This window comes from Cervus canadensis, chromosome 18 (genome assembly GCF_019320065.1).
Source record: "Cervus canadensis isolate Bull #8, Minnesota chromosome 18, ASM1932006v1, whole genome shotgun sequence".
Classification (NCBI taxonomy): domain Eukaryota; kingdom Metazoa; phylum Chordata; class Mammalia; order Artiodactyla; family Cervidae; genus Cervus; species Cervus canadensis.
The window spans coordinates 13012121-13079490 of record NC_057403.1 but is presented as its reverse complement, the minus strand read 5'-3'; the positions used below and the strand labels follow the sequence as shown (position 1 = coordinate 13079490).

Sequence of the window (67370 nt, the reverse complement as noted above, 5' to 3'; positions counted from 1 at the left end):
TTTTTGCAACATTTTATTAAGAAAAGTTTCAAATAGACAAAAAAGTTGAAAGAATGTTACAGTGGAAAAAAAAACCCACAAATAATCTAATTATAAAATGAGCAAAGGACCTGAACAGACAAGTTTCCAAAGAACCCTATACAGTATTATATATCAATAATATCTCAATAAAGATGAAACATTAAAGAATGTTAAACTGAATAGATAGATACCCACGACCTAGATGCTACCATGAGTATTTTGCTTTATTACCTGTCTATCCCCCTGTCAATCCACCTTATTTATTCTTTTATCCATTTCTGATCCATTTCAGGCTTCCCTGGTGGCTCAGAGGGTAAAGAATCTGCCTGCAATGCAGGAGACCTGGGTTCGATCCCTGGATCGGGAAGATCCTCTGAAGAAGGAAATGGAAACCCACTTCAGTATTCTTGCCTGGAGAATCCCACAGACAGAGGAGCCTGGCAGCCATGGAGTCGCAGAGAGTCAGACACGACTGAGTGACTAACATGCACACTGATCCATTTCAAAGGAAACTGTAGACACCCCTAAACTTGCCCCCATACTGAAGAGTGCGTATCATTAAATGGTTCTTTTTTTTTTCCCGTTGGGGTAAAATTTGCAGTGAAATGCAAGATTTGCCCAAATCTCAAGTGCATTGCAAAAGAGAAGCAACCCTTGTGCAACTCAAAACCTTACCAAGGTATGGAGCGATGGTGTCATCCTCAGAACCCATCCGCCCTCCCATCAGGCAGCCCTGTCCCTGCCGTTCTGATGGCTGTTGCCCCCAAAGGCTAAGTCTGCCTGTTCTTGAGCATCATCTAAATGGACTCGTAACCATATGTACTCACAATCAGTCCATGAAACAGAAGGTTCTCCCAGAGTGTAAGTCACAGGGAGCACAGGCTACACTCTTTAGCCAGGACCTGCCCTTGTCTTTCATCGAGAGAGACTGATCAGGAGGCCTTCCTGGAGGAGGTGGCGGTGCTGCCTCCCCAGGCTTCCTGCCTGCCTCTTGGGACTGCTCCTTCTCAGCCTCTTTGCGGGCCCATTTCCCTCCGCTTGCCCCTTCCACAGCGATGCTGCTCAGTGTCTGGCTAGACCAGCGCTTACAAAAACCAGCCAGCTCCAACCCACGGACAGGTTTTATTTGGCCCACACAGTATTTTTTTGTATTTGAATTAGCTTTAACATTTAAAAGCTGAGGGATTTTGCTTTTAAAAATATCCGCATTTCTGTCATCTCTTGAAAATTTGGAACATCTGGCGATGCGGTGTCCCACTCACCACACAGCAAGAATTGGCTGGGACAAAGTAGCAACGACCTATGCTCTGAGCCCTCCCCCCATGGCGGGGGTGGGGGGCAGTCCTCATGCACCCAAGCCCTGAATTAGATGCCTGTAGAGTCTGAGATGGTACTGGGATGCTTTTTCAGCCTAGGAATGCTTGGGGACCACCCTGGAATAACCATAGTCTTCCGCAGGAGAAGCAGACCTGGAGAGCAATGGCAGAAGGTCAAGGAGAACAAGTCTCTATCAGAGGGCATCTCAGATTGTCCATTCATCAACATGATCACCATCCTCACCTTCATCACCACCATCTTCATCATCACCTTCCTCATTGTCCTCACCATCACCTTCATCCTCACATTCATCATCATGACCATTATCACCTTCACCATCACCATCTTCATCATCATCACCTTCATCATTGTCCTCACCATTACCTTCATCCTCACCTTCATCATCATGACCATTATCACCTTCACCATCACCATCTTCATCATCACCACCTTCACCATCACCTTCACCATCACCACCTTCACCATCACCTTCACCATCACCATCTTCACCATCACCATCTTCACCATCACCACCTTCACCATCACCTTCACCATCACCATCTTCATCATCACCACCTTCACCATCACCATCTTCACCATCACCACCTTCACCATCACCTTCACCATCACCATCTTCATCATCACCACCTTCACCATCACCTTCACCATCACCATCTTCATCATCACCACCTTCACATCACCATCTTCACCATCACCACCTTCACCATCACCTTCACCATCACCATCTTCATCATCACCACCTTCACCATCACCTTCACCATCACCATCTTCATCATCACCACCTTCACCATCACCTTCATCATCACCACCTTCACCATCACCTTCACCATCACCATCTTCACCATCACCACCTTCACCATCACCATCTTCATCATCACCACCTTCACCATCACCTTCACCATCACCACCTTCACATCACCATCTTCATCATCACCACCTTCACCATCACCTTCACCATCACCACCTTCACCATCACCATCTTCATCATCACCACCTTCACCATCACCTTCACCATCACCTTCACCATCACCACCTTCACCATCACCATCTTCACCATCACCTTCACCATCACCACCTTCACATCACCATCTTCACCATCACCACCTTCACCATCACCTTCACCATCACCACCTTCACCATCACCATCTTCACCATCACCTTCACCATCACCACCTTCACATCACCATCTTCACCATCACCACCTTCACCATCACCTTCACCACCACCACCTTCACCATCACCATCTTCACCATCACCTTCACCATCACCACCTTCACATCACCATCTTCACCATCACCACCTTCACCATCACCTTCACCATCACCATCTTCACCATCACCACCTTCACCATCACCATCTTCATCATCACCACCTTCACCATCACCTTCACCATCACCACCTTCACCATCACCATTCACCATCACCACCTTCACCATCACCATCTTCACCATCACCTTCACCATCACCACCTTCACATCACCATCTTCACCATCACCACCTTCACCATCACCTTCACCATCTTCACCATCACCACCTTCACCATCACCATCTTCATCATCACCATCACCATCTTCACCATCACCACCTTCACCATCACCTTCACCATCACCATCACCATCACCACCTTCACCATCACCATCTTCACCATCACCACCTTCACCATCACCTTCACCATCACCATCTTCATCATCACCACCTTCACCATCACCTTCACCATCACCACCTTCACATCACCATCTTCACCATCACCACCTTCACCATCACCATCTTCATCATCACCACCTTCACCATCACCACCTTCACATCACCATCTTCATCATCACCACCTTCACCATCACCATCTTCACCATCACCACCTTCACCATCACCACCTTCACCATCACCATCTTCACCATCACCATCTTCACCATCACCATCTTCATCATCACCACCTTCACCATCACCTTCACCATCACCATCTTCACCATCACCATCTTCACCATCACCATCTTCACCATCACCACCTTCACCATCACCTTCACCATCACCATCTTCACCATCACCATCTTCATCATCACCACCTTCACCATCACCTTCACCATCACCATCTTCATCATCACCACCTTCACCATCACCTTCACCATCACCATCTTCACCATCACCATCTTCATCATCACCACCTTCACCATCACCACCTTCATCCTCACCCTCACCATCACCTTCATCCTCAGCTTCATCACCACCACCTTCATCATCATCACCACCTTCATCCTCACCCTCACCATCACCAGCAGTCACTATTATTACCATCCTCCTCACCCTCACCATCCTCATTGCAGCATCGCCATGGGCAGCCCCATAATTATCACCATTGTCATTACCATCCTGACCCCCCCAACCACCACCATCACCACCACCGTTATTTTCCTCCCTGGTCATGAGATGGGTAACGCCCCCCCCCCAGGCCTTTCTCACCAATCTGAAGCAAAATATTGGGGCCATATGGGTGGAGCACCACCTCCCCTTTCTCCAACCCCCCCACCCCGGCCCATCCCATCTCCCCACTTCAAGAGAGGCTGTGTATGGGGACCCAGGTAGCAAAACCTAGCTAGCCCAGCTAAGGTGTGGGGGAACCCCTAGGACAGTTTCCTGGGAACTTAACTTCAGCAGTGACTGGCTGGGTGGTGGTGTTGAGGTGGCCGGGTCATCTCTGCTTCCGCCTGTATCAGTGTGACATCGGTGGTTTCCTGTTAAGACTCAGCAGACATAGTGGCTGGAAAAATACTCCATAAACTGTAAAATGAATGACAAAGGGCAGGGCGATCTTCACACACATGGAAGTAACGGTTAATCAGTTTAGAGACGTTCTTTAACACATGGGAGGCATCCTTATAAAGATGGGAGGGGTCCCCAAATGGGTGAGCAGCGTTGTTGTTTGAGTGGGAAGAATCCTTCTACACTTACACAGACATGTGGGTGCACACTCCAGAGTGGTCTGTACACAGTCACGTGGGTGCGCACTCTGGAGTGGTCTGTACACAGACCTGTCGGTTCGCACTCTGGAGTGGTCTGTACACATAGGGAGGTTTGTGTAGAGAAGCTGTGTCCTTATACAGACTTGAGTGGGGAAAGGCTTTTAAGCCAAATGGGTTGCAGGTGAGAATACGCTCATGGCAGTGAGGAATTTTACTGATGCAATTGACCATTCTTGGTAACTGATTTGTAAAATGCTGTGCAAATACTGGCGACCCAGATCCGAGGGTTCTTCCTGAAGATAAAGGGATCGTGGAGCTGTAGGGTGATACGACAGTACGCGCGGCCCTCTGCTGGATGTCGCTCTTCAGCCCAGCCCTGCCGGGCGCCTCCGGGAGCGAAGCGGTGCCAGAGCGCGGGCCGCAGGTGGCGGTGGCCCCCGAGGCGGGGGGCGCGGGGAGCCGGGCTCGCACTGCCGCAGTGCGCCCCGCGGCCGCCAGGGGCAGCACCGGCCCCGCCCGGCCGCGCCGCCCCCCTCCTCCCCCAATCTCCGCCCCCCACCCCCTCCCTCCCCCCGCGCGCTCCCCCGAGCCCGGAGCCCCGGCAGACCCCGCTCAGCCCGCGCCCCGCTCCGCAGCCCAGGCGCCCGCAGCCCCGGCGTCGGCCCCACGGAGCCTTCCCCGGGGGCCATGGGGGCGCCCCCGGGCTACCGACCCTCGGCTTGGGTCCATTTGCTCCATCAGCTGCCCCGCGCCGACTTCCAGCTCCGGCCGGTGCCCAGCGCCTTCGCGCCCCAAGAACGAGAATACCAGCAGGTGGGAGCGGTCAGGGGGTCTGTGGGAGGGTGGTCGCCAGAGCTTCTGGGTCCCGCGGGAGAAGGGGCTGGGGGCCGATTCCTGTGTTCTCTGGGGGTGGGGGCCGGGCCCGGACTTTGGGGTACCCGAGGGAGCAGGAGGGTGGTTACCCGTAGCTGGAGGTTCCCCTGGGATGAGCGCAGGGAGCCAGACCCCTAGCTCCTTAAATAAGGTGGGGGCTGGGGCCTGGGCCCCAGGGTCCCAGAGGAGGGAGGGGACAGGGGACCGTGGATTCCCGGGTCTCAGAGAGGATGCCTGGGAAGGTCGTCATCAGAGGGGTAGGTCCACCGCGTCCTAAAGGATGACCCTTCCCTCCTGGGATCGGGGCAGTCCAGTTAAACACGTCCCAGTTCAAGCGGGACCCAGGAGACAGGCGCTGGCATGGTGGAGGGGAAGAGGCTGGGGGTTGCCGCGCTTCTGGGACCGAATCGAAACCTGAAATGGGGCAGGGGGTGTGAGGGGTCTTAGGGCCAGAGCTGGGAAAACCACTTGGAGATTCTGGGAGAGGAGACCTCCAGCCAGTCCCGGGACGGGAGGGGCGGGCTGGGGACGAGGTTCGGTTTGGGGGCTGGAGGGAGACAGAAACGCGGCCAGAGGGTGGGGCCGGGTGGGAGCCTTCAGGAAACCGGGGTGCCTGGGGAAGGGGGCCCAGCCTGGGTCACGCTCCACTCAGAGCGAAAGAACGGGGTCCCCTGACCCAGTTTAATTCAAGTCCTTGACTTTGAGATTAATGAGCAAGGCTTGGCTGAGCTGGGGGCGGGGCGGGGGTGGGGAGGATGGTGGAGCCTCGGGGTGGGTCCCGGGCTCTGCCTGTGAGGTCTGGACCTCTCCGATAGGTCCTGGGAAGCTCCCGGGACAGGGGGCTGGGGCTTGGCCGGCTTCGGAGGAGGGGGGTCCCAGGAAAGCAGAGCGGGGATGAGTGCTGTGTTCTGAGCTATTTGGGTCATGGCTGGACTGAGCTGGCCGTAAGCAGCTCCTCCCCGCCCGCTCCCCGCCACCCTCTCCCCCCAACGCGGCGACCGCCAGCCCCGCGCCCACGGCCTCCTGCTTGCCCAGCCCGGCCCACGGACACCTGCTCATGGCCAAGCAGACCTTCCCGCGCCGGTGCCCACTGGGCCACCGCCAGAAGCACTCGGGGAAACCCACTGCGCCCCATAGTCGACAGCACTGGGACCCGCGGGCGGGAGGGGACATCGCCCCCTAGGGGGAGCACCCTGAGGAGACAGCCGGGACGATAATCAGGGGCTGGGCACCACTGTGCTGGGGGGACACACTCACGCCCAGCCAGACACGCATTCGCACACATGCATGCACACACAGACATACACACTCACATAGGCACACATATACACCCATATACAAGGCCTCCCAGGTGGCGCTAGTGGTAAAGGACCCGCCTGCAATGCAGGAGACATAAGAGACGTGGGCTCAGCCCCTGGGTGGGGAAGACCCCCTGGAGGAGGGCACAGCCACCTGCTCCACAGTTCTTGCCCGGAGAACCCCAGGGACAGAGGAGCCTGGCGGGCTACAGTCCCTGGGGTCACAGAGAGCGGGACACGACTGAACGACTTAGCAAGCCAGCAAGCACACCCATATACAGACAGACATTCTTGCAACACTCACCCATGCACACACATGTACCACTCACGTATGCACACATTCACACACTCGTGTGTTCACCCAGACACACTGACACCTGCATTCACATACTACCTCTCTCTCACATACACACACCCCATCACCACCAGAGACTACTCACAGATTCAAGGAATTGTGCTCAGAACCGCACAAGTGCACACAGATCACCCCCTCACACCTGCACACACAGGCGCTCCCATAAAAACACACATGCACACTCACCGACACACCCAGCACGCACACCCCAGCGTGAGGACGAGGCAGAGCCAGGACTCAGCGCCCGTGAGTCCAGAAGTCTGAGTCTGCTGCCGCTCTTGCCCCCACGTGCTGTGTGGCTGAAGGGAAAGCGCAGCCCCTCTCTGGGCTTCTGGGCAGAGCCCAGAACTGCGGTGGAAAAGCCTGCCTCCGACAGGAGAGCCCCGTCTGTGCAAGGCTCCTCTCCCCACCCCTGTCCTCCCGCCTTTGGATCTGTCTCCGTCTCCATCTCTCTCGTTCCCTGAGTTTCTCCTTCCCGCCCCCCGCACTCCGTGTGAGTCTCCCCCATCCTGTCTTTCTCTCCCCTCCCCCTGCTGGCCCTCACCCTCAGCCTCCCTTCCCCATCTCTGAGGCGTGTGCACACGCACACTGTCAGGGAAGCTGTCATGCCCTCCCCCTGAGGCCCTGGGTGACAGACTCACTGCGGTGGGTGTGCAGAGCTCAGCCTCGGGGGAGAGTGGGGAGGACCAGCGGGAGGAGGGAGGAGGAAGCCTACCACCCTCAGCCCCAGACACACCACCGGGAGTCCGCAGCGCCCCCACCAGCCCCCTGAGCCGCCACGGTTCCGGGGTCCAGGTCTCTCCATGTCCTCACATGGAGCTTCGTTCCAACTACCTGGTTTGGCTGGGGAGGAAACCGAGGCTCAGAGAGAGGACAGGCCCTCTGAAGGTCACACAGCCTTTGGAGGGCAGAGCAGAACTGGAACCCAAGACCCGGGTCTTCCAGCTGGAAGCTCCCTCCAACCCTAGGTTACACAGCCCCAGCACAGACCTGAAAACCACGGGGTGGGCTTGCCCCTCATCTCACCAGGATGCCCGCCACCTGCACTGAGGTCTCAGACCCAGCACGTCCAGCCACTCGGGGAGGGCGCGCAGAGCCCCTCTGACGCCCTGTCACCCACCTCCTTCCCCAGGCCCTGCTGCTGGTGGCGGCCTTGGCAGGCCTGGGCTTGGGCCTGAGCCTCATCTTCATTGCTGTCTACCTCATCCGCTTCTGTTGCTGCCGGCCTCCCGAGCCCCCCGGGGCCAAGAGCCCCCCGCCAGGGGGAGGGTGCATCACCTGGAACTGCATCGCTGCCCTTCTCGTCGGCTGGTAATGGGGCCCCAGGGTGGGCGGGCAGGGGGACAGGGCCCCCCAACCTCTCTATCGTCAGCCTACCTGGTGGTGTCCCAGCAGGGACACTTGCTCTCCCATTTGATGGATGGAGAAACTGAGGCCAGGAGAGGAGATGTGACTTCCCTGACAGGATGGGGTAGGGGCTGAAGGCTGGGCAGTGAGACCGCTGGGGTTGATGTCTCTGAGTGGACTAGCTGTGTGACCTGAGGGAGTGATGTAACTCCTCCAGGCCTCAGTTTCCACATCTCTAGAATGGGCACTATTGTCACACCCACCTCCCAGTTGTGGTGAGGGTGAGTGACATGTCTGGTGCCTGGTCCCCAGCTGGGCTCTGTAAATGTGAACTAGTGATGTCATTCGTTAACTCACTGATCCTCATTCAGCAGTTATTTCCTGAGTATCTACAACAGTCCCAGGGGAGCCTGACCAAGCCAGACAAGGGCCCTGCCCTCATGGAGCCAGTGATGGCCCCGTCAGGGACGGTAGGGGATGCCTGTGACCCCAGAGCAGACCCGAGCTGGCCTGACTCCTCCCCACGGTGACCTGGCTGGACTCAGAGTTGTCATGACCGGTTCTGAAGAGGGAGGCTCAGAGAGAAGCAACTTTTCAAGGTCGCCTGGGCCAGGTGGCAGACTAAAGTTTCAGACCCAAAAGCCTCTAGGAGCCCAGGGCCGCCTCCTGGGGTACCACCAGAGCGGAGAGGGACAGGGCACCTGAGGACACACTGGGTACCCAGGGCTAGCCTTGAGGGCAGCCCCTTCCCAGCAGGGCACCCCCCACCACTCAGGACAGACCAGGGCGCTCAAGACCTGACCCTCGAGTGGGGGCTGGGGGTCAGCAGGGCAGGCAGTGGCAGAGAGTTGGCACCCGCTTCTCCCCGCAACAAACTGGGTTCTGCCACCCTGCAGGGAGCCCTCGTGTGGGGCTTTGGGGGTGCGGGCGGGGGCTAGGGCTTCTCCTTGGGATCTCTAAAGTGGGGGTGGACTGGGGAGGTGGACAAAGGCCCCGCGGGGGAGCGGCACAGCCAGCCCCGCGGCCTGGGAACAAGAGCAGCTTTGTGGGACCGTGGACAATGGGTAGCGGCCGGTGTCCGATCCCAGGGCTGGGGGCGGGGCGGCGGGGCCCTCGCTGGGAGCCGTGAGGGTGTGCGTCCGGGCCTCCTCCACCCCAGCGCGGCCCTGGCTCCCCTCCGCAGAGGGACACAGCGCGTTGGGGGTGAGGGGAGATTGGAGACCGTATTCAGGCCCCACAATGGAGCTCTGTCTGCTGGCAACTGAGGTGGGGGGGGGAGCGCCCAGCTTCTGGCCCATCAGCCCACATTCCCTTGCTTCCCTCCCAGCTGTCCAGACACTTGGGTCCCCAGGGGAGGGGGAAGGCTGGGAGCTCCAGGCTCCGGGACCCGCAGGAAGTGGTGGCCCCATGGAACCCCCAGGAGGCGGGGCAGAGGATGGCTGGAGCCTGAAGGGACAGGTGCTGAGGGCCCTGGATGTTTGGGGGAAAGAAGAGAGGGGCTGCGGGTGGGGCTGGCAGACCCCAGAGCTGAGAACTTCCCACTCTGGGGCTGGGCACGACAGGGGTTCACTCCGGGGAGGTGCGAGTTAAATCTGGGGGCCCCCCTCCCCGCCACCTCTCCACCCACCATTAGCATCACAATGACGTCCCTGGGCCGGGGGAGTGAGACCTTCTCGGTTACCTTGGCAACCAGTGGGGGCCAGGCTGGAGACGTTCCTTTCCCACGAAGGGCTGGACCAATGGGATGGGGTGGGAGGCGTGATTGGGTGTGTGAGGAGGTTGGGGGGCGGCCCCCAGGGTCCCAGGACCGGTTGTGATTTCCCTTCCCTCCTCCTCTTAGCGCTGGCATTGGCATCGGTTTCTATGGCAACAGTGAGACCAGCGATGGGGTGTCCCAGCTCAGCTCTGCACTACTGCATGCCAACCACACGCTCACCGCCATTGACCACCTGGTGAGGAGACCAGGCACGGGCCAGACCCCAGACCCACACCCAGACTGCTTCCCCACACCTGGCCAAAGGAACCCCCACCCCACCCTCCACGAGACAGGATCTGAACTCAGAGCTGAGACCCCAGGTTCAGAATGTCAGGTTCCAACATGCAGATCTCAGACTGTCCACCCAACCCCCCAACCCTGACAGCCAGTCAGGGCTCCACGCATGGCACCCTCAGAACCTCAGCCCAGATCTGGGACTAGAGACTCAAACCCAGGCCCCCAGACCCATTGCATCCCCAGCCCTGGGCTTCAATTCACAGCCCAGACCTTTCAAACACCAAGACCCTGCCCCCAGGGCAGATCCAGGGCCAGAGACCTGGCCCCTGGCCAAGTGCGAGGCGGGAGACCTGAACGCTGAGACCCAGGACGCAGCCAGGAAGCCTCTCTCTGACCCCCACGATTCCAGACGCGAGGCCGAGACCCAGCCCGACCTCAGACATTAGACTTCATGTCCAGTTGCAGCCCTGGGTGGCAGAACCCAGACTTGCGGCCCCAGCCTCAGTCCTAGGATGCCAGGCTTCATCTCAGCCCTGGGGCTCACCCGCTCACCTCTCCAACTCCTGGAAGAAGCCACAGAAGCGCACATGCCAGGCAGGGTCCCCTCCTTCGCTTCCTGCATCCTCAGATGCCCTAGTGCCCAATCCCAGGGATCCGGCCCGGCTCACTCCTGCTTCACCCCCGCCACCCTGGCCCTGCCATCCCGCCCAGAGGACACCCTCCCCTGACTCCAGACGCCCCCCTCCCTCCGTCCCTGCGCCCAGGTGCTGGAGATGGTGGAGAGGCTGGATGAGGCCGTGAGGACTGAGCTGACCACACTGGAGGAGGTGCTGACACAGCGCATGGAGCTGGTGGCTGCCGCCCGGGGCGCCCGGCGGCAGGCGGAAACCATGGCCCAGCAGCTCCAGGGGCTGGCCTTCTGGCGGGGGGTGCCCCTGAGCCCCCTGCAGGTGGCCGAGGATGTGTCCTTTGTAGAGGAGTACAGGTGGGTGGGCTCTCTTCCTGTCCTGGGTGGAAAAATTAGGTAGGAGATGAGAACAGGAGGGTCTGGGGACAGAGACTGGCAGTTTTTGGATTGGGGGGCGGGGGGCGGGGACCGGTCATTCCAGGAAGGCCACAAGGAGAAGGTAACATTTGAAGGAAGGGAGGGAACCAGTTATTTGGACATCGGACAGCCACCAATCCCAGTGGCCAACACGGCGGAGTCCTCGTCGCTTCGTCCGCTAGGAATGATTTCTTTTGTGCATCCAACACCTGGGGCCCCGACCAGACTTAGGGGCAGAGAGACAGGGAAGACTTTTGACCTGGATTCTGTGCTCCAGTGGGGAGGCAGACCTGGGTTGAAGCAGCCCATTATGCGGATGCCAACTGTGGGCATCAGACAGGCCTGTGTCCCAGTGAGTTCAAGTTCTGGGTTATGACCAAGTCCAGAGGCCACAGCTCCATTTCAGGGAGGCTGGGGGTAGGAGTGTAGGCTTTGCCAGGGTGAGCCAGACTCACCGTCTACAAGAAATAGCTGCTGGATACACCCAAGAATCAACCTGCAATGCCGGAGACGCAGGAGATGTGGGTTGGATCCCTGCGTGGGGAAGATTTCCTGGAGGAGGGCATGGCAACCCTCTCCAGTGTTCTTGCGTGGAGAATCTCTTGAAGCCTGGGGGACTACAGTCCACTGGGTCGCAAAGAGTCGGACACGACTGAGCAACTACGCATGCGTGCACGCGTAGTCATGCATGCATGTGAGACTGTCCGGCGCTCGGGAGTCCTTCGGGGGTACGGCTGGTTCTCCCAGAGGGAGAATTTTGCTGGAGTTCACGGAGGGTTAGGACAGAAGTGCCGCCTGCCCCTTACAGAAAGTGAGTGGGGCTGGAGCACGTGAGCTGTCAGTGGCAATGTAGGGAACCTGGAGGTCAGCTGGAGCCACTGGGCCCAGCTTCCCCCTCCTGGAGACAGCCTGACCCTCCCACAGTCCGGGGAAGGAGTGCACAGTCAGTCCCCACGGGGGTCTGAGCAGAGGCTGCCATGGAGAAGGTGGGGGCTCCCTTGCTACCCTGCCCGCGTGGGGACCGCTGAGAACGCTGCTATTTATTGAGCGTCTCCCATGGGCCAGCACTGTGCTGTAGGCTCACCGGCTTTGTCCTCTGCAGTCCGCGTGTCGATCATTAACTAATACTGAATTCTTCAGTACCCTTTAGAGTCCCCTGATTCGCGTTCAAGCCAATGTTTAGGCGCGCCCACATGCTCGGCACGCTCCTCGGTGCTTTCTGGGTTCTCGGCTTTACGACAGCCTTAGGAAGTAGGCGCTGCTCTTCTCCCCAAGAGCTACCGGCGGGGAAACCGAGGTACAGAAGTCGCAGGCAGGCAGGAAGCAGAGTGGTGGCATTGCGGCCCGGCCCACCGGCCTGCAGACGCCGAGCCCTTGGGTTGTGCCCTGGGATGCTGGATGCAGGCCTGGGAACAAGTCCCGCTAAGACTCTCCAGCCTGGGGTGAAGGGGCTGGGGCTCCGAGAGGCCAAATCACGGGTGCCAGTCACGGGGCTGTGCGTGGCTTGGTGCCGGTGCGGTTACAGTGATCTGCCTCAGGCCCTGTGCTCTAAATGGCAATAGTGACCGGCCCCCCGTGCACCTGTTTCACAGATGAGCTTGGCTGAGGCCTAGAGACTGGGCGTCAGGGAGATCACAGAGATCCAGGCAGATGTGGGCCATCGTGAGGGTGCTGTCACCTTCTGCATGTCCCAGTCCAGGAGCCTGGACGCCCGAAAGGCTGGGTTGACTGCTTCTGCCTCCCCCCTGTTGCCCCCTCCTCAGGTGGCTGGCCTACGTCCTCCTGCTGCTCCTGGAGCTACTGGTCTGTCTCTTCACCCTCCTGGGCCTGGCGAGGCAGAGCAAGTGGCTGGTGATCGTGTAAGTCCAGGTGGCCTTCCTGGCGGTGGCGCACGTCACAGGGCGAGATCCCACGGCACTCTTGTGAGAGGGGCCGCCGTCTTTCCGAGGCTCACGCTGGTTTCATTCCCTTGTCCCAAAACCTCCAGAGAGTTCCTGGGTGGGCAGGCATGTAGGGGCCCAGAGAGGCCCAGGAGGGGCTGGGGCAGCAGACTGTCCTTGTGACAGGGAGTGCACCAAAGTCCCAGAAAAGCAATAATAGTAATAATGCTTCTGCTGAGGACGGGGGTGATCACTGCCCCCTTTGGTTGCCATGACAACACTGTGACCCAAGGTGCTGTCAGAGGTCTGTCTGGCAGGCAGATGAGGGCTGTGAGGCAGAAGCCTGTCTCGTGGTGCATGGAATTAAGGACCACACTCTTACTGAAAGGTTCGTTCTGTATGCCTGATGCTCTTCTGGAACCCTCGCGTTGACCTTACAAAGAGGTCCTTCCCATTTCCCCATTTAACAGAAAGGGAGACTGGTGATCAGAGAGGTTAGGTAACTTGCCCAGGATTGCACAGCCAGAAAGTGCTGGAGCTGAGATTCCACCCAGGCCAGCCTATCCCACTCAGAGGAGCCCTTGTATCCTCTCTGGCCCTGAGGGGGCCCACATTGGTGCCCACCACCATCCCCACGCTCCCCCCTGGGGTGAGCAGGCCTGCTATCCCATCCAGGCCCTCCTCTGAAGCTTGGGGATGGTAAGCATGGCAGGTGGTCTGGGACTTGGGGCTGGGCCTTCAGTGTGACCCCCTGCAGGCTCCCTTCTCGCTCACGGACCACCTTCCAATGCTGATCCATCCCCCCACAAAGAGAAAAACCAGGAGGTGTTTTCAGCCCTGAGCTGAGTCCACTCCTGGGCTGAGCTGGAGTCTGACCAATGGATGAAGCTGGGAGCGAGCTCCTGTGGAATTCAGAGCTGGGCACTGGGGCCCAGGGCCGGGAAGTCGCCCTCCCATGGTCCCACAGTCCGGAGCAACCCCCACCTCCCAGAAGGGCCAGATGTTCAGTTTGACGTCAACACCTACAGGCCCACCCTCTCCCTGCCCACTGCTCTGCCCCTAACTGTTATCCTCTTGGCTCCAGAGATTGGTGGGGAGGGGTGGGGCTGTGATGTGATCTGGGGTGGGAAGTGGTGAGGTGGGAGATTAGGAACCCCAGAACTCCAATCCCACCCCTCCTCCCCCACTAGGATGACGGTGATGAGTCTCCTGGTTCTGGTCCTGAGCTGGGGCTCCATGGGCCTGGAGGCAGCCACAGCCGTGGTGAGCACCAGGGGGTGGGGGTGGGGGTGGGGTGGGGACAGGCCCCTGGGCTCCAAGACTCCAGAGGCTGAAGGCCCGTGACTCCCAGACCTGGGGAGGAGGCGGACAGAGGCCTCAGACCCTGAGAGACAAGACTTGGGAGACAGGTTCACAGGTTCTGCGGTTTGAAGCCAGTGTTCTAGGTGCTGAGGGGCTGGAGTCCTGGACACCCAGGTCTGAGGGAGGAGGGGCTGGGGGCCTGGATCTTGGGGCTGAGGGAGGAGGGGCTGGGGTCTGGACCCCCGGGTCTGAGGGAGGAGGGGCCGGGGGCCTGGATCCTGGGTCTGAGGGAGGAGGGGCTGGGGGGTCTGGATCCTGGGTCTGAGGGAGGAGGGGCTGGGGTCTGGACCCCCGGGTCTGAGGGAGGAGGGGCTGGGGGCCTGGATCCTGGGTCTGAGGGAAGAGGGGCTGGGGGCCTGGATCCTGGGTCTGAGGGAGGAGGGGCGGGGGGTCTGGACCCCCGTGTCTGAGGGAGGAGGGGCCGGGGTCTGGACCCCTGGGTCTGAGGAGGAGGGGCTGGGGGCCTGGACCCGGTGGCGGTGGCATGTGGGGCGGGGGCGTGTCTGTCCGAGCCCCCTCTGTGCCGCTCTCAGGGCCTCAGTGACTTCTGCTCCAGTCCAGACAGCTACATCCTGAACCTGACCCAGGAGGAGACCGGCCTTAGCTCAGGTGATCACACCTCCGGGGGCGCGCCCTGCATCCTCAGGCCTCTACGCCTGGGGTGGGGTGGGGGTGCCAGCCCTGCCCAGTTCTGCCCAGCAGAAGCTCTCAGCACATGCCCTGGCGGGCTGGAAATGAGGGAAGGGATAAAGATGCTGAGAAAAAGGGTCAGGGAGAGGGGCGGGCTGGGCCACTTGAAGAAAGTGGGGGAGCACAGTTGGGTCAGGGCAGGTGCAGAAGCAGCACTGTGGGGTGTTCAGATCAGCGCATTCGGGCTGTGGCTGCAGCAGAAGGGAGTCCGCTGGAGCAGAGTGGGGGCGCGGAGGACTAGGGGCTCGGAGAGCGAGGCCAGCGGGACCACAGGAGGGCCCTCCCTGAGCGGGGAGGGTGGAAAGTGTGGCCCTGCCCCGCCGCCTGTCCGCGGGGGGGATCCCGGGGCTCACGGCCTCCCTTCTCTTCCTTCCCGCTTCAGACATCCTGAACTACTATTTCCTCTGCAACCAGGCCGTCTCCAACCCCTTTCAACAGGTTAGGGCTGCGGGCGAGGGAGCCGGGGGAGGAGGGCGCGGCTGAGGCCTGGATTTAGGAGCCCGGGTGTGGGAGGAGAGGGGGCGGGGGGGCGTCAACCGCTGGGCCCTCCTCCCTCCCTCCGTCTTCTCGCAGAGGCTGACTCTGTCCCAGCGAGCTCTGGCCAACATCCACTCCCAGCTGCAGGGCCTGGAGCGGGAAGCTGTGCCCCAGTTCCCTTCTGCGCAGGTCGGCGGGCCGGGTGCTACCCCTGCACCCCAACTCCCAGGCGGAGGAGGGGCCGGGGCCTGGAGCGGTGGGGAGTCTTAGGAAGGGGCGGGTCAGCGATCGGGGGCGGGGCCCACGAAGGGGCAGGCCGAGGCTGTGGGTGGGGCCCCGGGGCGTGGGGCGGACGGAGAGGGCGGGGCCTAGATGTATGGGCGGAGTCTTAGAAAGGGGCGGGCCGGCGTCTGTGGGCGGGGCCCAGGGCGTGGGGCGGGTATAAGGGGCGGGACCTGGCGCGGTGGGCGGAGCCCGGGGAGTTCCTGGTATAACCACCCCCTTCCCTCCGCAGAAGCCTGTGCTGTCCTTGGAGGAGACGCTGAATGTGACAGAAGGAAGCTTCCACCAGTTGGTGGCACTGCTACATTGTCGTGGCCTGCACAAGGTGACCCCTGTCCCCCTCCCCAAGTTATGCTCCCAGGGGAGCCTCTGCCTGGACCCGGAAACCTAGGCCTCTTCTTGTGGCTTCCTGCCCCTACCCTCCACAACCCTTCCTCCAGCAAGTCCTTCTGGACTCCAAGCACTGCTCACGCCGGCACCTCTGCTCCTGACGGCCGCAGAGCCTCTTCCCTCTCCCCATAGCAGCCGGGAGCTCAGCGAGTCTTTTAAACGCAATCTGATCTTCTTCCTCCGCTTAGAAGCCTCCAGCAGTTCCCCCAGCCTGCAGATTAAAGTACTGGTTTCTCTCCTGACCTCCGGGGGCCCGTGTGGTTAGCCCTGGCTGGTTTCCGGCCTCAGCCCTTTGCACCCCCATCCTCCCGGCCCCCTCCCCCTCGGGGAGCGGTCAGGGACTTCCCACCGCAGGGTTCCTTCCTGCCTGTACCATCTCTGCTTTAGCGGGGAGGGGAGGGGCGCCCAGTACTACTTTCCAAACGGCCGCTCTCATCAGCTCCTCGTGGTCTGAAGTGACCTTCTGGGGCTTGGTTACCGAAGTCCCCCCGGCGCTTGGAGCAACGCCTGGCTCCGAGCAGGCCGTCTGTCATTCAGGCCAGTTCCTGCTGAATGACTGAGAGCCTGGCATTCAGGAATCGCTGGTTTCTAGAGATGACGGCCGTGTCAGCCAGTGTTTACTGAGCAGGCCTTACCGTGCAGGGGGGCAGGTCTACGCCAGTTGTTTTGCTAAAGCCTTCTTCTCAGTGTTGTTCTAAGCCAGGGATTTTTGCCCTGGGGGACAGTTGGCAGTGTGTGGAGACATACTTGGGGGTCTCAGCCCCGAGAGAGGGTGCTGTGGGCGGAGGCCAGGGATGCATCCCCCCCCCAAAAAAAAACACACAGTGTGGGAAGTGTCCGGGACGAGAAGCCCGGCACTCAATCAGGGCCAAGCTGCGGAGGCGGCTGGGCGTGGGGTGGTGGGTTCTCAGTGATGGACGCATGACTGCGGTCATGCCTGCAGGTGTGATAAACGACAGTGACCACAGCACCTACCATGCGCTGAGCGCTTCCCGTGACAGGAGAGAAAACTGTGGCAGAGAGAGGCTGAGGGGTTTTCTCAGTGAGGCACAGCTGGGTGGATGGCCCGGGCCGTGGGCACTGCCCGCTGACCCCTCCCATCTCTCCCGTCCCAGGACTATGGCGCAGCCCTGCGCGGCCTGTGTGAAGACACCCTGGAAGGACTGCTCTTTCTGCTGCTCTTCTCCCTCCTGTCTGCCGGGGCCCTGGCCACCGTCCTCTGCAGCCTGCCCCGCGCCTGGGCCCTCTTCCCGCCCAGGTCAGGGGGGAGGGGGCTGAGGTTCTGGGGGAGGGGATGGGGAGCACCATGGAGCCACTGCTGGGGACCACGCCCTCACGGGTCCCCCTTCCTGCTTCTCTGCTACTCCCCTTGTTGCACCCCAGTGACGACTATGAGGACACAGACGATGATGACCCTTTCAACCCTCAGGTACCGGACCCCCGGGGTCTGAGGGAGCAGGGGCTGGGGGCCTGAAGTCCTGGTCTGAGGGCCCACATCACCAAGCCCAGTTCCCTAGTCATGCCCTCCTCTACCCACATCTCCCTGGCAGGAATCCAAGCGCTTCGTGCAGTGGCAGTCATCAATCTGAGCCCTTTCTCCAGTCCAGACTGGAGCCTGGTCTCCGTTTCTGGTGAGCGTCTAGGCTGACACTGGCCTCCAGCCCCTGACCGCACCTCCTTCCCTTATTCCTTCCCTCCCTCCCACCTGCATCTGGTCCGTTTTTGCCTCTCTCTGCAGTTCCTTCCCCGGCTGCCGGAGAAGACCCCACTAACCCAGCCTCACTGGGCTCCCACCACTAACAATGCCCTGGCCACGGACACCTTAAACAGGACTGCCTCCCTGCCCTGCCCCTCTCCGTGTACTTAGCCCTGGAAGTAAGCCCAGGGGGCAGGCCAGGGCCTGGAGGCTTGGTGGGGAGAGGGGAGAAAGCCAGCCCCATCACCCCTCATCCCTGAAGGGATGAGAGTGCCCTCTGGCCCCCCGCCACACCCCAGAGGACTTAGGGCCCCTGCTCTCCACTTGCAGCACCCAACTTGGGAATGGGCTGATTTGAAATAAAAGGGAAGACTTTATTTTACAAGCAGCTGGGTCCTTATTTCTCCCTGATCTGGCCTCACAGTTGGGGGTGGGGGTGGGCAGAGCCCACCACCTCTGCTCCCAGCTGGCTTCCTGGCCCCCAGGTGTTTCTGCTCCTGTCCCGATGCTGCACCACTTTCTTTACCAAAAAAATCCCCCCTCCCCTGGCCCCCAATCTAAAGCAGCACACATGTCCTGACACAGGAAGAGACGAAGATCCCTGGAACAGAAGACAGTCTAGAAATAGATCTCAGAGTGTGTGTGTGTATGACAGAAGACAGATTTCAAGTCAGGGCAAAAATGCTGGTTTCAAAGGAATGCTGATATGATTAGCTTTCCATCTGGAAGAAAACAGTCTGCATAAAATATGGGCAAAAAAATCCAAATGCAGACGAGTAAGGGGCTTCCCTGGTGGCTCAGATGGTGAAGAATCCGCCTGCAGTGCGGGAGACCTGAGTTCCATCCTTGGATCTGGAAGATCCCCTGGAGGAGGGCATGGCAACCCACTCCAGTATTCTTGCCTGGAGAATCCCATGGACAGAGGAGCCTGGCGGGCTACAGTCCATGGGGTTGCAGAGTTAGGCACGACTGAGTGACTAAGCATAGCACAGCACAAGGGGACAGAAGTATTTCAAGAAAAAGGAGGAGACTCTTGTATCTCTTGGTTGGAGGGGGAGGGCTTTCAGTGAGATATCCTGAAGACAGAAATGAAAAAGTAACTTATTTGACAAATTGTGGAATGAGAAAAATACCATAAAATCCAGGGGGAAAATTAAAACAGCAACAACAATGAAATAGATAATTCTTAATACATACATATAAGCTGCAAAGTTACATCCACAGATCAAGAAAAAGACCACCCAACATAAAAATAAGCAAAGGAGAAGACCATTCAACGAAATGAAACACCAGGGGACAGACTAAAAGGCATTCAAACCCTGATGATTAGGAAGTGCACTTTGAAACTGGGCGTCTCCGGTGGCTCAGTGGTAAAGAATCTGCCTGCAGTGCAGGAGACCTGGGTTTGATCCCTGCGTCAGGAAGATCCCCTGGAGAAGGGCATGGCTACCTGCTCCAGTATTCTTGCCTGGAGAATCCCATGGACAGAGGAGCCTGGACTATACAGTCCATGGGGTCGCAAAAGAGTTGGACACAACTGAGCAACTAAATAAGAAGTTGGCTGTCTGGTGTGAATGTCCATCTATGTCTCTGTGGGAACACTGATGGGGTTACTCCTGATGCTGAGCAGGGTACTGAGCGTCATGTCCTCTGTGGAAAATAAACCAAATGTTCTCTCTTGGCAAAAGCCCGAAGGGTTTTAGGTCAAGGCCTGTTGGCGCAGAGCACCAGATGCCCAATGTGGGGCCTGCCATGGGGGGACTGCTCAATGCTTGCTAATCATTTCCATCTTGTGCACTGCAAGGAATGGTCAAGAAAGCCCTTGACGTGTGGGCCTGAAGCTGGGAAAGAGAAATGGACCATGGTTTCCAAAGAGGGACACCAGGGCCCACCCGCAGGTCACTCTCCTGACTGCGAGCTGTTTGATGCCCTGTTGAGGGGTTGGCCTGGAGGCTCTTCTAGCCACTTTGCTCTCAAATGCTGCCCTCTAGTGCCTCTAAGTCTGTGTTCAGAAGCCGATGCCCCTGGATGTGTTGGACATTCACAGAGTACTCTGAGATTCACGCTGCTTGATTTCCTGGGAGTCATAATTAACTGGGAAGCCTGGTGGCTCAGATGGTGAAGAGACTCCCTGTAATGCAGGAGACCCAGGTTTGATCTCCCCTGGAGAAGGGAATGGCTACTCACTCTGGTATTTGTGCCTGGAGAATTCCATGGACAGAGGAGCCTGCAGGATGCAGTCCTAATCAAGGGAAAAAACCATTTTGGTCTAACTTTAACAGAAGTTGAATCTATTTTCATTTTCTGGGCAAAGTGGTGAAATTCAAACAAAGTCTGCAGTTAACAATATTGTGCCAACGTTGGTGTCTTAAACAAACATACTACAGCATTGCAGGGAAACTGTAGGGTAGTCAGGACTGTGAATTATCTTTGCAACATTTATTGTAAGCCTATAAATTGCTCTAAAACGAAAATTTTAATTTAAAAAGTGAAGGGACAAAAAAAAGATCAACTGTGCTAATACTAACAAAATGACACGCAATTATCAACAGAAAAGTTTTTAAGAATAGAAAATCGGAAAGAAATCGCTGCTTCGTAAATACCACCTACTGCAACTACAGTGACCCGACCGTGAACTGCAGTGGATAATTCTATCATTCAGAATCGTGGGTGGGAACAGGATTACTGAAAAGATTACTTGCAAGGAATCTAGACGGGCCTTTTTAAATTGTGCGTGTGTGTGTCAAGTCGTTTCAGTCGTGTCCGACTCTTTGAAACAGTCTACCATGGACTGCAGCTCTCTGGCGTCCTCTGTCCATGGGATTCTCCAGGCAAGACTACTGGAGTGGGTTACCATGCCTTCCTCGAGGGAATCTTCCCTGACCCAGGAATCAAACCTGTGTCTCTTGTGTATCCTGCATTGGCAGACAGGTTCTTTACCAGTAGCGCCACCGGGAAAGCCTTCTTTAAACGGGAGGGTCCCAATTCTTCAGCCGGACAAGGATGGCCTTTCAGGACCTGCTACCTGCAAACATCTACAGACCTTTCTTTTTTTTTTTTTTTTTTATTAGTTGGAGACTAATTACAATATTGTAGTGGTTTTTGTCATACATTGACATGAATCAGCCATGGATTTACATGTATTCCCCATCCCGATCCCCCCCTCCCTACAGACCTTTCTTGACGCCAGGACCCCTCACTTCTGTTCCAGAGCCACCGCCGCAATCCCCAAGCTACGCATGCTTCCCGCCCCTGTGTTTGCACACTTCATAGTCTCGGCCGGGTGCACCCTTCCAGTTTCATTTCCTAGGAAGTTCCTCTTTCCGGCCGGAGGCTGTTCTCAGGCCTTCTTTGGGTCCATCGTCCCACATCACTGCGCGGTGAGGACTCTCAGAACTACTCAGCACACCGATTAACACCTAGAAATAGTAATGGCTGCCACCAGCTGGGCCAAAACGAGGATGCCCGGGAGGGCGCGGGGCCCGAGCCCTCTACCGAGCGTGTCCCCTCAGGGCCACCGTCCACAGCCCTGCTTCCGCCTTGTCTTAAAACGCTCACCCCCTCCCCGTGCTTGCGTCACAGGAGGGCAGGTTCTAACCAAGTTCGCGGCGTCTATTGGCTCCCCGCGGTGACGGGAGGCGGGGCGAAGCATCGGCGTGACGTCAAGACGCCGCGGTCCGGACGTCGAAACTTAAAGACAGAAGCCAGCCAGGTCGAGGGCAGTCGCGGAGCCCTGTTGCCGTCGCCCGGAGCCGCCGCTGACGAGTCCCGGGGTCGTACGGCTGAGGTGGGTGTGCCGAGTGGGGGCGGCCGGGCGAGCGGGCGGAGACGGCGTTTCCTTCTGGCCTTCCGCCCCGCGGCCCCCGAGGCCTTGGCGGCCGTCGCACCAACGGACGCCGCGCGCGAGCGACGACAGGGTGTGGCGGGGGCGCGGGCCGCCAGTGCGCCTGCGCGTGGGGAGCGGGGCGGGCGGCCGCGCACCCTCGCGCCTGCGCCCTTGGGCGCCGCTCCCCGCCCCCGCGCTCGGAATTCCTGGGCCCCGAGCACCCCTTCAACTCCCATTGACCCGGCGATTCCACCGGAGGACCGCGTTGCCCCGGGCGACGGGCCCCCTTGCTCTCTCTTCGCCGCCTCGCCGCGCTCCCCGGGACGTGGTGCGCAGGCGCGGCGCGGCCAGGGCGGTGGCTCCGGGGCCGATGGCTGGGATCGGAATCTGGGCTGGCTGTTCCTCCGCCCGGCGTCCTTGTTTGCTTTCCCTGGGCTCGTGGGACGGCCAGGTGCCCCGCTCGCATCCGCGTCTCCTTCCTTCCCTTCAGACCTGCCCGGAAACCTCCCTCCCGAGTTGCACCAGACCTTACCCTAAGTCTTCCTGTGTGGGGTCCCCCTCAACCCTCCCCAACCTCTCGGGACCGCTGACCTCCGCGCCCCTCACCCTTTCTCTCACCCCCGTTCCGTCTCTTCTCTGAGACCCTTTCTTCTTTAGGACTTTTCCCGGCTCCAGACTCCTGTTCCTGTCACCCCACTTGTAGGACTTCCGGGTTCCCCAGCGGGACCTGCTTTGGGGCACACCCATCCTCAGTTATCCCCTCGAGTCTGGGTCCCTCCCACCCAGTCTTCGCCCCCAGGGCGCTCCTTCACTTTCTTGCAGTCCTCCCCCTCCCGCTCTTAAGTCCCTAACAATGTTAGGGGTCTTTTCGGGCACCCGCAAAACTTTCTGTCCAGACCCCCAGCCAAGAGGATTTGATGGCTCTTTTCCCGACCTACTGCTGTTTCTAGGAACCTCCCGTGTAAGAGTTTTCTCTGTCCTTAGAGGACCTTCCGGAAATTAGTCTCTTTAAGAGTTTTCTAAGAACTCATTTCTTTACTTCAGGGCTCTTCTCTTTGCCTTCTTCTGGCTCCAGGAGTAACTTGCAGAAATCCCCATTTCCTTCCAGGTTTCTCCGTTCTCCAGTGTTTTCTCCTCTTCTCTCAAGACTCCCTCAAACATGTCCCTCTTTACAGGCTTTTTTTCAGACGCCTTTACCAGCCTTAAGCTTCTCTCAGACCTTGTTCATTAGCGCTTCCTCCGTATCCCTTGCCTGAGGTCCCCCCACCCGCCCTCCGACCCTCCTCCAATCTGTCTCATGGTTTCCCTTGAACCTTTCCCTTTCTTCATTTGGGTTTCAGATCCTTCTTTTTCTCTTTGGGAAATTTCTTTCAACTTCTTTGCTTTCAGATCCTTCATTTTCATCTAGAGTGCTGCAGGGGGCGGCCAGGGTCTTTCCCTGGGACTGTAGCCCATTTATTTATTCTCTTCAGGCAGTTTACCCCACTGGCTCCTTCCTTCTCTGGCTTCTTGTGAGTCATCTGCTTCTCTTTGCTGGTTTGTGACATGTTTCTTGCTCCTCCTTGATTCTCCCTAATTCGTTTTTTGCCTTACAGACAGTGAAAAAGCATTCTGGCTCCCGAGGTCCACCCCTTACACCCCAGGGTGCAGATGGCGGCCAACGTGGGTGATCAGCGCAGCACAGATTGGTTAGTGGGGCTGGAGGGATGGCATGGGTGTGGGGGGCGGTGAGAGGGAGCAAGGCCCAGTGTTGGGCTCTGGGTGGGCCCTCACGCAGCATGGGGGGCATGACGCTGTGGTCCCTGTGCTTGGGCTGGGGGTGAGGCGCTTGTGTGAGCTTTCATCATTCACAGTACAGTGCTTGAGTCACAAAACACTGATGACTCGGTCCATCAACTGTGATTAAAGGGGCAGCCTCTAACACTTCACACTGTTTATTTTTTTGTTGTTGTTCCTTATTTTTTCCAAAACAGTGTGGTGATTAACTTTCTGACTGAGGTGGTATCAGACACCACTTGTGGATTCCTAAAACATTTAGGCCTGCTTGGCCCCAGGTCTTACGTTCTGTGGACACTGGGCATCTTTTTGTTTGACTGTTAACAGCTGTGTGTAGCAGGCGTCTGGTGAAGCATCTTAGGTAGGCAGTGGCCTTCATGGCTCGCGGAGAGCTGTGAGCAGGCACTGTCAGCACATCTCAGCTTAGACTCTGAGGCTGTGGGATTCCAGCCCTGGCGTTTGCTGGTCTTCATCCTGCCCAGTGTCCATGGTGGGAGCGGGGGCTGACTCCACGTGCTCTTCCTGCAGGTCCTCTCAGTACAGCATGGTGGCCGGGGCAGGCAGAGAGAACGGCATGGAGACTCCCATGCACGAGAACCCAGAGTGGGAGAAGGCCCGCCAGGCCCTGGCCAGCATCAGCAAAGCGGGAGCCGCCGGCAGCTCTGCCAAGGCCAGCAGCAATGGGCCTGTGGCCAGTGCACAGGTGAGAGAAGTCCCCGCAGGACTGGGAACCCTGAGCGGGGCGGGAGCACAGTGGTGTCCTCTGGGATCACCAGGGCAGGGCGCTCTGAGGATGCTCCCGGAGCCCTTGAGTGGGGATGCTCGGTCTGTCTCCTGGAGGAGTCTAGGGCCAGCCTGAGGAGGGAGAGGGGCCTGGGTGGGGTGGCTGAGGGGGTGGCTCTCCATGGAGAGGTGCGGGCCCGGCTCCGTCCGGGAAGCGGGGCTCCCACCTGCAGCCCTGAGGCCCGCCCCCTCTGCCCGCAGTACGTGTCGCAGGCAGAGGCCTCGGCCCTGCAGCAGCAGCAGTACTACCAGTGGTACCAGCAGTACAGCTACGCCTACCCCTACGGCTACTACTACCCGGTGGTGAGTGCCGGCCGGGGCGGGCTCCGGGGGCTGGGGACCGACCGCAGTGGGGTGAGGGCCCGGGGCCATCCCCACCCCAGACAGCGCTCACACTGCCACAGAGCCGCCTCCGTCTCCGCGCACCCCGCTCCCTGCCCTCTTCCTTGTCCCCACGCTCCTTGCGGGGGGCTGCCCGGAGCAGGCCTCCTGAGAGCGGCAGGCCCGCCGCCCACCCTGCCTGCCGCTCGGCTTCTCTGCTTGGCCTCCTTTCTTCGCTTACTGGGGGGAGTGTTACATGTCTGCAGCTGACTTCATCGGCACTGGGTTTCTGTGTGTATGGTTGTTCTGTTGTAGTGTTTAGACGGGGTAGCGCTCAGTAGCTAGCTGTTGAACACGGTGAGACGTGGGACAGAGGGAGGTTTTCATCTTACCTCCTCACCTGTAGCATGAGTCAGTTTGGTGCATTTATGAGGTAGAGAGGGGAGGGCTGAGAGGTCAGTGGCGGATTGCCGCTGAGGGCTGGGAGAGAGCAGGGCCAGGGCCAGGCCCCCCTCCCTGGAAGGAGCGGGCCTGCGGCTGATCCCTTCCTTCCTGCCCCGGCAGAGCGTGTACCAGAGCTACGGCTCCCCCTCCCAGTACAGCATGGCCAGCTCCTATGGCTCAGCCGCGCCGCAGCACCAAGGGCCTCTGAGCCAGGTAACGCCCTGCCCAGCCCCGGGGTGGCCAGGCCGGGTGTGGTGGGAGGGCGGCGGAGCCCGGGCCAGGGCGGTGGGTGGGCCTGGGTTTCCGTCCATCCACCTGGGTTTCCCTCTGGTGGGAGGGCTCCTACATGTGTGTGCACCACGCGTGTGTCTTGACAGCATGTGACCTGTGCCCAGGCAGTCACCACTGGGGGAGGTGCTCCCCAGGGTGGGGATGGTTTATGCCGTCCACACTCGCTGAAGTTGAGCTGGTAGACTGGGAAGCAGGACTTAGGATTACTTCATGTGGAATAGTCTTGCTGAAAAGATTTTAAACCCCATTATTCCTTTCTGGAAACTTATCTGGTACTTGGAACAGCAAAGCAATCATCATATTCTTTATTTTTAACGTGACAGACATGAAAGATGTAACATATTTTTAAAATATGTAAAATAATAGGTAATTTTTTAAAAAGTAAAACGAATGGACTTCCATCTGTCACACAGCTTGAGAAACGAACAGAGAGCATTAATGTGTTTAAGGTCACCTGCCACCGGGGCAGCTCTCAGAGAGGGGACTGCAGTGTAGTACGTGCAGGCAGCTCGGAGCCTTGAGCAAGCAGCCCAGGGCGGAGCCCGGGCCCCCTGGCGGTCAGCAGGGTGGCTGTGGTAGCTGAGTCCGCACCAGAGGGTCGCTCTGAGGTCGGTGTGGGGAGAGTTGCATACTGAGGGATGCGACGGTGAAAACCGGAGCAAGGGCCGGCCAGGAGCGCCCTCTCCGCCCTCAGCGCCCGCTTCCCCCACAGCCCCCTGTCCCTGGCATGGACGAAGGCATGCCCTACCAGGCGCCCCCTCAGCAGCTGCCTGCGGCCCAGCCCCCCCAGCCTGCCAACCCCCCACACGGTGCCCATCCTCTGAGCAGCGGCCCCCAGCCTGGGACAGCCCCCGCCACCCAGCACAGCCAGGCGGGACCCGCGTCGGGTCAGGCCTATGGGCAGCACACCTACAGTGAGCCCGCCAAGCCCAAGAAGGGCCAGCAGCTGTGGAATCGCATGAAACGTGAGCCCCTTGGGGTGGGGAGCAGGGGCACAGGGCGGGGTCCTCACTGGTGGGAGGCATGCAGGTCTCTGACCTCACTTCTGCTGTTGGGACCACCCAGGCTGTGGGTGTGGCTGCTCGGGAAGGGGGCGGGATTCCCGAGCTCAGGTGCCCTGTTCCAAGGGGCGGGGCCAGCTGACCCCAGCTTTTCCCGCCCTCACAGCAGCCCCTGGGACTGGGGGACTCAAGTTCAACATCCAGAAACGGCCCTTTCCCGTCACAAACCAGAACTTCAGCTCCACCACGGAGGGCCAGCACAGCGGCTTCGGCCCCCAGCCCAACCCCGAGAAAGCCCAGAACCACAGGTGACCACCCGCCCCATCCCTGAGAAAGCGGACGGTGCTCCCTGTCTCCTGTAGGCTCCCTGGGTGTTACGAGGCGGGCTGACGAGGTCCTGGCCCAGGTGTGGGGGCTGCTCCCCAACCGGCTGTGCATGCCCGCCCTCCGCCAGGGGGAACCTGTCTGGGAAGCCGGACGACTGGCCGCAGGACATGAAGGAGTACGTGGAGCGCTGCTTCACGGCCTGCGAGTCGGAGGAGGACAAGGACCGCACGGAGAAGCTGCTCAAGGAGGTGCTGCAGGCGCGGCTACAGGATGGCTCGGCCTACACCATCGACTGGAGCCGCGAGCCCCTGCCCGGGTGAGTCAGGGGGGGAAGACACAGGGGGCCTGGGGCTGAAGGGAGCCCCGCAGAGAGGTGGGCAGGAGGAGGGTTGGGTCCCGGAGGGGCAGTCGGCTGGGGCCAGAATCCCTGGGGGTGCGAGCTGGGGGACGTGTTATTCAGCAGCTCGGAGTACCTCGCCTTTCTGCACCGCGTTAGCCGTGTCTGATGCCTGGGGAGGTGCCTCTCCTCCTGAGCGCGTCCCCGGGGCGGGGGATGCCAGGCTGTGACGCTCTGCTCTGCTGTGTCCTCAGGCTGACTCGGGAGCCTGTGGCCGAGAGCCCAAAGAAGAAGCGGTGGGAGGCACCCAGCACCCTCCATCCTCCCAGGGGGGCAGCCTCCGCGACCAGGGGTGGGGGTGCCCAGTCCCAGCGAGGGACGCCGGGGGCTGGAGGTGCCGGCCGAGCCCGAGGCAGCAGCTTCGCCAAGTTCGGCAACCGCAACGTCTTCATGAAGGACCACAGCTCCTCCTCCAGCACCGACTCCCGCTCCCGCTCCTCCTCCCGCTCCCCCACCCGCCACTTCCGCCGCAGGTGCGGGGGGTCCCAGGGCGGGCGGCGGGGGGGCCCCCCGGGGGCCGGGCCAGCCCTCACCTTACCGCCCCTCCCTCCGGCAGCGACTCGCACTCGGATTCCGAGAGTTCCTGCTCAGGCAACGAGTGTCACCCTGTGGGCCGCAGGAACCCACCCCCGAAGGGCCGGGGAGGCCGGGGGGCCCACATGGACCGGGGCCGGGGCCGGGCACAGCGGGGCAAGAGGTGAGCCTTGGGCTGACAGCGGGAGGGGCCGGTTCAGGGGTCCTGGGAGGAAGAGGGCTGTGTCTCGGGAGAGTCGGAGAGCGCAGTGCCACGCCCCCTCACGCCCCCCACCGCGTCCCCCAGGCACGACCTGGCGCCCACCAAGCGCAGCCGCAAGAAGCTGGCAGCCCTGGAGTGCGAGGAGCCGGAGCGTGAGCTGAAGAAACAGAAGCGGGCGGCGCGCTTCCAGCACGGACACTCACGCCGCCTGCGCCTGGAGCCCCTGGTGCTGCAGGTGGGGAGCCTGGAGGGTGGCGCGGCCGACCCGGACTGGCAGGAGCTGCAGATCGTGGGCACCTGCCTGGACGTCACCAAGCACTACCTGCGCCTCACCTGTGCTCCCGACCCGTCCACCGTGCGCCCGGTGCCGGTGAGCGCCCGGCGTGGGGGCAGCGCCTCGGGGAGGCTGGGCCGGGGAGGGCCGGTGATGGGCAGGGGGCTGGCGCACGCAGGGGTGCCGACCCAGAGCTTGCATTCGAGAGACAGTCTGGGAGGCAGGGCCGGCCCCGAGCCTCTGTCCCTACTGAGGCAGTGGTCCGTGTCCCAGGCCGGTGCCTGTGAGACCAAGGCCCTCCCAGGGCGCGGGTGCGGGAGGCTGAGGCTGGGAGCGCTCTTACTGTTTGCGGTCCTCGTTTCTAATGTTGACAGGCAGTCACTGAGGGTCTGATGTTGGAGCCCCCACTTTGGGACTCAAGTCCGTGGGCCCCCGGTGGGTTTTAGCCCTTCCGGCTGGTTCTGCCCAGGTCACACTGAGCCTTACTTCACCTGTCCCAGGTTCTGAAGAAGTCGCTGTGCATGGTCAAGTCCCACTGGAAGGAGAAGCAGGACTACGCCTTTGCCTGCGAACAGATGAAGTCTATCCGGCAGGACCTCACGGTGAGGCGGGGGCCGGGGAGGGGACCGGGGAGGGGGCCGATGCGTGATGCCAGCTCTGCTGTGACGCCCGCTCCCTCATCACCAGGTGCAGGGTGTGCGCACCGAGTTCACGGTGGAGGTGTACGAGACCCACGCGCGCATCGCTCTGGAGAAGGTGAGGGGCGCGCAGGGCGCCACCCCGCCCCGGGCTTCCAGCCGTCCCCTCGCCCATCCTTGCGGGCCTCACTCTGCCCTCTCACGCCCTGCCCTCCAGGGGGACCACGAAGAGTTCAACCAGTGCCAGACGCAGCTCAAGTCGCTGTACGCCGAGAACCTGCCGGGCAACGTGGGCGAGTTCACCGCCTACCGGATCCTCTATTACATCTTCACTAAGAACTCGGGAGGTGAGGCGCAGCCCCGCGGGACCGCGGCCCCGCGCCCCTGACGCGGCCCCCCACCCCCTGACCCCGTGTCTCTGGCCGCAGACATCACCACGGAGCTGGCATACCTGACCCGGGAGCTGAAGGCGGACCCTTGCGTGGCCCACGCGCTGGCGCTCAGGGCCGCCTGGGCTCTGGGCAACTACCACCGCTTCTTCCGGCTCTACGCTCACGCGCCCTGCATGTCTGGCTACCTCGTGGACAAGTTTGCAGACCGGGAGCGCAAGGCTGCGCTCAAGGCAATGATCAAAACGTATGTAAAGCTGAGCTCCGCCCCGGCCCTCCGCCCCTCCGCCCCGCCCCGGCCTCAGGCCCCGCCCAGGCCGCGGCCACCGTGTCTCCTCCCCCACCTGTGCGCTCCGCCCTCGTCTGGACCCGCCCCCTCTGCACAGCCGTCCGCTGCCCTCCTGCCGCTCTCTGCTCTAGGCAGCCTGCACCCCCCGCATCGACCCCCTTGTCCAGGCCCCCTTCCTCCGAGGCCTCCCACCTCCCCGGCCCTCATGAGGCTGAGCGCCCCCGTGGGGCAGCCTTCAGAGCCGTCTCCGCCCTCGGCGCCTGTGGGCTCAGGGACTGGGCCTCGCGCCCTCGTGAGGGCTCAGATGAGTGTAGGGCCGGGTGTCAACGGGAAAGCGAGGCCTGACGGCCCCCAAAGAGGGTGCTCTCTGCCCTGAGTGACGGTGTGCTCGCATCTGTCAGGAGGGAGGCGCCCCAGGTGGGCTCAGGACACCCCTTCTTTTGTCACAGCCGGGGTCGCCCGGCTTCTAGGGCTGGAGGCCGGCGATGCGCTGAGCGTCCCGCGGTGCCCAGATCACCCCCGGCAGGGCCATCTCCTGAGGTGACAGGCTGCCAAGCCCTGCGAGTCACGGGGCGCGGTCTGGGTGGGGACGGACACCCACTGGAGGTTAGGAGGCTCCTTGTGGGCCGCAGTGTGGGTCAAGAGCGTTGACGGGTGAGGTAGAGGGTGGGACCACGGAAAGACAGGCAGTGGGGCGGACTCTGCGGAGGGGGCAGGGCGTGGCTGCTGCCCGCCCAGAGCACCGAGGGGCCTGTGTCTGAAGGGGCCTGCGTCTTTGGCAGAGACCGTCCCCCGTCCCAGGGCCAGTCCCGCAGACGGCCAGGCAGGAGGGGTCCCATGTGCCCCACCAGTGCGCCCTCAGTGGCCGTGCCCTGGAGCCGTGCTCCTAGGTGCGTTCAACTGGGAGGGCCCGCTGCTGAGAGGGCGCACGCACAGGGCTGCTGGCCCGCACAGGCCCAGCCTCCTCTGACCCGGGTGAGGCAAGCAGGAAGGGTGGTCCCCAGATAGGGTCAGCAATCACCCCCCGCCCTCCCCCCGGCCGCGGTGGACCCTCTTGTGAGGGTCTGCGCAGGCCCCCAGCCAGCAGAGGAGCCAGCTGGCCCTTCCCTCCCACCCCCTCCTCCTGTCCCCCGCTCAGGTAAGTGAGGGCGAGGGGGGGCGCAGCCGGGGCTGGGGTCCCGACCCCACCCCGGGCCCCCCCGAGCCGCTGAGGTGGGGATGCTGCGGGTGGGAGCGGGGCTGGCAGGTAACGCGCTGAGGAAGCCTCTCGGGCGCCCGAACGGGGGCGCGCCGTCCCTGCCCGTGGGGCCCTCCCACGTCCACCGCCGCCTCATCACCTTCTCCTCTTGTCTCCGTAGCTTCCGCCCAGCGCTGCCCGTCTCCTACCTGCAGGCCGAGCTGGCCTTCGAGGGCGAGGCCGCCTGCCGGGCCTTCCTGGAGCCCCTGGGCCTGGCCTACACGGGCCCGGACAACTCCAGCATCGACTGCCGCCTCAGCTTGGCGCAGCTGCCGGCCTTCTGAGCACCAGCGCCGCGGGGGCGGGGGGCCGGGCTGCAGATCTTGTCTTTGAGCCATGGACTTGGGGTGTAAATTAATTCGTGGGGAGAGGGCTCCAGGAAGAGCCCTCGTCCCTGCCCCCGTTTTCCCACCGGGGAGTCTGTACAGAGATTTTTCTATGTTTTTATTTTTGGCCTCAGAGGGTCGGGCTGGGGAAGGAGGGGATGGGCAGCGGAGGGCCGGGGGCATGGTCTGTAGGCTGGTCTGTCCGTCTGGCCCTCCACTAATGCTGTCTCAGTGTTTTTTCTCTCTCTCTCTCGAGCTCGTACTCCGGTACCAACCCAGCACCCTGGCCCGTCCCATGCCGGGGGGCAGGGCAAGAAGACAGGCCGCTCCGCCCGCGCCCGCCCAAGGCGGGGGCACGCCCGTCGCCCGCCGCCCGCTCGCCGCTCCACAGACTCTTGTTGCCAGCCCTCCGGGGCCTCAGTTTTTTTGGGCGAGGGGAGCCGCGTAGAGACTGTGCCCTGCCCTCGGCCCCCGAGCCCAGAAGCCGCCGCCGCCGCCACCCGCCACGCCGCCGCCACACTGAGGACCCCGGAGGCCGCCGCGGGACCTCGCCGGCCGGGCCGCCTCGTCTGCAGTTGTATTGAGTTGTCTCCGTGTCCCCCTCCCCCGTGTCTCCCCTGCCCCGTCCTCCCCCTCCTCGCACTCTTCCCTCGGTTCAGCACAGGTAAAGCGGTTACCCTCCCTCCCCGCCTCATGGATCACCAGCTCACGTCATGTTTCCTTCTCTTTTCTTTTTGTGTGTGTTTATTTAAGTTATTTTTCTTCCTCCCCTTTTCTTTTCCGTCTCCCTCCCTCTTCTGCCATGTAACTGGAGGGCGCGATGAGTTGCGAACAGCTGGACTGTCAGGCTGCTTCTCTTGCAGATGTCCTCCTCTGCCTCCCTCTCCCCCTCCCCCCTTTCCTTCCTTCATTCTTTCCTTGGAGCGCTGAGCACCACTTGGAAGCTTGAGAGAAACCAAAATTAAAGAGAGAGAGAGAGAAGCCGCGTGCCCGTTTTGTCTTTGTCTGGGGCCGGGCCCTTATTTCTGGGGTTGACCTCCCAGGGGGAGCTCGGCCACGGCCTGGTAGGTGGCCCCGGCCCTGCCCACGCGGCACAGCCACAGTGTCCCCAGGAGCTGGCTCCCCAGCTCCTGCCACGGGCTGACCTCGGGGAGGCAGACTTGGGCGCCCTGGGGCACCTTGGCCAGGGTGAGGTGGGGGCGTATCCCCCCAAGGGGCTGCAGCACTCTCAACCCCTCGGCCTCCAGCCTCTGGCTCAGCCTCTGGGCCAGGCTCTCCAGCGGTGGGGACGGGGGAGCGCAGAGCACGTGGGAGCCCAGGCGCACCAGGCGACTGAACCTCAGCCTCGGAGGGATCGCAAGCCCGGAGTCCGAGAGCGCGTGTCTGAGCGCAGTGACAGCGGCCGCTGCCTCCCCAGGGCCCGCCAGCCTCAGCAGGGCCAGGGTCAGGTGCAGGGCCTCAGCCGGCACGGTGAAGGCCGCGCAAGCTGGTGCGTCCCGTACCAGGTCTTCCTGGACCTTGGCCACCTGGGCCCGCAGCTCAGGCTCCGTAACCATGAGCGCCACAAAGTGCGTGGGGCGGGGGTGGCGAGGGCCCACGGCCCCGGCCGCTCCTCGGTCCACAGGCCAGACCCCGGGACCCCACTCCGTTCCCATCTCAGAGAGGTCTTCCGAGGGCTTCCCTCCCCGGGTCTCCACAGCCCTGGCGGTGGCGGCAGCTGGCTGCAGCGCCCTTCCTGGCGCCATCCACGGGGAAGCTTGGCCTCCAGGGTCTGCCGACTCCCGCTCCTGAGTCCTCGCTAATGCGCCTGCCAGCGTCAGCCACCCAGCTTCGGGGCTTCCCCCGTCCGAGGCCAAGGCTGCCCGGAGTCGCGTCTGGGCTGGCTGTACGGGCCCCCCCGCATTGGTGCCAAGGCGGGTGGCAGCTGCGCGGTCCAGTGCGCCTCCGGTCCCGTCTGTATCCTCACCGCCGAGCGCATCTCCGACTGAGTTGGCATCTTCGCCGTCACTCGCATCCCCGTTCCCGTGCGCGTCCCCGCCCCGGTCTCTGCCGTCGTGCACGTCCCCGGGCCGGTGCACGTCCACGCCGTCGCTCTCACCTCCGACTCCGTGCGCGTCCCCGTGCCGGCGCGCGTCCTCGCCGTCGCTCTCACCTCCGGCTTCGTGCGCGTCCTCGCCGTCGAGCGCGTCCAGGATGGTGGGCCCACGGCCGGCCGCCAAGCCGGAGCCAAAGACGAGGTCGGTGCGTGAGGCGCGGTCCCAAACCAGGCGGCCGCGGAAGCGGAAGTAGCGCACCCGGTGCTGCGGCACGGCCAAAACGCCCGGCCCGAGCGCCGCTAGCGGCTCGTCCCAGCAGAAGGAAAGGAAGGGCTCCTCGCGCACGCCCAGGAAGCGGTCCACGTAGCCCACGGAGAAGTCGGCCGGGTCGAGGCGCGGGTCCCAACGGATGCGCTGGATGACGGCCTCAGCCGTGCGCAGCGGCGGCTTCTTGGCTTTGGCCTGTTCTTCGGCCTCGCTTCTAGGCTGCGGCGGCGCCGGCGCCCCGGGGTGGGGCTGGCGGCAGCGGGCGCCGAAGCGGCAGCGGCCCTCCAGGAAGAAGCGGCAGGCCGCCGGGGGCGCGGGTTCCGCGACCAGGACCCCCGCGGGCGGCTCCGGCCCTCCGGCCGCTTCCATAGGCTCCTCGCGGGGTCAGCCCTGCCCGGCCCGCCGTGACGTCACGGGCGCGGCTTCGGCCCCGGCCCGACCTGGAAAGCACCCCGCGCGCGGGCCCGCCCGGCGCCGAGCCCGGGGAAGCCCGACACCTGCGGGCGGTCAGGTTGTTGTGGCCCCGCCCCGGCCCACGCCCCTACCGAGTGTGGCCCCGCCTCTCCCGGGCGCGTAGCCAGCGCCGCCCGGCTCCCCTAGGGTTCGCAGGCGCCGCTCGGCTCCCCTAGGGTTAGCAAGCGCCGCTCGGCACTCGTGCGCCCCGGAGAACCTGGCTGCACGCCCCCCCCCCCCCCCCCCGCCAAGGATCTGCGCTGCTGCCACGCCCCTCCAGGCCTCGCTCGGGCCTCGCCCTCCGCGGGAGAACCGGACGCCTGCGGGCTCAGCATGAACTTCGCAGCCCGAACTCCGGGCACCCCTGTCGGCCTCGGGGCGTCCCTTTCCTAGGGGTCCACGCCTCCTCCCGGCCACTTTTCCTGCGCGGCCGCTCCCGGGGTAAAGGGCAGCCCGCCTGGGCGGGATCTACCGGCGGTGCGGAGCTCCCGGGTTCACAGCCCTCGGCCGGCCTCCAGGAGGCGTCGGGCCGAGCCCGGGACCGCGTCCGGCTGGCAGCGGCGCGCGGCCCACTTTGCTGAAGGAACCTGGCGGTGGGAGCGATCACGTCGGGGCCCCGCCCCTGGCCCTCTTAAAGGGGCCGCATCCCATTACACCAGGATCACCGAGTTTCTACCTTCATCCACCCGGCGGGTACCAGAACCTCCCCGCGACACTCCTGGCTCTTAGGGGCGCCGGGACGCCGTCACCCTGTCCCATTACCGCTCCCCACGTGCAAAGTGAACAGACGAAACCCGGGACACAGACCTTGTCGGTTTATGTAGAAAGAAGTGGGGCGCTGGGCGGTAAGAGCGCAGGGAATGGGGGTCCCTACAGGCCGATGACGTCGTCCGGCTCGATGTCCGCGTTGGCGAGGCAGCGGGCCCGGGGGTGCTGCGCCCCGGGACCGGGGTCCACGTCGGGCTTGGCGGCAGCGGCGCCCGGGCGCTCCGCGTCCATGACACCCAGCACTGCGTCTAGCATGGAGGGGCCCAAATCCAGGTGGAAGGACAGCAGCGGGTCAGCGGGCGCAGGCGCGCGGAGGGCGGGCGGCGAGGCCTGCGGCACTGCGGGCGGCGGGGCGGAGCGCGGGGCCCCCGCGGGCGGCGACCGGGGCTCGGGGGGCGGCCCGCCGCCGTGGCGGCTGAGGAACGAGGTGTCCCCGAAGGCGTCGCCGCCGCGTCCCACGTGCAGCGTGTGCCGGAAGTCGCCGAGCGGCGCGGAGATGGACAAGGCGCCGCGCTCCGGCCGCTTCTTGGGCTGCGCGGGGCCCAACTGCTTCAGCACCGGCATCTGCGGGGTAGGGGCGGGTTAGCACGACCTCCCTCAGGGGCTGCTGCCGCGTTCCCAGCCCTGACCTAGCCCGCGGTGCAAAGGATGCTCTAGACACGCACAGCACGACCGTGGTGGGGGGTACGGGGGTTACTCCAATTTTACAGCTGGGGAAACTGAGGCCCGAGGTCACAGCTGCTTGATTCAAAACTCAGACTCAAATTTAGGTCTGCCTGTATGTTAACTGCACTTAGAACTAACGTTTGAGGATTTCATACTCCAGAGAAGGAGCAAGACACGCTTCACCAAGCCTGCAGACTGCTTCCCAAACTTGGCAGAAACTCCGCCCTGAAGACCGGCTCCCCCGGTGGCTCAGACAGTAAAGAATCCGCCTGCAATGCAGCAGACCCGCGTTCGATTCCTGGGTCGGGAAGATCACCTGGAGAAGGGACTGGCAACCACTCCAGTATTCTTGCCTGGAGAATTCCCTGGACAGGGGAGCCTGGCGGGCTAAGGTCCATGGGGTCACAAAGAGCCGGACACGACTGAGCTACTATCACTCCACCCTTAAGACAGAGCTGCCCCTGTCCTTTAGGGGAAGAGACACGGTGCCCAGCGCCTGCCACACTTCTAGAGGCCCACACACAGTTTTAATATATTGTTATTACCTTTCTGCACCGCTGGTCTTTAACTGAGGCCGCTGGCCGCCAGATCGCGCAGGGCGGGTACAGGCGCGGGTCTTCTCCGACGCCACCTTCCGGGCCCACAGAGCTCACACAGCCCAGAGGATGGCAGAGGAGACCCTCTCGGACGAGGGGAGCCCCCCACCCTGTCAATACACAAGGTACAAAAGCCCCTTCTGAGCCGAGGGATGCTGTGTTTTGATTTATTTCAAAATGTCTGGACTGTGTTTGTCTTTATACCAACACGGTCATAAAAGATAATTATAACATATATAATTATGTCCATGAAAGCTTTGCCTGGGACACACAAAAGTCGTAATGTAGGCTGGCCTGAGGATTCTAATTTGGGAGGTTTAGGGTGGGCCTGGGAAATCTGTATACTTGCACGTGTATGTATGTGTGCGTGTGTGTGTGTCCACATGCACGCTCAGTCATGTCCGACTCTTTACAACCCCATGGACTGCAGTCAGCCAGGCTCCTCTGTCCATGGGATTCTCCAGGCAAGAGCCCTGGAGTGGGTTGCCATTTCCTCTTCCAGGGGATCTTCTCCACCCAGGGATCAAACCTGCATCTCCTGTATTTGTAGGTGGACTCTTTACCCCTGAGACCATTCCCCCCATGCCCACAGCGTTTTACACAGTGTTTTACAGTCGAATTATCTGGTTTTGAAATAAGCCACATAATATCTTACTTCTTGCTAAGAGTAACAGTAATAATAATGCAAAATTTCCTATGTCAAAACATGGCAAGAATGGTATAAATTCCAATCTGGCAGCTCATGAACTATAAACCAGGTGCCCTGTGGCCACATGACTGCATGCGGACTTGATGGTAAATAGATATGTCCACCAACCTTTGCCCATATCCTGGAACTTGACTGTTTTTATGGAACTTCTGGGAGGGATTTTGATGACCTTGTACTTTTGTTTTAACAGTCACTGTTATAATAATAATAAACATTATTTCTATTTGAATTGAAGCCCCACCTTTGCCAACTGTAAGAACTGAGATAAATGATGTGATCGCTTGGCTTGTTTTCTATCTGAAAATGGGTAAAATAACACTACCTTCCTTGTAGGGCACACAGAAACACTCAAAGAAAACTATATTTGTAATATCACCAGTCAATTGATAGTGATAGCACTGGGGGTGGGGGTGGGGGGAGAGGTATCCCCAAACAAAAGTGTGGAACAAAATTTAGATTTGATAAAATCCTCTGAAGCAGGCAAAGCATTGCCCTTTTAGTAACCACCACCCTCAGAAATGCCGTCGATAACATGGAGAAAAATTAAAGCCAAAGGATTTGAAATAATTATAGATGGCTGTGGTCTAAGGGCTCTCCACTCCCCTACTCAAACACACACACACACTTTACATTTATTTCTCTTGAAAAACCAGTCTTGCTTGACCACCTCTATAGCGCTTCTCAAAACTCCCTAACCTCCACCCAGGTGAATAAATATATTGTACTGCAATCTGAAACACAATCACCATTCCTTCCCCACCCCACCCAGTATATAAGGGAAACAACATTTTATTAAATGAGACTACTCAGCACATGCTAGGCACTTAGATAGTTTCAATTCTAATCTATATTATTATTATTATTATTTTGGCCATGCTATGCAGGACCTTAGTTCCCCAACCAGGCATCGAACCCACATCCCCTGCAGTGGGAGCCCAGAGTCCTAACCACTGGACCACCAGGGAATTCCCTGTCTTTTTTAATGCTGACCTCTGCTCATTAACGAATCTCAATCCACAGTTTAAAAAAAAAAAAAAAAATCTGTCTCAGAGCTAGCAGCGCCCCCGTCTCACTGAGCTGCCTTGAATTATGTAGGTGAAAAAAGCAGAACTCAGAAAGCCAGCTGCCCAGACTTGGATCTGACTGTGCACATTGCTGGCTGGCTTTGGGCAAATTACTTACCCTTTCTGACCTCACTTCCTCATCTCAAAAATGGAATGGTACTCATAGGATAGTTCATAGTCGCTTTGCAAGGAGTGAGGGGGAATTCCCTGGCAGTCTGGTGGTGAGGACTATGAGCTTTCACTGCCAAGGGCACTGGTTCAGTCCCTGTTTAGGGAACTAAGACCCTGTTAGCCAATCAGTGCAACCAAAAAAAAAAAAAAAAAGAATTGGTGAGATATTGCCCCGGGGAAAGTCTTGGCATGGTAGCCAGTACACAGAAAATGCTGTGTGCTCCGTGGTCCAACCTTAGATTATCCTCGCCTGTCCCAGAGAAGGAAACAGATGCTCAGAGAGGGTACGTGACTTGCCCGAGGTCACAAAGCAGCTCTGCGGGCCTCCAGAGCCCAGAGGTACACCTTCGGCTGACAGCAGCCCAGGGCACTGGCCCTCCCTGGACAGCTCTCCGCCACTGCTTCCTCTCCCTGCCCACCCCCCACCTTACCCTCATCCCGTCCTCCCACCACTCTACAGGGTGATAGCTCTGCCATTTTCCAGCACTTAGCAGCTCCTTAAGATCTTGGTCTCTGGAAATTCCCTGGTGGTCCAGTCATTCGGACTCTGCACTTGCACTGTGGACGACCTGGGTCCCATCCTGGATCCAGGGAACAAAGATCCCATAAGCCATGCAGCCAGAAGGAGGGGGAAAAAAAAAAAAACCAACTTGTTTTTTGACGCTGAACACACCTGGAACTAACTTTCTCAACCTCACACCTCAGTTTGCTCCCCTGAAAACTGGGAAATCGGAATGCCTGTTTGCAAGGGGCTGTCCTAGAGCGTATTCATGATGCTGACATTGTTTCCCAAGCACTTATCCTGGGCCAGGCAGGGGTCCAAGCGCTTCAGGCACATGAAGGAACTCATGTAGTCATGGTAACAGCCCTTTTCGGGGAGCACTCTGCTATTCTGTTGGTTTTAGAGATGTGGGAGACAGCTTGAGGCACAGAGAGGTGAGGTAACTGGCCGTGGGTCACACAGCACAAATACTGCCTGAATCTGGATCGCAGGCAGATGAACTGCGGAGTTGGAAGGGTATTATATTGCTCATGGTCCCCAAAGGGTAGGGCGTGCAGACCCGTGGGAAAATAATAATAATGCTTTCATATCAAGGCCAGGGACCCACACCCTTGACCCTGTTTGTTTGCTTTTCTTTTTTTACGTTCCAGGTAAGAACAACCAGTTAGAAATTGTTTTTGAAAGCCACCGCTCCTCCTGACTAGTTCTGAGAACTCGGGGTGACCCGGGGTGGGCTGGGATGGGGTGGAGGGGGTGTGGGGAGCAGTCTGTCCACTTCCCTGAGCCTCAGTGTCCCCTGAAATAGAAGGCTCGAATCTCCCTTGTGTGTCTGATGCAATGAGGTCATGCTCGGAAAAAGCCACTGGCGGGCCAACTCAGCACAGAGGGGCTGTTGTGTGTGACGACCTCGGCCGGGCAGAGAGCAGGAGCCGCGACCCTGGACCCGCGCGCCCCGCCTCCCGCCTCCACGCGCCCCCCCTTTCCTGCCGAGGCTCCAGCTGCAGGGGGGGTGGGGACGCACAGCTGGCTCTGCTCCGTCCTCTCCGGGCCCCAGCCCGCCCCACATCCAGCCTGGCTGGTTCTCAGCCCCATGGGAGAGGCGACCAGGCGGGCGGCACCCGGACGGCGCAGGGGGACCGGGGACCGGGACCCCACCCCGACCCCCTTGGGGCTCCAGAGCGCGCTTCCTGAGGCCACGTGGCTGCGGCCCGGGCTTCAGCGGCCGCGGTCCCTTCTGCCGTCTGTCTGTCCCGCTCCCCTCTGGACTTGCCTGGGGACCCCGGGGCCGCCAGTGCCCCCCTTACCTCGCGGTCCTCGCCGAACCGGGCGGGCGCGCTCTCAGGCTCCTGCACCGCCCGGGACCCGCTCCTCTCGGTTCGGGGCCCGCCTCCGCCTCCTGGTCCCAGGCCCGCGCCTCCCTCCGCCTTCCTCCGGGCGGGATCTCACCTGCGAAGGGCCCGTCAGGCGGAACCTGGAGGGGCACTCACGACCCGGGCGGCCGGCCCGCAGCGCCCCCTCCTTCTCTTCTGGGTCCCGGGAGCCCTGGCTCCTAGTTCAGTTCCTCCTCGGCCTCAGGACGCGAGGGGGTCCCAGACCCACCCCCCCGCACCCCGCCGGCCTCCCCTCCACCAGCCCCGGGAGTCTGAGCCCCACACCCGCCGCCAGACCCTGCCACCGGGTCCCCTCTTTACCTGCACCGGGAACGGAAGAGTCAGCCCCTCTCGGGGGCCATGATGGGAGCCCAGAGGGGCGCAGAGTCCCCGCCCAGTCCAGCTCGCCCGTCAGGGGCCGAGAGGGTTAAGGCAGTAGGCCCCTCCCAGGCCTCCCTTATTCCCCCCCTGCCCCCCACCCCCCAAAAAAAGTTGGCCTCTAGGATTTAAGGACTAAGAAGCCGCGGCGGGAAAGCGGAGGCCCCGCCAGGCTGAGTGTGGGGGCGGGAAGTGGCCGGGACTGGATGTGCGCTGGGAAGGACCGCGGAGGGGGTGGGGGATTGGATGGACTGGGCGGCCCCCCAGCCCGGCCCCTCCCCTGCCAGCCTGGAATTTCCTGCAAGTGGGGAAGTCTGGCTGTTTGGAAAGAGTAATTTCTTCCAGATTGCAGCGGTTGGGGGAGCGAGTGTGGGGCCTGGAAGAGAGAGAAACCCACAAGGTCAGGCAGTGAGACCGGCGGTAGGAGGGCGGCTCCCTGCCTGCGTTGGGGAGTTGAAGGTCCGGGCCTGGGCGTCACCTCGCTGGGGGCCCGCGCCGAGCGGTGACGGGGGGTTGGGGTGGGGTGGGGAGACGATCCCCCAGGGTGTGAGTGCGGGGAGAACCCCACCCGGGGAGAAGGCCGGCTCGGTTGTGAGCTGGGATGGCGGGCCTGGAGAGGAGGGAAAGAAAGAGAAGGCGCTCAGTCGTGTCCAACTCTTTGCGACCCCATGGACTGTAGCCCACCCGCCTCCTCTGTCCTTGGGGATCCTCCAGGCAAGCATACTGGAGAGGGATCTTCCCCACCCAGGGCTCGAACCCAGGTCTCCGACATTGCAGGCACACGCTTTACCGTTTGAGCCACCTTTGCAGCCAGGAGCAGGGAGGGTCCTGGATACGGAGGTGTGGCTTGACCTGAATCTTCCGAAGCAGGAGGAGTGCGTGTTTACAGGGCCGAGGACCGGAGGGAGCGGGCCAGGCCGCCAGGTGGAGCCCAGGGCCCCGAGGCTCCGGGTGGAGCCTGGTTTGCCTGGAGAGATCGGGGTTGGAAGCCACTGGGAGTTTCTGATTTGTCCTGAGACAGGTATTAAGCGGGAAAAACAGGGTCAGAACTTGAAGGAGCAGAGAATCCACTTCACAGTCCAGAAGGGGGATGGGCTGGAACAGGCTGGGACGGTGGCTCAGATGGTAAAGAATCCGCCTGCGATGCGGGAGACCCGGGTTCCATGCCTGGGTGGGGAAGATCCCCTGGAGGAGGGCATGGCAACCCACTCCAGTATTCTTGCCTGGAAAATCCCACGGAGAGAGGAGCTTGGCGGGCTACAGTCCATGGAGTCGCAAAGAGGCAGACACGACTGAGCGACTAACACTTTTTTCTTTCACATCCAAGGCAAAATTTAAGGTGGGGGTGGGAGAGCAGTCATCCAAGATAAATGTTTAAATAACTACAGCATTTTAGTTAGTTATTTTCTATTGATGTTTGGACTCATGTTACAATGCATCATTTTAAAGGGATTTAGTATATTCTCATGGAGAAGGAAATGGCAACCCACTCCTGTGTTCTTGCCTAGAGAATACCAGGGACGGGGAGCCTGGTGGGCTGCCATCTATGGGGTTGCAAGAGTCGGACACGACTGAAGCGACTTAGCAGCAGCAGCAGCAGTATATTCTCAATGTCTTACAAACATCACCTCTATCTGATTCCAAAACACTCATCACCTCAAGCAGACAAACAAAAGACAAACTCCCCCACCTATTACGCTGTCGTCGGGGGCCGGCCTGCTGCGACAGGCTGCCTGTGTCCTTCTGCATTCACTGTCTCTCCGTCTGAGTCCCTCTTAGGCGTCAAACTCCCTGGTTCGCAGGCCTGCGCCATTGTCCTCCTGCCTCTGGCCAGAGAGGGTCCTCTGCTTTCAGGGCTCACGTGATTACGTGAGGGCCACCTGGACAACAGGGTGATGGCAGATCCAATGCATCACTCCGGCATCAGCACAGGCTCCACGCTGCTGAGCTGTCTGTGCCTTCCCAGGGGCCCCGTGGTCGTGAACCCGCCTGCCAGTGCCGGGGACAGGGGGTCGTTTCCCGATGCAGAAGATCCCACGTGCTGCAGAGCGACTAAGCCTGGAGCCACAGCCACTGCGGCTGCACTCTAGAGGCCGTCGGCCACAGGCACTGCGCCCTCACACGGCAACCACTGGGGACCTCGAGCCGCACCCCCTGCTCTGCAAGAGCACCCGCCGCGACGGGAGGCCCGGCAGCTGAACCCGAGAGTAGCCCTGCTCACAGAGACTAGAGAAAGTCCGCATGCTGCAACAAAGGCCTAATGTAGCTAAAAATAAATAAATAAACAGAATTCAGCTGCAGTGCAGGAGACACGGGTTCGTTCCCTGGGGTGGGAAGATCCCCTGGGGGAGGAAATGGCAACCACTCCAGTATTCTTACCTGGGAAATTGAATGGACAGAGGAGCCTGCCGGGCTGCAATCCATGGGGTTGCAAAGAGTCACGACTACATAGGTTTCAGGGACTCGTTCCTGGGCATCTTTAGACGTGCGTTCTGTCTACCCCAGGGACCTTCAGACGGCAGGTCCCAGGGGATGCTGGGGCAACCACCAAGCTGGAGAGCCTGGGAGGCGGAGCAGGCGGACCAGAGACCCAGGAGACCCTGACCCAGAGCAGAGGGAAGGGCAGTCAGCCCCACCAGAGCAGACGGGAGTGCCTGTACGGTCCCTGGGGGCTCCGTGCCCAGCAGGGCCCGGTACTTGTTTAATGGTTTGCTCTATCTTGAAACTATTGATCCTTTTGAACAAGGGACCCCGCCATCTTCCTTTGCCACGCACCCTGAAAACTATGTAGCCGGTTCTGATTGAAGTGGGAAGAACAGAGGCCTAAGATGAAGCGGCAGTGAAGGGTGACACTGAGAGATAAAAAGGGGAGGAACTTGGACCGGAACCGGGAAGCATCAGACAAGGAAGAGGGGGATGGGTGGTGGAAGGCCTGGGAGGACACACACGCCCCCTCCCTGCAGGCTCAGAAGCAGAGCAAGTCTGATCTAAAAAAAAAAATTCCACTGGATTTGATAACAAGCTACAGGCCACCAGTGGCCTGAGTGAGAACACCCGTGGGGGTTGGGTGGGTGGGAGCCAGTTTGCTGTGGGGGAGGGGAGGGAGACAGGGAGGAGAATTTGGGAATCCAAGGAAGGAGTAGGAAACAGGGTATGCAGAGGAAGAGGTAGGGCTGGGAGAAAGATTTTCGTTTCTTTGCTTGGTTTGGATACATTTGCTATTTTGTTTCTTTTTTCAAAGAAGTAATTTTTAGTTACATAAAGGGTACCTGAACACACCCTCCTTGAAAAAGAGAAAAAAACGCTAGCTAGTAAGGTTTGGGGAGAAGGCAATGGCAACCCACTCCAGTATTCTTGCCTGGAAAAGTCCATGGATAGAGGAGCCTGATAGGCTGCAGTCCATGGAGTCGCTAAGAGTCAGACACAACTGAGCAACTTCACATTCACTTTTCATTATCATGCATTGGAGAAGGAAATGGCAACCCACTCCAATGTTCTTGCCTGGAGAATCCCATGGACAGAGGACTCTGGTGGGTTGCAGTCCATGGGGTCGCTAAGAGTCGGACATGACTGAAGTGACTTAGCAGCAGCAGCAGCAGCAGTAAGGTTTTGATGATCTTGTCCAGTCCAAGGCCATGAAATTAGTTTGAGGTATATACCTTCCAGGGGCTTCCCTGGTGGCTCAGATGGTTAAGAGTCTGCCTGCAGTGCAGGAGATCCCTGGGTTCCATCCCTGGGTTGGAAGATCCCCTGGAGAAGGAAATAAGAACCCACTCCAGTATTCTCGCCTAGACAATCCGATGGATGGAGAAGCCTGGCAGGCTACAGTTCATGGGGTGGCAAAGAGTTGGACACGACTTAGGGACTTCACTTTATACACCTTTCAAGGGGCTTCCCTGTTGGCTTAGTGGTAAAGAACCCACCTGCCAATTCAGGAAATGCAGGTTCGATCCCTGGGTCGGGAAAATGCCCTGGAGAAGGAAGTTGCAATTCACTCCAGTATTCTTGCCGGGGAAATTGAATGGTCAGAGGAGCCTGGCGGGCCACAGTCCATGGAGTTGCAAAGAGTCACACATGACTGAGCGACTAAACAGCAACAATGCGCCATTCAGCTGGGTTGAGCTCTTACGCATAGACCGGTGGTTCGGCACTGGGAGCTACTGGCATTTGGGGCTGGGTCACTGCTGGTGGTGGGGGCGGCCTGTGCACTGCGGGATGCTTGGCAGGGTCCCAGGGCTCCACGCACCAATGCTAGTAGCTCTCCCTCCCCATGATTTAGACTCCTCACTGTTATCCCCCGGTATAACGCCCCTGGTTGAGAACAGCCGATCAACGTGTTGCTCTAAGAAAATACATTTTAAATACACGAAGGAGGGGCTTCCCTGGTGGTCCAGGGGCTAAGACTCTGTGCTCCCAATGCAGGGGCCCCAGGTTCAATTCCTGGTCAGGGAACTAGATTGCACATGCTACAGCTAAGACCCTGTGCCGCCAAAGAAACAGATGTTAAACACACACAGAGGAACTTTCACTGCATGACTTGGGGCTACCACTTCTTTCCCGCTTGGCAGATTCTTTTGGAACTCATTCATGCAGATTTTAAAAGGGGGCTATGAACTTATTTCAGCATCTTGAAGAAAGTGCATAACAACAACAATAGCAGCTAATGCTCATGGAAGGGTTGGAATCATTTAGGAGTGGTTCTAAACTCTCTCCTTACATAATCTTACTCTTTGGAATAACTCTATGGGTGAGAGGAGGGTGGTATTACTATTCCCATTGGGTTTTCCACTTTGTTTTGTCTTAGGAAACTTAGCTCATGCAGCTGTAAAGCTGTGTGGGTGGGATTTGAACTCAGGCAGGCTGACCCTGAGGAGAAACAGAAAATACAGAAGAGGAAGGTTCTATTATGGACAAGACCTCGGAGTGGGGTAGGGGCGGGGTGGGGGGGAGATCTGTCCCACAGAACCTTCAGCACAAGCTTGAATCAAGATTGCTGGGAGAAATATCAATAATCTCAGGTATGCAGATGACACAACCTTTATGGCAGAAAGTGAAGAAGAACTAAAGAGCCTCTTGATGTGAAAGAGGAGAGTGGACAAGTTGGCTTCAAACTCAACATTCAGAAAACCAAGATCATGGCATCCAGTCCCATCATTTCATGGCAAATAGATGGGGAAACAGTGGAAACAGTGGCTGAATTTATTTTGGGGGCTCCAAAAATCACTGCAGATGGTGACTGCAGCCATGCAATTAGAAGACGCTTGCTTCTTGGAAGAAAAGTTATGACCAAACTAGACAGCATATTAAAAAGCAGAGACATTACTTTGTCAACAAAGGTCCATCTAGTCAAGGCTATGGTTTTTCCAGTAATCATGTATGGATGTGAGAGTTGGACTATAAAGAAAGCTGAATGCAGAAGAATTGATGCTTATGAACTGTGGTGTTGGAGAAGACTCTTGAGAGTCTCTTGGACAGCAAGGAGATCCAACCAGTCCATCCTAAAGGAGATCAGTCCTGGGTGTTCATTGGAAGGACTGATGTTGAAGCTGAAACTCCAATATTTTGGCCACCTGATGCGAAGAGCTGACTCATTTGAAAAGACCCTGATGTTGGGAAAGATTGAAAGCAGGAGGAGAAGGGGACAACAGAGGATGAGATGGTTGGGTGGCATCACCAAGTCAATGGACACGAGTTTGGGTGGACTCCAGGAGTTGGTGATGGACAGGGAGGCCTGGCGTACTGCAGTTCATGGGGTCAAAGAGTCGGACACGACTGAGCGACTGAACTGAACTGAACCTTCTGGAATGATGGGCATGTCCGGTACAGTAGCCACATGTGGCTGTCGGCACTTGAACTGTAGCTAGTGGGGCCAGAACTAAAATTTTAATGGTATTTCATATTCATTCTACAAGGAAATCGCCACTGGGCCAGTGGTCCAGGTATCGGGTAGCCCCGTCTAGAGCAGCTGAGGAGCGTTTAGCTCCCCAGTGGGGGCTCCGCTTGGAAAGCAGGAGGGAGGGCGGAGGGGCGGCTGCAGTCTGGACTGGTAGGCGGGGGTGCTTGTGGGGCTCTGCCCTCCTGGCCCGGGCTTGGGTGAGGAGGTTCAGCTGTGCTGGGAAGGGAAGGGAAGCTGGTTCAGATGTGAAAGTGTCAGTCGCTCAGTCGTGTCCGACTCTTTGTGACGCCATGGACTGCAGCCCGCCAGGCTCCTCTGTCTGTGGGATTTTCCAGGCAGGAATACCGGAGGAGGTAGTCATTCCCTTCTCCAGGGGATCTTCCCGACCCAGGGGTCGAACTGCAGGACAACATCTACGGAACACCTTGCGGTGTGCAGGCTCTGTTCCAAGCCCTGCTCCCATGTTCTCTCATTTAGGCTTTGTACCAACCTACGAGGCAGGAGCTGTGCATTAGGTCCACTGAACGGATGAGGAAACTGACTCAGCATGGCGGGCCCTCTACCAAGGGCCCGGGAGAGTCAGAGGCCGGAAGTGCACTGCCCTACACCGGAAGTGTGGGATTTCCCCTGCCGTTCAGGGATGCGAGCAGAGGCTGCTGATGGTCCGGGGGAATGACCCAGGGTTCGCCGTTTGCCATCAGGAAATATTTACGAGAACCAAAAGGACTTTGAAAGAGCCTCCTTCTAGAGGCAGAGCGGGAAGGGAGGGATCCCGGGAGGGCAGGGACAGACCGGGTGAGACTGAGAGCAAGGGAGGGAGGGAGGGACAGAAAGAGACAAAAATCCGGAGAGAGGCGGAAGATCGCGTCCGCGGTCCACAGGTGGAGCCCTAGGGCTGCGGGCAGCCTCCGGAGCTCCCCCCTCCTTCCAGCTGCTCGCTCTCAGGGCCGCCTGCAATCCCCCAACACCACCCGCCTACCCCCTCCCTACAGTTCAGATGCAGTTTTATTTCTTTGGTTTGGATACACCCACTGCTATTTTTGTTTCTTTTTTGTAAATGTGCTTTTCAGTTACATAAACGATACTCTTTCCTTGTAAAGACGGAAAGGAAGGATTTTGGGGTGGTGGTGGGGAACCGCACCACACAGATTGTGAGATCTTAGTTCCCCACCAGGGACTGAACCCAGACCCTCAGCAGTGACACTGCAGAGCCCTAACCACTGGACCGCTTGGGAAACCTTCCCCCCCCGCCCCGCCCCGCCCCCGGTCCCTGTAAAGGGGGAAAGGAAAAATAACCCTAACCAATAAGGTTTTGATGACCGCATCCAGTCCAATTCTTGTGAAACTGGTGTGAGGTATACACCTTCCTATTCTGTGTTGGTCTCTTACAAACACACAGACCAGCCTTTCCACACCCAGAGCTATTGGTATCTGGGGGCGGGTCGTTCTTTGTGGGGTGTAGGGTCTTGTGCACTGTGGGTGTGGGATGCTCAGCTCGGCCCTAGGGCTCCGCCCACTGGATGCCAGAGCTCCTCCTCCCCGTGGTTTGGATAACCGACAATATTTCCAAATGACTGTCTGCAGTTCCCGCCTCCTAGTTGCAACGCCAGCATGAAAAGCTCCTGGGATCCATTGCAGGTTCCACGAAGGAAGGGCGTATCCGGGCACAATTGGCAAAGGTGAGGAAATAGAGAAGGGCCGATAGATAATTTATGCAAACTTCTGGCCAAAGTGCCATGTGCCCTGGTCTTCCATCTGGGGGTGGGGGTGGGGGATTCCTAAGGTTCTTCCTGCCTTGCTGCTAAATGCTGGCAGGTGGGACGATGCATTGCTGTCAGACGGCCTTGATCGGAGCTCCAGTTTCCTAGGCAAGTCACTTTTCAGCTTGTAGCTTTAGTTTCTTCATCAACGTCAGAAGTTTAAGGACCCTCACAAAAATCCTAAGAATAATTCATAAAAGCAGCACTCATTACCAAACAGAAGCAGTTTATCAGACTGTGTCTAGGTGCTTGGTGTTGATGGTAATGGTAATAGCAGTAATAACAGCCCACTTTCTTGAATGAGTGCTAAGTACCTGCCAGACATTTTACTCCACGCATCACATGTAAACCATTTAGTTTCTCACAAAAACCCTATAGAGCAGGTCCTGGCATTATCTTCATTTGATAGATGACAAAGTAGTGGCATGACTTTGTCTAAGTCACAAAGTTAATAAAAGGCAGTTGTTGTTCAGTTGCTAAGTCGTTTCTGACTCTTTGTGACTCCATGGACAGCAGCACACCAGGCTTCCCTGTGCTTCACTTCTCCCAGAGTTTACTCAAACTCATGTCCATTGAGTCGGTGATGCCATCCAACCATCTCATCCTCTGTCCCCCCCTTCTCCTCCTGCCTTCAATCTTTCCCAGCATCAGGGTCTTTTCCAGTGAGTCAGCTGTTTGCATCAGGTGGTCAAAGTATTGGAGTTTCAGCATCAGTCAGAACTCTGATACAATCCCAGGATGCCTGCCTCCAGATCGTGCCTGTTAGCTAAACTGCTCGCCTCCTATGAGAAACAGAATATAATAGTCTCTGACCATCTGCTTCCCATGAAGCAGACACCATTGTTATTGCCATTTCACAGAAAAGCAAAGTGAGCCTCAGGGAAGCATAACGACGGTCCCAAGGACACAGAGCTAGCGAGAGGCAGATCTAGGTTTTGAAACCTACTTTGGTGTGAGCCCAGTCTGTTATCTTTGGGCCATACCTAGATATCTGGTATGCTGACCCTGGTCTGGTAGAAGACAGTTCTGAAGGGGTAGAGGAAAATGAACATCATATGACCCCCCACCCCGGCTGCTCCAGCAGTGGTGATGCTGAGCGCGGCGCCAGCACCATGAGCTTCTGCACTGGATTCCTCCTCGGGGTGCATGGATCACGAGCGGAATTTGAGTCACTGTCAACTACTACAGCCCTCCTGGTGTTTGTCCAGTTTACCCGCATGCTCTGGTTGGATGTTTTGTTTGACTCCTGCTTGGAGAACACACAAGAGGACCACGGATGGGGCTCAGCTGATGAAAACTGGCCAACAGAGACAGCAGGAAATGGTGGAGGCTGCCTTGCCTTCATAGACACTCTGACCGTGGTGCTGAAACCAGACACCCGTCGAATCCCGGTCAGCACCGCGGACAGCAGCCACAGAGCCTGCCTCCCTGGGGTTGGGTCCTGGCAGGTCAAAGAGAGACGGTGTCCAGATACAGGTCGGAGGGTACGGGGGCCACCCAGAGGAGGCGCCAGAACTGTTCAGGAGGGAGGGAAGCTCAATAATGCAGGATATGAGGATCAGACTGACAACATAGTACCGCCATCAGAAGACAATTCCTTGGACTTTCTGCTGGTCCCGTGGATAAGAATTCGCCTGCCAGTGCAGGGGACATGGGTTCGGTCCCTGGCCCTGAGAGACATTCTACATGACACGGAGCAAATAAAACCTGTACGCCACAACTACTGAGCCCACACGCCCTAGAGCTTGTGCTCCACAACGAGAGAAGCCGCTGCAGTGAGAAGTCCACGCAATGCGATGAAGAGCAGCCCCCACCTCCACGCCTGGCTCGGCTCCCTGAGCCTGGTCTCAGCTGAACATCACGGGGGCCTGGACGCTGAGCCCCAGCATCGGTGGGGAGGCACACAGCCCCGACCCTGCTGGGCTGCTGGGGAGTGGGCGTCCGGAGATGGGGGAGACAGGCCCCTTCAGGGGAACCTGTGTCTTGTCCCCCAGACAAGGGTCAGACTGTGTGGCTCCTCCGGGCCGAGTGCCCCCGTGTTGAGGTCCACCCTTCACTGGGCAAGTCACAAGGTCCAGGGGACCCCTGACCAGGGCTGGATGGTGCTTCAGGGCACCTTTGGGGTGAGGCCATCCATGTCCTGTGTGTGGTCAGCCCCAAGGGTGTCCTGGAGTCGGGGTCCGTCCAGCACACTCTGACCACCCCCCTCAGAGGAGGTCACCATGAAGAGTCTGGGCAGTGATGCAGGGCACAGCTCCGGGAGGTGCAGAGGGTGTGACCCCAGCGCGATGGAGCAGGGGGGCTCCGCCTTGCCTGGCCCCGGCCCCATTTTCTCGGGAGTCTCGGGATGTTGTCCAGGGTTGAGTGAAGGCCGTGGGTGGCCCGCGGTCGGATGCTCAGGATGGAGAGGCGCCAGGCTGAGTGGGACAGACCCTGGGCAGCCCACACACAGCACCAGCCCTTCTCCTGTCCCCCCACCGTCACAGGACCCCCTGCAGGCGGCAGCTCCTCCACCGCTCAGTGCTGCTCCTCCGCTGGTGAGTAGCTGACCCCCGCCTGGAGGGGTGTCTGGGGGGGCGGGATCTGTGCTGGGATCAGGGCGCAGCCCTCTCCCGGGCTTGGTTCAGGGACTGTGGGAGCTCAGCACGGGCTGGCAGGCGCAGGGCACCGGGGTGTCTCTGACTCCTAAGGACCCCGGGAACAGCACCCACGAGGCTGGATGACCCTGCACCGGGCCCCTGATGGAGTCATACCAGGACGGCCCACCGTGGGCGGCACTTCCCGGACCTTCTCAGAGCCTCCGCCCCTTTTCCTAAAGGAGCTTGCAGGTTCTTGTCCAAAGGCCCAGGGATTGGAAGGGAGGAACCAGCCCAGGGCAGCCAGACTGGACCCCAGACTCGGGGGTTTGGCCGCCGCTCCGCACCGCCCCCTTGTGGTCAAGTCCAGGGCGGGCCCGGCTCCGCGCTGAGAGAGGGAGGGGGGCGGGGGGGCTGGGAGCCAAAGGAAGGGACCGCTGATGGTTATGCCTGAGCAGCCCAGAAGGGAAGTCACTCTTGCAAAAGTCTAAAGTGGACACTGGGAGGGTTTCCCTGTGGAATCATTCCTTTCTGGAAAGTCATCTAGTCAATTCTGCTGCAGGCAAGAACTAGAGGCCTGAGACCCGCAGTCAACTTCTAGGAGATTCAGTATCCTGTGGTCCCTCCCGCAGTCAACTAGCTCCTTGGAGAGAAGGTGTAGCACTTGTTTCCGGAGACCCAGCTTTGGTGCTTGGCTGTTTCCAGAGACCCAGGTATGGTGCTTGGCTGTTTCCAGAGACCCAGCTATGTCCCTACAGTTGCCCAGTGGACTTCAGACATGTCCTGTGAATCTTCCACTGGCCCTGGAGATCTGTTTTGTGTTCTCAGCTGACTCTACAAACCTTCCTAGAGTTCGGGTCGGGATCCTGAATCTGGGCTGCACTCACGCGGCTGGTAGCTGATGCCCAGGTTTCTGGCTCACACTTCACCTTGTTCATCAGTCAATGTTCTCACAGGTCCAAGTGCGTCAGCCCTTCATGCAGCGCTGGGTACACAGGTTCTAGGTCCCAGTCTCTGCCTCCACCATCCCCCAAAACTCAGTGAGGGAAACAAGACAAAAACAAGACAATCAGTGTTTTCTGACCCAAGAGTGTGTCTGAGGGGACTTGTGTCTGGATGAAGGCACAGAGCTGCCCTACCGGTATACAGCTCCCATCCCTTCACAAGCACACAGCCATGCATGCACAAATGCACTCATATGTACCCAAACACACCTGCACAGTGTAAAGGGTGTACATGCATACATACCCCCTGAATGCACATATACACACACAGACATGTATGCACACACTGTACACACGCATACACTCATGCAGACACCCACATGCGTGGACACGATGGGCTGGCCGAGGGAGCTGGTGAGGCCATGACTGCACAGGGAGGGCCCCTCAGGCTTTAGGTCCACCCCGAGGAACAGGCAGGCCACCTTCTCCCACCCCCCGCCCCCCGCCAGTTCATCCCCACTGGACGCCATGCATTCCCCAAACACGAGAGGGCCCAGCAGCTGTAGGACACTGTCCTTGACCTGACCTTCACCCCTCACCGGGCTAATGCCCATCAGATTTGGGACTGGAGGCCATTCATCCCAACAAGCATATAAGTGTCGCTGTAACAAATTACCACTCACATAGCGGCACCAAACGATGCAGCGTATTACCCTACAGTTCAGGACGTCAGAAGTCTGAGATCAGTTACAAGAGGCTGAAATCTGGGGTGGGCAGGGCTGTGTTCCTTCTGGAGGCTCCAGGGGAGGCTCCATTCCGTTACCTTTTGCAGCATCTGGGGGCCGTCTGCACTCCTTGGCTCATGGCCCCTTCCTCCGTTTTCGGCTCCTCCCTCTGACTAGGACTCCTGCTTCTGTGGTCACGTCTCATCTCCTCACTCTCTGACCCTCCTGCTTCTCTCTTGTAAGATCCCTGGTGATTACATTGGGTCCACCTAGAATATCCAAGGTCATCTCCCCTTCAATAACCTTAAGACTGAGCCTTAACTTGGTCACACCTGTAATGACCCCTTTTGCACCTAAGGTAACACAGAAGCTAAGGTAACACAGCAGCTGGTTCCTGTCTACCGGAGTGGGTGTCCATCCGCAGCACCACCTCCGTTCGTGGGCTCCTCTGGGCTTGAATGCCTCACTCTGAATTCTACGCATCTCCTTGCAGGGATGTTTTCTTCTGTTTCCACTAGCTTGTGAAAGAAGGAATTCCTGAGAGTCTATTTCCTGTGTCCCTAGAAGCTCCATGTAAGAGGAGGTCGGGTAGGAAGCAGGGGAGACTAGAAGCACGCCCACCGTGTGACCCGCAGGTGCCCATAGGGCCAGGTGGGCCCGTGTGGCAGGACTGTGGCTGCCCAGCACCGTGTCCTCCCTTCCTGGGCTCCCAGCGAGACGATCTCCCAGCCTCCTTGCGGTTATGTGTGTCCTGGGATGGCGTTCACAGTGAGCCTGTGCACGGAGCTGCTTCCAGGCCTGGCCCCGAGCCCTCCCTCCCGAGATGCTCACTGTTGGTCCTTCTGCTGGCGGACGCGGATGCCCTGGGCGACCTTGGCGGCACACACCGAGTGTGGTGCCTGGCTGCCTGGATGCCGTGGAGTACAGCTCCCCGTACCTCTTGTATTAGGCCTGTTCCGGGTTCTGGTAAAGTTGCTGCTTTAACAGGTGTGATACATGTACAGTAAAAATGAATTGAAAACGGAGTTGGGAAGCCCTGAGGCAGAGCTCTTCCACCGTTGCCCTCTGCTGCAGCTTACCTTACTTTCCTGGGTAGAAGGATGGTTACTTTACAACCCAGCAGAAAAATGATGATTTTTTTCTTCTTGTCCAGCAACAGCCACCAATGAGAAGCAGTCACAATACAGTCAATGAAAAATAGGCCGGCAGGACAATGAGAAGCAGTTCAGCCAATGGGACACAGCCACAGCCCAGCCAATGAGAAACAGGGACTTTCAGCCTACGAGACACAGTGAATGTCCAGCCAATGAGACACAGCGACAACCCAGCCAATGAGAAACAGGGAGTTTCAGCCTATGAGACACAGCGAATGTCCAACCTATGAGTCACAACCACAGTCCAGCCAATGAGAAACAGCCATCACCGCCCAGCCAATGAAAAAGAGGGAAATTTCAGCCAATTAGACATGGTGAATGTCCCACAAATGAGAAACATCCACAGTTCAGTTCAGTTGCTCAGTCCAACCAACTCTTTGTGACCCCCATGGACTGCAGTGCATCAGGCCTCCCTGTCCATCACCAACTCTCAGAGCTTGCTCAAAACTCATGTCCATCCAGTTGGTGATGCCATCCAACCATCTCATCCTCTGTCGTCACTTTCTCCCACCTTCAATCTCTCCCAGAAACAGGGTCTTTTCAAATGAGTAAGCTCTTCACAGCAGTTGGCCAAAGTATTGAAGTTTCAGCTTCAGTATCAGTCCTTCCAATGGACATTGTGGACTGATTTCCTTTAGGATGGACTGCTTGGATCTCCTTGAAGTCTAGGGGACTCTCAAGAGTCTTCTCCAACACCACAGTTCAAAAGCATCAATTCTTCAGCACTCAGCTTTCTTTATAGTCCAACTCTCACATCTATACATGACTACTGGAAAAGCCATAGCTTTGACTAGACAGACCTTTGTTGGCAAAGTAATGTCTCTGCTTTTTAATATGATGTCTAGGTTAGTCATAACTTTTCTTCTGAGGAGTAAGTGTCTTTTATTTCATGCGCTGCAGTCACCGATCTACAGTGATTTCGTGGAGCCTCCCAAAATAATTCTCTCACTTTTTCCATTGTTTCCCCATCTATTTGCCATGAAGTGATGGGACAGGATGCCATGATCTTAGTTTTTTGAATGTTGAGTTTTAAGCCAATTTTTTTCACTCTCCACTTTCACTTTCATCAAGAGGCTCTTTAGTTCTTCACTTTCTGCCATAAGGATGGTGTCATCTGCATATCTGAGGTTATTGATATTTCTCCCAGCAATCTTGATTCCAGCTTGTGCTTCCTCCAGCCCAGAGTTTCTCATGATGTACTCTGAATATAAGTTAAACAAGCAGGGTGACAATATACAGCCTTGAAGCACTCCTTTAATGATTTGGAAACAGTCACAGCCCAGGCAATAAGAAAGAGTGAAAATTCAGCTAATAAGAAACAGCCACAGATGAGCCAATCAGAAACAGCAAAATTTTAGCCAATGAGAAACAGCCACAGCCCAGCCAATGAGATAAAGCCACAGACCAGCCAGTGAAAAACAGCCACAGATGAGCCAATCAGAAACAGCAAAATTTTAGCCAATGAGAAACAGCCACAGTCCAGCCGATGAAATACAGCCACAGACCAGCCAGTGAAAAACAGCCACAGATGAGTCAATCAGAAACAGCAAATTTTTAGCCAATGAGAAACAGCCACAGCCCAGCCAATGAAATACAGCCACAGACCAGCCAGTGAAAAACAGCCACAGATGAGCCAATCAGAAACAGCAAAATTTTAGCCAATGAGAAACAGCCACAGCCCAGCCAATGAGATACATCCACAGAACAGCCAATCAGAAACAGCCACAGATGAGTCAATCAGAAACAGCAAATTTTTAGCCAATCAGAAACAGCCAGAGTCCAGCCAATCAGAAGCAGCCACAGATGAACCAATCAGAAGCAGCAAAATTTTAGCAATGAGAAACAGCCTCAGATGAGCCAATCAAAAACAGCAAAATTTTAGCCAATGAGAAACAGCCACAGTCCCGCCAATGAGATACAGCCACAGACCAGCCAATCAGAAACAGCCACAGATGAACCAATCAGAAGCAGCAAAATTTTAGCCAATGAGAAACGGCCACAGTCCAGCCAGTGAGATACAGCCACAGACCAGCCAATCAGAAACAGCCACAGATGAGCCAATCAGAAACACTGAAATTTTAGCCAATCAGCAACAGCCACAGTCCATCCATGAGAAACAGCTACATTCCAGCCAATGAGAAATCATCCCACCTGCATAGCTTGCTTTTCTCTAACAGATTTGTATTTAAAGCATATCCCTTCAAGCATCCTCATTTTTTCTGTATAAAGTAACATTCCTCTCCATTGCTCTCTGGACTTGATGCTGGTGTGCCATAGTTTGAATGTCCTGAATTGCAATTCCTCAGCCGTTCCTAAATAAATTCATTTTGCCTGCAAAATAACTGGACTTTTAATTTTAGGGTTCAAACTGGACACACCTATTCCTGGATGAGCCAATAATATGTCTGAGTCACTTGCCCCCTACTTCCCTAGCCGCTTCTTAGCAGGAATCCTCTTCCTGGTGCTATTATCAAACTGTTGTCGTTTAGTTGCAAAGTCGTGTTAGACTCTTTTGCAGCTCCATGTAGGTTCCTCTGTCCATGGGATTTCCCAGGCAGGAATACTGGAGTGGTTTGACATTGCCTTATCCACGGGGCCTTGCCAGCCCAAGAATTGAACCCGAGTCTCCTGCATTGGCAGAGGGACTCTTTACCACACAGCCAAGCAATTATCAACCACAAACCAGTCAATCCAGAGTCCACACCCCCATCACCTCTTTTACGGGCCTCCACAGTCTGGGCCACTATCCACCTGCCCTTGACACTCCGGAGCCAGGTACAGGCCAACGAGGGACACCTCCTCCACCCAACAACCCGCTGAAATCATTAAACCAGCCAATCCCAAGATGCTTACCTTTTTTTGTCCATTCCTTCTTGTGGCAACCACAGTAAAGACTCTTGCCCACATTCCCCTCTCACTCCATCTCCTTTCCGTCTCTGAAGCTTCCTCATGTGACCCTAGTGGGTGGCACCCATGCCCCCTCCTCCTGGGAACTGTGAGTTGCAAAATATCTTTTCAACAGCCAAGCGTCTCCTAATGGCTCCCTCACAATCCCTCACATTTTAACAATAACACAGTATTTTAAATCACCACCGTGCTGAGCCGGAATCAGCTTCACCTGTTTACTGGGGGAGGAATTAATTCCTATCAAGAGGCCTTAGACTTTGGGGGTCTATTGGCTGTAATAATTACACAGCTGAAACACACATTCTGACCGTGAGAGTGGGTAAGGGGTGACCCGGCCTTGGGTGTGCAGGAAGCAGACCCCCGTCTCCGCCTGAGTCAGAGCTTCATCTTCCATTCCTCGTGCACGATGTCAGCCCGCCCAGCGCTCTCTGAAATCCACACTTGGGCGATCTCATACCTTTCTCCCTGACCCCCACCCACACCCACATCCCCACCGCCATCGCTGACACCTGGACGGACCTCACGTACGTGTTACGGGAACGGATCCCCTCCTTCCTCTCCCAGGTCTCTGCGTTCTTTCCTAACGTCACTTCCCACAGATTCAGTTCCGGCCACAATTGCCCACTTGCCCACTTCGCGTCACTGCTGAAGTTACAGGGCTTCTAAACGAGGCCGGTCCACGCTGTCTGAATAAAGAAACCCTTGGGATCCGCATGACCACGGCCCCGGAGCGGGACCAGCGGTGCCGCCAAGAATGTGGGGTCACCAGGAGCCCCCCGCCAGGAGAACTCCGATCCCACGCGTGGTCACTGTCCTGCTTATTGTGCAGTCAGACCTGCGGTTCCCGCTCAGTGCAAATGGGAACGTTACCCTCAAATCCCGCTAGGGGACAGCAGAGTTCAGTTCGCAATTTTTGCGTCTTTTATTATTTTAATAGCAACATAAATAAGCCAGCCTAACAATGCAGGAAGTTCAAGAGACTCCCGTTGGATCCCTGGGCCGGAAAGATCCCCTGGAAGAGGGCATGGCAACCCACTCCGGTATTTTTGCCTGGAAAACTCCACGGACAGAGGAGCTTGGAGGATATCGTCCATGGGGTCGCAGACTCGGACATGAATGAGCACAGACAAGAAACCTGCATGCCTGTTACAGGTCTGGTATTTTAAATGTCCTTATACATCTGAAGCATATTTTAACAATTCATCCTAGATTCAGCCAGCTCCTGCTGATGCTGCTAAGTCGCTTCAGTCGTGTCCGACTCTGTGCGACCCTATGGACAGCAGCCCACCAGGCTCCCCGTCCACGGGATTCGCCAGGCTCCTCAGCCAGCTCCTACCATGGCTATTTTAGTTCTGTGCAAACACTGGCACATTTAACCCTGGTAGAACCCTCCACAGAATGTCCTGCTCTTTTCTCCACTTTTCTGCAAGAACCGAGGGACTGAAACATTAGGTAACTTGCCCAAGGTGGGCCAGCTCTGAGTGACGGGGCCACAGACCCACGTGGACACCTGCCCCGCCCTGACCGCATGGCGGGCTGTATCTCCACAGCCGGGAGGTTTCTGTCCTGGCTCAGAGGAGGGTGCCCAGCCCCCAACTCATTATTTGCCGAGGTCCAGCCCCGGCAGGACCAGGAACACCCAAGGGATGAGTGGCGTCGGCGAGAAAGAAGACAGACAGACAGACAGACACAGACGGTTGCGTAGAAGAGGTAGCTTTTTTTTTTTTTTTTTTTTTAGGATAGCTCAGGTTTTTTATAGAATGAATGTTACCTCCCCCTTAAGTCACCACATATTACATCAGATATTGATTTGTGCTTCCGTCAATATTTTTTCCCCATGTTTCTCCCCTAAGCATTCATCTAGAACGTTTCCGATTACAGGGTTTAAACTTAAATGTCCCGTGCATAGTCTTCTTGCCTCAATGGCCTAACATTCTCACTCTAACAAAAACAATGTTCCACAAATCTCAGGTATAATGTAAATTCTTTGGACAATAAAACAATACATGGGAAGGGTCACAATAACATGTTTGACATTTCTGAAAATAGTACCATGAGAAAAACCTGCTATTTTTCTTTACCTGAAACCACAAAAATCTCAATTTACAATGATTAACTATTAAACAGCAAAAACACCTCTAAAGCAGCAAAACACCTCTATTAATAGTAAGATAATGGCAGTAAAGCTGGTTAATATAAATCTTCTATTAAAATCCTATATACCCCTTTTTCTAATTTTACAAAAATACCCATGATATCCCATGTTGTTTAAAGAAAGGGAAACAATGAACAAATGGCAGCAAGGAAATAGCAATAGTGAAAACCCTTTCAACCAAGGAGCAAGTAAACTAAAGCAGTATATCTACTTCTAAATCTAAACACCTCTACTCTTTTCTATTCTAGAACATTATAATCTTTTAAGCAAGCAGCCAAAGTATACCTGCGGCCTTTTCTTTTATGACTTGATGTTTATGGTCACGTCCTGAGCCAGAGCAATCTTGAGCATTTCCAAAAAGGCTTGGACTTTTCCAGTGAGGCCTTATTACTATATATTATAATTTCCAAAAATTAATAGAAAGCCCAACAACAGTAAGACAGAAGGAAGAAAGGGACATACCAGGCCCCCGGGACAACCTCGAGGGGAAGAGCTGCCTTGCAGGTTCCTTTCTTGTCCCAGCGGCTCCGGAGGGGACATATTGGGCCCCCGGGGCAGCCCCGTGTGAGGAAGAGCTGCCTTGCAGGTTCCTCTCTCCTCCCATGACCTTGTTACGGACTGGGTGCATCCTGGCGGCTCCCAACAATTACTGGTACTGATCTTTCATTTTTTTATTTGCACGGGAGGTTAGTTCCTGCAGAGATCTGCGTCCTAACTCGGGAGTCTTCATCTTTGGTTCCTCCGCTTCCATTCTTGTGCGCAGTTTCTGTTTCACTCTCTGCCTCCCTCTGCTCCTCTCTGTTATTTTCCCACCATTCCTGTATTATTCAGGACTCTCCAGGCCCGACAGGTCATCACACGGTTGTATGGGGATTTGTGAGAGGAGACCATCACGGGAACAGACTCTCGGGCTTCAGGAGGTGGCGAGTCCACCCCAGGACCGCCCTCTGGAGGTGCAGACCCAGGAGAGCGGGTGACAGCGTCAGTGTGCATGTGTGACGGCGTCAGAGTGACAGCGTCAGTGTGCATGTGTGACGGCGTCAGAGTGGGTGTGTGACGGCCTCAGAGTGGGTGTGAGACGGCGTCCGCGCGGGTTTGTGACGGCGTCAGTGCGGGCGTGTGACGGCGTCAGTGTGGGTGTGTGACGGCGTCAGCGCGGGTGTGTGACGGCGTCAGCGTGGGTGTGTGGCGGCGTCAGCGCGGGTGTGCAGGCCGAGACCCGGAGCGCAGCGGTGTCAGTCCCGGCCCGGGGCTGGGGAGGCGGGAACCAGGGCTCTGGGTCTGAGGGCCGGAGCCGCTGGGCGTCCCAGCGCAAGAACAGGCGGGAATGCACCCCCTGCCCCTGCTCGGTCTGTGGGGCCCCCGGGGGATGGGGTGCAGCCGCCCACATTGTGAGGGTGGACCCCTTCTCTCAGCTCATCTCTTCCAGAGTCTTCTTCGCAGACAGGCCCAGAAGTTCTGTTTTTACCAGCACTGGAGGCTCCTTAGCCCAGGCAGGTAGACACATACATTAATGACCACAGTTAGAATGGTGCATTTCCCCTAAAAGCTGGCCTGACCCTGACCCCAGGCAGACAGGCGGATAGGTGGGCGCTTAGCAGAGGGAAGTGTGGAGGGCTGGCATTCCCGGAGAGGTTCCTGAATATTCTATGCTCATGGATTTGAAAATTAATATTGTTGAAATGACTATATCACCCAAGGCAATCTGCAGATTCAATTCAATCCCTATTGAAATACCAATGGGCTTTTTCACGAATGAGATGAACAATTCTAATATTTCTATGGAAATACAAAAGACCCCCTAATGGCCAAAAAAAAATACAGAGGAAGAGGAATAACACTGGGGGGATTATACACTCTGATTTCAAACTGTACTACAAAGTTACAGTGATTGGATCAGTACGGTAGTGTCACAAAAACATACTTCAGCACAAATCACTGTGGTGGTGCAGCAGAATGTGCACTGTTGGGGAATGGAAACTGGGGCAGCCACTGCGGGAAACAGCACAGAGGTGCCTCAGAACATTAAAAATAGGGCTGCCACGTGATCCAGTCAAGGTCCGTTCCGGTGTTGACCCAAAGAAAACAAAAACACTAATTCACAAGGATATATGCATGGCAATGCTCAATGCATCATTATTTACAATAGTCCGAATATGAAAACAGCTAATTGAGCATTCAGCAGACGAACGGACAAAGGAGATGTGGTGTATGTCTGAGTCTCTTGCACTCGTTTTCTGTGAGTAATAGTCCTTTATACCTATATAGTTCTTGTTTTTTATGACTGGGGTTTCTCTGGTGGCTCAGCTGGTATCAAATCAGCCTGGAATGTGGGAGACCTGATTTGATCCCAGGATTGGGAAGATCCCCTGGAGAAGGGAACAGCTGCCCGCTCCAGTATTCTGGCCTGGAGAATTCCATGGACTATATAGTGCATGGGGTGGCAAAGAGTCACACACGACTGAGTGACTAAGCACAAACTCTCCTGTCAACTTCATGTTATTCCATCAGGAGGAGCACAGACAGGCTCTTTCACTTTTTCTATGACCGAGTAATAATGTTTTATACATATGTGTGTATATATGTATAAATCTCGGCATTTGTAACAACATTTGTGGACCTAAGTGAAACAGGTCAGATACAGAAAAACAAATTCCTGTATGATCTCATACATGGAATCTAAAATACAAAACAAAGAAAAGAGTCTGAGAGAGACCCAAAGAAACAGAGAGTGAATGGGTGGCTGCAGGCAGGAAGGGGGCCTGGAGGGCAAAGCACTGCAGAGGACAAGCGTGCAGTTACAGAGAAGTCGCGAGCATGTAACTGCAGCGTGAGGAATACAGTCAGTGATGCTGTAGTAAATCTGTGTGGGGATGCATGGTTACCAGACTTACTGTGGTCCTCATTTCAGAACATATGCAAATGTAGAATCCTTATGAGGTGGACCTGAGACTAACATAACACTGCACATCAGATATATTTCAATAAGATAAGAGAAATGAGGAGACTTCCCTGGTGGTCCAGTGGTTACAACTCTGTGCTTCCACTTCGGGGGACAGAGTTTCTGGCTCTCTGGTTGGGGAACTAAGATCCTCACACACCATGTGGGCAAAAAAAAACAAAGCGAACCTCCACTAGAATAGGAATATTCACAATAAAGACATCTGACAAAAAGTCACATGCCTAATAAGAAAGAGAAAGCATCCCATTATTTAGTAAAAAATAATAATAATAAAGTTAACCAAATTTTTAAATGAGAAAATGATTCAAATAGACATTTCACAAAAATAAAATTAATGTCCAAATGGCCAAGGACAGATGGAAAATTTCACAAGTTCATTAGTTACCAGAGACGTGCAAAGTAAAACCACAAAGGTACCACCACCCCTCACAGCAAGGCAAAAATAAAAAGGTGGGAAATCGGAGGGGCGGGTGAGGATGTGGGGTAACCAGAATGCTCAGAGTGTGAACTGATGCTATCACTGTGAAACATATTCAGAAGTGCCTACTAGAACTGAATAAATGCACAGCACAACACACGGCAATTACAGCCCGAGGTTTATTCCAACAGAAACGCACATATACGCTCACCACTGGACATGAATTAACACATTCAAAGCGACACTTTCCATCCTAACGTAAACTGGAAGCTAAGCAAATGCCTCTTTACACTAGGGGGGATGTACGCGTGGTGGTGATTCACACAATAAAATACTCCACAGCACCCAGGGTGTTGGACAAATCTTAAAATATTCGGTTGAGCAGAGGAAGCACCCCCCCACACACACACACACACACAAAGAGGCTGCACAGAATATTCACGCTGAGATAAAGAACCATAACACGCAAATTTAACCCATGCTGTTGAAGTCAGCAAAGTCATTAACTTTGGAGAGAAGTTACTGGAAAAGGTGAGTACTCAATTTGTGAAAATTAACCAAGCTGTGCATTCAACATGTGCAATTTTTTGTGTATTATACTTCAATAAAAGTCAACACTCACACACACAGGAACACAACAGTGAAAAACTGCTGAAAAATCCAAAGACAAGACCTTAAAAGCATGGGGAAAAGACATATAATTTTCAAAGGAGCAACAAGAGGAGGTACAGTTTATCTGAGCAGAAGTGATTAATGTCATATTTAATGTGCTGAAAAAGCTAACTTCCAACCTAGAACTCTAGGACACGGGGAAACAGCCTTCAGAACTGGAAGGGAAATAAAGACATTTTGGTGGGCAGTGAGAAACTGTATTCGTCGCCAGCAGACTGCCAGGTTTTCTCAGCCCAAACCGCATCCTCTCCACTCCCCCTTCCCCAGTCCAGGGTGGGAGCACAGCCTCTCAGACAGAACTAGGCTTCTGTTAATAGGAGACTGAGCCCCGGAGACCGCCATCACCCTCTGGCGGAGCTCCTCCCAGGAGAAGCAGCTGTTCCCTGGCCTCGGGGACAGAGGACAGGGGATTCCACGACGGGGCTCCTGTCCTGCGGGCTCCGTGTGTGCACACGCCCTCCCACCCCCCGGCCCTGCTCTCATTTCAGCACCCAGCTGGGGGCCCCACCGGGTGCCAAGCCCAGGGCCAGGTCCCGAGGTCTGTCTCCCCATCATTCAGCTCTGGGATTTTGTGTGTGCTCACGGGCCAGCCCCGCTTCCCCCGGTTCCAGCACCGCCCGGGAAACGGGCCGAGAACCCACGTGATAAGATATTTTTAATGCACTCTATCCCTCCAGGAATGTACCGTATATCGCAATATTAAACACTCAGAGGACGATGTCGGGGTTCTCCATTTTCAACACGAGGAACCGTTGGCATAAAGTGATGTAACTCTTTGCCCAAGAACAGAGTCGGGACTGACGGTCAAGTCGGCGTGCTGCACAAAGCGTGTTCTGCTCACGGGTGGAGAACGGGGCTCCCCCCTCGGGGTGCACCGGAGAGAAGTTGAACCTCGTGGGGGCCCAGAGGGAGGAACAGCTAAGGGGTGCTGCGGCCCCTGAGCGGGAAGTGTGCCGGGCGGGGAGGGTGCTCTTCCCCTTTGTGTGAGGCTGTTGGTGTGGAAACGGCCCCAGAAAGGCCCGGCGGCACATCCCCTTCTCCCGCGGGCTGCAGGTTCCGTCCCTCAGCACCGACTCCAGGACGCCCCGGGACAGGGCTGGGCCATGGCGCCCGGGCCCTCCACCTTCCTGGGCCTGGGTGAGTCCGGGGGTGCCGGGGCCGGATTCCAGGGGCAGAGGGGCTCCGCTCAGCCCTGACTCCAGCCCAGGAGACGCCTGGGCAACGCGGTTCCCTCTCCATCCCCGGGGGCGCCCTCAGCTTTGGCCCAGACCTAAGTGACCGGGAAGATTTGCGCGGTCGGGTGTGGGGTGAGTGCAGACTGAGCCGGGCTGGCCTGGAGGAGGGTCGGGGTTGTCTGAGATTACTTCAGAGCGAGGAGACGGCTTGTACTCAAACGTAATGTTGGGGGGGGGGGGGGCGTTGGGACATCATGGGAAGATACCCGCCCACCCCACGGCTCCTCGAGGCCCCCCGGGACTGCAGCCCATGAGGAAACCACGAGGCGGGCATCTTCTCACTAGCGCTTCTCTTCCAGCGCTCTGTCTGGCCCAGATGGCCTGCACCCAGCAGGGTGAGTCTCCCCGAAACCCCTGTCTCCCCAAGGCGGACCTCGATGAGAGCAGAGCGGACCCTGGGGGTCTGGGGTCCCTGGCTTATACCCCGAGCTGCTAACAGCCCCAGTGCGGGACCCTGGCCCAGGTCTCCCCTGTCCCCTCTCTGCCCTCGATGGCCCCACAGGGACGACACGACCCTCAGGACCGGGCGCGAGCTCACCCCGGGTAAGCCCAGACCACCCCCCGCAGCCCCGGGCAGAGAACAGCGCTCGCCGGGGCAGACGGCCCACCGACTCTTCCAGCCTCCCCTGCACACCCCCCTGAGGCTGCCCGTCTCCTCCACCCTCCCCTGAACGCCCCCGTGAGGCGAGGCTGGCCACTCACTGGGTTTTCTTTCACTTTCTGAATCTCGCCGCCCAGCCCGGCCCTCCCCACGGTGACCCCTCCACCCTGCCCCTCAGCCCGGACAGTCCTCCACGGCTGCTCAGCTCAGGAACCCCCTCCCTTGACCCCCGAGGGGGCAGCTCGGCCTCCCGTCTGCCCCCCTCCCCGGGATTCCCACACTCACCCTGAGGGCACGCGTCACTGCCCCTACCCATGGGTTTGCACAATTTTTTGTGAACATCTGTCGTCCCTCTGGACTGTCAGCCGCAAGGGGGCAGGCGCCGGGGTGTTTCCCGTATTTGTGGAGCCAGAGGCACATGGAGGCGTCAGTAAATGGCTGGACACGACTAGATGTGGTGGAAAGAAAGAGGAAGGGGGTGAGGGGTGAGGAGTGAGTTCTGCCGGCCCCTGCCTCTGTGGGGACTTCGCTGACTCTAAGGCCAACTTCCTGCTTCAGGGCTGCAAGCCCCCACCACATCCCCCACCGCGCCCCCAGTTTAGATATGTGGGGTTTCCAGAAGCCTCAGTGACAAGGACACGGAAGTACACTGGGATGGAGACAGAGAATGCTGAGAAAACCCAGGGATGGTCTCTGCAGACTCACCCTGGACACTGACCCTCACCCACCAGGGAATGTGGGACCAGACCTGTGCTCCAACTCCTCCACAAACACACACACACGCATGCACATACACGCACGCACATACACATGTGCACACATGTGTACACACACTTGCACACACCCACATATACACATGCACATACACCTGTGTGCACACACATGCACACACCCACAAATACACATGCACATACACACACCCACACACACCTGCACACACACATGCACCTGCATATACACACATACACACCACACACACGTACACACACACATCTGCCCACATACACCCACATATGCACTCACATACACACACACACCCACACACACACACATGTGCACACCCGTACACATACACACACGGGCACACACATACACACACACCCACATAGACACGTGTACACACCCCTGCACACACACACACACCCGCACACATACACACACACCTGCACACACACACACCTGCGCACATACACACACTCATACATACACACACACCCCCTGCACTTCCACACTCTGCAACTCATGACCCTCACCCACACAATCTCTCCCAGGACCAGCAGCTGCCCTTCCCTTCAGACCCAGCCCAGGTCACTCCTACCCACTCAGAGCCCTGCTTTCCTCTTCCCAGGAATGACCCGCTCATTCCCACCCTGTGTCCCCTCCCCCTCTCTCTGGAGTGGCCATGGGCAGGGAGGGAGCCGCCCCCCACCCCCAGCAGACATGTCCAGGCTCCCAGCTGCTCTGTCACCTCCCATGGCACCCTGAGCGAGATGTTACCAAGTCTCAGGGTCCTTACGTCAATGGGAAACTAACTGCAGTGACGGGAATTCACCTGCTCCTGGGGCGGGCGTGGGGGTGGGGCTGTCCACTTCGGGGTGATGGGAGCGTTCTGAAACTGGATCGTGGTGAACGTTGCACAACTTTGCAAGTTTCCAAAAAGAAAAAGAAGCAAGAAGGTAAATTGTGTCCTGTGGTGATTCTCCACTACGATGAGTGGACTGTATTTTGTGGTGATTCTCCACTACGATGAGTGGACTGTATTTTGTGGTGATTCTCCACCAAGATGAGTGGACTGTATTTTGTGGTGATTCTCCACCAAGATGAGTGGACTGTATTTTGTGGTGATTCTCCACCAAGATGAGTGGACTGTATTTTGTGGTGATTCTCCACCAAGATGAGTGGACTGTATTTTGTGGTGATTCTCCACCAAGATGAGTGGACTGTATTTTGTGGTGATTCTCCACCACGATGAGTGGACTGTATTTTGTGGTGATTCTCCACTACGATGAGTGGACTGTACTTTGTGGTGATTCTCCACTACGATGAGTGGACTGTATTTTGTGGTGATTCTCCACCAAGATGAGCGGCCTGTATTTTGTGGTGATTCTCCACCAAGATGAGCGGACTGTATTTTGTGGTGATTCTCCACCAAGATGAGTGGACTGTATTTTGTGGTGATTCTCCACTACGATGAGTGGACTGTATTTTGTGCTGATTCTCCACCAAGATGAGTGGGTTGTGTTGTGTGGTGATTCTCCACTACGATGAGTGGGTTGTGTTGTGTGGTGATTCTCCACTACGATGAGTGGGTTGTGTTGTGTGGTGATTCTCCACCAAGATGAGTGGATTGTGTTTGTGGTGATTCTCCACCAAGATGAGTGGGTTGTGTTGTGTAGTGATTCTCCACCAAGATGAGTGGGTTGTGTTGTGTGGTGATTCTCCACCAAGATGAGTGGGTTGTGTTGTGTGGTGATTCTCCACCAAGATGAGTGGGTTGTGTTGTGTGCTGATTCTCCACCAAGATGAGTGGGTTGTGTTGTGTGCTGATTCTCCACTAAGATGAGAGAACTGCGTCCTGTGCTGGTCTCCTCGGGACAGACTGTGGGGTCCTGCTCTCCCCTCCCAGGGACCCTGCCCAGACCCTCCATCTCAGCTGAGCCGGGCTCCGTGGTGCCCTGGGGGCGGCCAGTGAGCATCGTGTGCCGGGGCCCTGCCGGGGTTAGGAGCTTCCGCCTGGAGAAGGACAATAGATACAACTACACGGAAGTGGCTGTCACGTCCAGAGGTGAACAGGAGACGGAGGCCAGACTCCACATCACTGCCCTGCATAAAGACGCCGTCGGGCGTTATCACTGCATCTATCGAATAGACTCCCGCTGGTCTGAGCTCAGCGAGGCCCTGAGCCTGGAGGGGACCGAGGAGGCCGTCTCTGCCCTGCCCACAGGTGTGCCCGGGACCCCGCTGAGCCCTCTGCCCACCGCCCACCCCCGTCCCTGGGCCCTCTGCCTCCATCCCCTCTGCCCACGCGTCCCCCGCCTCCATGCCTGGCCCAGCTCCCCGAGCCTGGTCTCAGCGGGCATCACGGGGGCCTGGATGCTGAGCCCCAGCATCGGAGGGACACACAGGGGCCCATAGGGGATGCCCTGACCGCTCTTGGGACAGAGGCGGGCAGGAGGGGAGATTCCTCCCTTAGAGCTCCGTGTCTCCTCTCCTGACTCAGCCGTCCCACAAACGCGATGGGGTGCCTGAGTGTGTCTGGGACGGCCCCACTGAGGCCTGAAGGTATCTGGTTTCTCCAGACCCTGTGACCCTGCACGGCCCTGGGGGGA

General features: G+C 57.6%; 6 protein-coding genes and 1 non-coding gene across 20 annotated transcripts in view; 5 read left to right on the top strand and 2 right to left on the bottom strand.

Annotated features, from left to right (window-relative positions):
- The window catches only part of LOC122421221 (vegetative cell wall protein gp1-like), a gene marked incomplete at its 3' end in the record, with an annotated part of 13905 nt that extends 10427 nt beyond the window's left edge, over window positions 1-3478 (top strand). The window contains exons 5-11 of the mRNA XM_043437092.1: window positions 1480-1708; window positions 1806-1951; window positions 2035-2273; window positions 2321-2440; window positions 2553-2636; window positions 2840-3088; window positions 3204-3478. Of these exons, the coding sequence (XP_043293027.1) occupies window positions 1480-1708; window positions 1806-1951; window positions 2035-2273; window positions 2321-2440; window positions 2553-2636; window positions 2840-3088; window positions 3204-3478 (1342 nt within the window). The remainder of the gene's footprint in view (window positions 1-1479; window positions 1709-1805; window positions 1952-2034; window positions 2274-2320; window positions 2441-2552; window positions 2637-2839; window positions 3089-3203) is intronic.
- Window positions 3479-4884: 1406 nt separating this feature from the next.
- On the top strand, window positions 4885-18386 carry TTYH1 (tweety family member 1). 2 transcript variants are annotated; one of them, XM_043437037.1, is made up of 14 exons: window positions 4887-5126; window positions 7972-8150; window positions 10027-10138; window positions 10944-11164; window positions 12988-13083; window positions 14295-14367; window positions 15000-15075; window positions 15539-15594; window positions 15730-15822; window positions 16148-16240; window positions 17421-17563; window positions 17689-17734; window positions 17856-17936; window positions 18044-18386. In XM_043437037.1, exons 1-13 carry the CDS (start codon window positions 5001-5003, stop codon window positions 17892-17894), a joined length of 1353 nt encoding a protein of 450 aa, XP_043292972.1. In that variant the 5' UTR covers window positions 4887-5000; the 3' UTR covers window positions 17895-17936; window positions 18044-18386. The 2 variants fall into 2 exon arrangements, with proteins under 2 accessions (XP_043292973.1, XP_043292972.1); XM_043437038.1 differs by lacking the exon at window positions 17689-17734 and having other exon boundaries at window positions 4885-5126.
- A 3261-nt stretch (window positions 18387-21647) lies between these two features.
- On the top strand, window positions 21648-32037 carry LENG8 (leukocyte receptor cluster member 8). 9 transcript variants are annotated; one of them, XM_043437013.1, is made up of 16 exons: window positions 21649-21788; window positions 23423-23515; window positions 24132-24306; window positions 24588-24689; window positions 25269-25364; window positions 26137-26407; window positions 26610-26751; window positions 26898-27086; window positions 27362-27640; window positions 27724-27864; window positions 27988-28273; window positions 28678-28779; window positions 28865-28933; window positions 29033-29162; window positions 29244-29451; window positions 30852-32037. In XM_043437013.1, the coding sequence occupies exons 2-16, from the start codon at window positions 23478-23480 to the stop codon at window positions 31012-31014; spliced, it is 2391 nt and encodes a 796-aa protein (XP_043292948.1). In that variant the 5' UTR covers window positions 21649-21788; window positions 23423-23477; the 3' UTR covers window positions 31015-32037. The 9 variants fall into 9 exon arrangements, with proteins under 9 accessions (XP_043292945.1, XP_043292948.1, XP_043292947.1 ...); XM_043437014.1 differs by having other exon boundaries at window positions 21650-21788; window positions 25272-25364; window positions 26155-26407; window positions 30852-32034; XM_043437010.1 differs by having other exon boundaries at window positions 21648-21788; window positions 26613-26751; window positions 29244-32037.
- LENG9 (leukocyte receptor cluster member 9) lies at window positions 31773-34483 on the bottom strand. Of its 2 annotated transcripts, XM_043437033.1 has the most exons (2): window positions 33170-34483; window positions 31773-33115 (listed from the first exon to the last, which is right to left on the bottom strand). In XM_043437033.1, the coding sequence occupies exons 1-2, from the start codon at window positions 33726-33728 to the stop codon at window positions 32076-32078; spliced, it is 1599 nt and encodes a 532-aa protein (XP_043292968.1). In that variant the 5' UTR covers window positions 33729-34483; the 3' UTR covers window positions 31773-32075. The 2 variants fall into 2 exon arrangements, with proteins under 2 accessions (XP_043292968.1, XP_043292967.1); XM_043437032.1 differs by having other exon boundaries at window positions 31773-34483.
- A 129-nt stretch (window positions 34484-34612) lies between these two features.
- CDC42EP5 (CDC42 effector protein 5) lies at window positions 34613-40270 on the bottom strand. 4 transcript variants are annotated; one of them, XM_043437048.1, is made up of 4 exons: window positions 39980-40266; window positions 39593-39734; window positions 35792-35952; window positions 34613-35144 (listed from the first exon to the last, which is right to left on the bottom strand). In XM_043437048.1, the coding sequence occupies exon 4, from the start codon at window positions 35142-35144 to the stop codon at window positions 34683-34685; it is 462 nt and encodes a 153-aa protein (XP_043292983.1). In that variant the 5' UTR covers window positions 35792-35952; window positions 39593-39734; window positions 39980-40266; the 3' UTR covers window positions 34613-34682. The 4 variants fall into 4 exon arrangements, with proteins under 4 accessions (XP_043292983.1, XP_043292984.1, XP_043292982.1 ...); XM_043437049.1 differs by lacking the exon at window positions 39593-39734; XM_043437047.1 differs by lacking the exon at window positions 35792-35952 and having other exon boundaries at window positions 39980-40257.
- Window positions 40271-44415: 4145 nt separating this feature from the next.
- TRNAG-CCC lies at window positions 44416-44488 on the top strand. Its single transcript has one exon. It is a non-coding gene; the product is annotated as a tRNA-Gly (tRNA).
- Window positions 44489-62922: 18434 nt separating this feature from the next.
- The window catches only part of LOC122421220, an 8996-nt gene continuing 4548 nt past the window's right edge, over window positions 62923-67370 (top strand). The window contains exons 1-5 of the mRNA XM_043437091.1: window positions 62923-62956; window positions 63129-63342; window positions 63740-63775; window positions 63943-63983; window positions 66668-66985. Coding sequence (XP_043293026.1) covers window positions 62923-62956; window positions 63129-63342; window positions 63740-63775; window positions 63943-63983; window positions 66668-66985 — 643 coding nt within the window. The remainder of the gene's footprint in view (window positions 62957-63128; window positions 63343-63739; window positions 63776-63942; window positions 63984-66667; window positions 66986-67370) is intronic.

Excerpts from the sequence above, each read along its gene's own strand:
- CDC42EP5 (XM_043437050.1), bottom strand. The coding sequence starts at position 35,144 with ATGCCGGTGCTGAAGCAGTTGGGCCCCGCGCAGCCCAAGAAGCGGCCG.
- TTYH1 (XM_043437038.1), top strand. The coding sequence starts at position 5,001 with ATGGGGGCGCCCCCGGGCTACCGACCCTCGGCTTGGGTCCATTTGCTC. Across the intron at positions 15,076-15,538 it reads GGAGACCGGCCTTAGCTCAG|ACATCCTGAACTACTATTTC; the intron begins GTGATCACACCT and ends TTCCCGCTTCAG. Across the intron at positions 15,595-15,729 it reads TCTCCAACCCCTTTCAACAG|AGGCTGACTCTGTCCCAGCG; the intron begins GTTAGGGCTGCG and ends GTCTTCTCGCAG.
- LENG8 (XM_043437005.1), top strand. The coding sequence starts at position 23,478 with ATGGCGGCCAACGTGGGTGATCAGCGCAGCACAGATTG. Across the intron at positions 28,780-28,864 it reads CTATCCGGCAGGACCTCACG|GTGCAGGGTGTGCGCACCGA; the intron begins GTGAGGCGGGGG and ends CCTCATCACCAG. Across the intron at positions 29,163-29,243 it reads CTTCACTAAGAACTCGGGAG|ACATCACCACGGAGCTGGCA; the intron begins GTGAGGCGCAGC and ends CTCTGGCCGCAG.
- LENG9 (XM_043437032.1), bottom strand. The coding sequence starts at position 33,728 with ATGGAAGCGGCCGGAGGGCCGGAGCCGCCCGCGGGGGTCCTGGTCGCG.